This window comes from Bubalus kerabau, chromosome 2 (assembly GCF_029407905.1).
Source record: "Bubalus kerabau isolate K-KA32 ecotype Philippines breed swamp buffalo chromosome 2, PCC_UOA_SB_1v2, whole genome shotgun sequence".
Classification (NCBI taxonomy): domain Eukaryota; kingdom Metazoa; phylum Chordata; class Mammalia; order Artiodactyla; family Bovidae; genus Bubalus; species Bubalus kerabau.
In genome coordinates, this window is record NC_073625.1 from 19,263,709 (window position 1) to 19,321,689 (window position 57,981).

Genomic DNA, 57,981 nt, shown 5'->3' on the forward strand with positions numbered 1-57,981 from the left:
TACTAAACCTCTCTGCACCTCAATTTCCTCATCTGTAAAATAGTTGTAATAACATTACCTCCCTGATGATTAAGAATATTAAGTTAACGTCTAGTTAGTAAGTTATATGTAAACTGCTTTAAACAGTGCCTAACATGTAATAGGTTCTATACAAGTTTAACAAATTCAGGCAAATTTTTTAAATGTCAGTGAGTTTACTAAGTATATATTTTAGCATTATGAACAGTTTTCATATTATTTTCAACATTCAGCACCCTTATCCTTTAAGATTTTTTACTAATACTTCCTACTTAGCCTAGACAAGTTAGTATTAGTCGCTCAATCATGTCTGACTCTTTGTGACCCCGTGGGGTGTGCCTGCCAGGCCCCCCGTCCATGGAATTCTCCAGGCAAGAATACTGGAGTGGGTGGCCATGCCCTTCTCCAGGGGATGTTCCCCACCCAGGAATCAACTGGGTCTTCTGCATTACAGGCAGTTTCTTTACTGTCTGAGCCACCAGGGCAGCCCAGACAGGTTAAACAGAGGCTTAATGAAATGCATGCTCAACTTAGGACAAGTAACCTAAATGTCTAAGAGGACAAGGTTTATACAAGGTAAGGAGATGAAGATCTTAAACAGGGAATTTCCAGCTGGTCCAGTGGTGGGGACTCCATGCTTTCACTGCAGAGGGCCTGAGTTCAGTCCCTGGTTGGGAAACTGGGATCCCGCAGGACGTGTGGCCAAAACAGAAAAGAAACCTTGAATGATGTCATGTGTGTGCCCATCTTAGACAGCAGTCCTTCCTAAAGCTTCCCCACAGTGTGGGGGCCCCTAAGAGACGCTGACGGTGCACCAGGAGGAACCCAGGTGGAAATGACGTGTGTTTGTGGATGCCGGCAGTTTTAGAAGATGAATATCGACTCTTGGATGTTCCAAGAACATCAGTTCTTGGCTCCTTCAAAAGGTGGAGCCTAATGACCCCCTTGAGTGTGAGATGGACTTAGTGACCTGCTTCTAACAGATAAAATGAAGCGCAAGTGGTGGTGTGTAATGTTGGAGACTAGGTCTTTCCTTGCTTGCATCTGGAGGAAGCTGAAGGCAGCTGAGGGCAGAGAACACCTCTGGTCACTGAACAGCTCACATCTCTTGGATTCAGCGCCTCCCCTCCATGGGTTAACGCTGTGTTCACGCTGTCACATTTTCTTTCTCTGTATTCCTGGTAAACCACCATTTTCTGTTAACATTTTCTTTCCTCAAATGAGTTAATGGCAATTAAAAGCCATAGTGTACCTGATAAACGCTGAGGCTCTTCTCACATGATGAGTCAATAGTTTGACTCTCTGGGGATATCTTATTACCAAGTCCTCGGGAGGGATCCCGCGGCTGTCTTCACATACTACTTGCGTAGTTTGGAGCACAGGGCAGTTATGAGCACAACAGAGCTTATCCAGATATAATATTCAGAACTGGCACAGCATTTCAAGGGTAGTTTTGTAATTTCTGCTCTTTTATGTAGAAATTTTTGTGATCAACAACATTCTAAGGTGATTACCAGGGCTTGAAAAATGAATAGACAGAAGTTATCAAAAAACAGGACATTTATGTGATGTTCTTCTCTTCTCAAACCACTACGTGTAGCAGTATACTTTTCTAACTTGAGTCATGAATATTCTTATCAAAATAAAGTCATTCACATTTGGAACAAAGGCTAATTTGTACCAGTCAGTTTTGGAAATTCAGAAATAATTTTTTACTGTCCACAATTAAAAATTAATCTTGTGATAACTTATAATGGATAAAAATATTAAAAAGAATACACATACATGTATAACTGAATCATTCTGCTGTGCATGGGAAACTAACACAACAAACTCAACTGTATTTCAATTAAAAAAAATGTTTCAAGAGAAAATATTAAAAAAAAAGAAAAAAGAAAAAAAAAGAGAAAATATTTTAGCATTTAATGTCTTACTATTAATTAACATCTACTAATTCAAAAGTTACTATGTTCCATTAATGGATGCACTTGAATTATTAAAAAGAAACCTTGGAATTACAATAAAATTCTCAACATTTTGCCTACTATGTAATCAGGTAAACAGAATCATGCCCAAGGTTGATAATTATTGATTAGTAATATGCCAAAATAATTTCATATATTTATAAATATATCAAAATCTCTTCTAGTTTCATTGTCCTCAGAAACCTAAGAATATCACTCAATGGTCATTTACTTGTCATTTTCATTAGACCATTCTTTTTGACTTCATATTCTACTGAATACATCTTTCCCTGATTACTTTTGTTTTACTAAAAAGAAAAAAAAAATATTTTTCTTAGGAACATAATGAAATCTAAATTAATTCAATAGCTGCTGAAATTTCACCTGAAATTTTAGACAGACACAAATTCACAAAAGGAAAATGAAAACACATTAGCTTTAATATTTAACTAGTATACAATAAAAATTAAAAGAGCTATTTTGGGAAAGTTGATGCAAGTAGAAAAACTGATTAAAGTAAAAGTCCTGTCATCAACATTTTTATTTAGTTTAGTATTTGTTAGAATATAAATACATAACAATATGTTCTTTCTTATCATGGGTAGTCTTTTACATAACTAAAACTCATGGCCAACATTTTATATAACATAAAACATAGAACAAAAAAATCTGTAAATTATCAGAATGGGACAAGGACATCAGAAAATAATACATTTTATATAAATTATAGAGGACAGTTACAATGAAAATCCATTACTTTCTTCTCAAATTCAATTTTACAAGATAAAGTCAACAGGTGTTTCGTGGACTGTTATAAATGCACAAACGTGGCTCTTTCAAAAGACACCAGTCAAAAAAAAAAAAAGACATTAGTCAAACACAAATATTATCTTGATGTCATCTATTGTTTTTAGTTCTTAACTGGAGTTGAGCTTCCTTTCATGGTCTTCTTTAGGTGATGGTAGTTTGGCAAGATTTTCATCAGGAAATCCAGCTGTAGTGTCTGGGGCTAAAAAGATAAGAGAATTAAGAACTGGCCAGCAGAAAGCAAAGTTAAGAGCATCAGGTAGAAATGATTATCACTAAGTCATGGATTACAGGTGATTTTCACCGATCTCTTTTTTTTGGACTGAGGCATGCCGAATCTTAGTTCCCTGACCAGGGACTGAACCTGTGCCCCCTGCAGTGGATCCCGTTCACTGACTTAATTTTGCTTCCCTGCTTTTTCAATTTACAATGAACATACATTAAGTTTGGTAATAAGAAAAAGCCAAAACTTTTGCATGTAAAAATGTCTGTTTATCAGTTTTCAACCTTGCTTTTTGTAGATTTCATCTTAGCCTCTAAGAAGTGAAAGAGTTTCAATTATAGTAGACATCATGAGTACACTGCTTTCTATATGACAGAGCACACAGCTACGACACGCATCTGATCTTCACTCTTCATACATCAGCTTTGCTCTCACTTGGCCTTACTTTAAATTCACCTGGGGTACTTTTAGGCCCTTTACCCTAACCACTTTGGTTCAAAAAGTCTGGGGATCATTTGTAACAAGGACCTCTATGTGATCCTTATAATTGGTAAAACATGGAAAACAGTGTTGCATACATACCATTACGTATTAAACTTCAGATATTCTTGCTCACTTAGTTCTAATCTCCCTTAACCCAACTCCAGCTTCATCTCTCCCTCTTCAATCATTTTGCTGTTATGCAGAAAGATAGTGAAAAAATACTAGATTTGTTCTTATTTCTTTTTTGGTCCAAAGAATAGTAATACTTGCTTATAATAATAAAAGCCAAAGATTACAGAATTAGAATAACCCAGAAAGAACTGGCATTTTAATTTCTGATAAAATATGGCTAAGAATCAAAAGTGCTAAATATCTTGCAAACATTTTCTTTGGGGGAGGGGAAGGAGGCTGCATAACTAAGGAAATATACTGATTGTGCCAAGCAGTAAGGTTAAAACTTCAATCAGAATGCCTTCTGTCCAAAGGAAGCCCCAAATGCTCTATCAATACTTATCTCCTACTCTAACATGAAACTCCAAATGCATACTTGCCATTATTCTTGGTTATTCAGTTCAGTTCAGTTCAGTCGCTCAGTCCTGTCCAACTCTTTGCGACCCCATGAATCGCAGAATGCCAGGCCTCCCTGTCCATCACCAATTCCCGGAGTTCACTCAGACTCACGTCCATCCAGTAAGTGATGCCATCCAGCCATCTCATCCTCTGTCAGCCCCTTCTCCTCCCACCCCCAATCCCTCCCAGCATCAGAGTCTTTTCCAATGAGTCAACTCTTCGCATGAGGTGGCCAAAGTATTGGAGTTTCAGCTTTAGCATCATTCCTTCCAAAGAAATCCCAGAGCTGATCTCCTTCAGAATGGACTGGTTGGATCTCCTTGCAGTCCAAGGGACTCGAAAGAGTCTTCTCCAATACCACAGTTCAAAAGCATCAATTCTTCGGCGCTCAGCCTTCTTCACAGTCCAACTCTCACATCCTTACATGACCACAGGAAAAACCATAGCCTTGACTAGACAGACCTTTGTTGGCAAAGTAATGTCTCTGCTTTTGAATATGCTATCTAGGTTGGACGTAACTTTCCTTCCAAGGAGTAAGCGTCTTTTAATTTCATGGCTGCAATCACCATCTGCAGTGATTTTGGAGCCCAAAAAAATAAAGTCTGACACTGTTTCCACTGTTTCCCCATCTATTTCCCATGAAGTGATGGTTATTAGGAGGGGACAATTCCTCATAAGCCAGGAAAATATCTAAATATACTTGCATATTCACAAGCTGCATTTATTTTCAGGCCAACTATGTCAGCAAACTGATAGGTGGACCCAAGTTGGGTGTAAAGTAATTTGGTAGGTCCATTTCTTACCCTTGAAGGTTGGTACTTTAGGAGCAAATCAGTGTAGTTCGTAAGGCTTGGCGATGCACCTTCAGTGAAAATACATAAGACTAGGAGAAACATCCCTGGATGTTCTCTTCCCACAGTCAATGTGTCACTGTCATCTTTGGACGTATTTCTGATATTAACTTACTGCTGCTGCTAAGTTGCTTCAGTCATGCCCGACTCTGTGCGACCCCATAGACGGCAGCCCACCAAGCTCCGCCGTCCCTGGGATTCTCCAGGCAAGAACACTGGAGTGGGTTGCCATTTCCTTCTCCAATGCATGAAAGGGAAAAGTGAAAGTGAAGTCGCTCAGTCGTGTTGACCCTCAGCGACCCCATGGACTGCAGCCTACCAGGCTCCTCCGCCCATGGGATTTTCCAGGCAAGAGTACTGGAGTGGGGTTCCATTGCCTTCTCCGGATATTAACTTAAGGACTCAATAATTCTGTTGAGTCAACAAATAAATTGTAGTTTTAGGAATGTTCCTCTGATGCTTTATTTTAATCACTTGCTTTTAAAATAACAGACTCGCGGCCCCATTAAAACATTTATGTGGTATTTTGGGAAAATTAGCAGCCCTAGAAAGGACGCTACCGACTAAAGAGGTTCTAGTACCTGTGGCCGCTCAGTCTGCACCCGTCGCAGGCAGTCTCCGCCATAGATCACTGTGTTCTCAGGGATGACTTCAAACGTGTTCAGGTTGCAACAGGCCCCGATGATACAACCACTCGTCAGTATCACGTTTCTGCCCACATACGCTGCAGGAAAGACACACAGAGAGCGACTACAGAAGACAGTCAGAGACCAGAACACTGTTTTCCTCCTGAGATGATGCAAGCATAAAAATACAAACTGTCCTTAAGAAACATATTAAAAGAAGTACTTCAGTCCAGAGTTTGTACAGCAGAGAGGCACAAAACAGGCTAGTATTAAGTGGATTCAAAACAGAGCCCTGTTGTGATCTGCGTGACCTGTACACACTCTCAGCAAGTTTATCTCTAAAATGGAGCCCATCCTACTTCACAATGTGCTGTAAGGAATAAATGAGATAATAAATGTCAAGTGTCAAGCACAGGTCTGACACACGGTCAGTATACAATAAATAGAAAATGACAGTGATACTCATCATCATCATAACTGGCAATCCAAGTTAAATAAAAACCACTGTGTAGGTTAACAACAAGTCTTACTCTTTTAAAAAAGCTCTTCTTTCATGCCATCCAAGACTAAGAAAGGAAAGGCACTATTCTAAAGAGGTCTTGGCCAGTGCAGGTTCGTTGTATGAAGCAGGGCACTCAAAGCCGGTAGGGAGAGAGGTGGGTGGGGGCTTCAGAATGGGGGGACACATGTGCGCCCATGGCTGACTCATGGCAACGTATGGCAAAAACCACCACAATGTTGTAAAGTAATTATCCTCCAATTAAAATAAATTAATTAAAAAAAAAATAAAGAGGTCTTGGGCTTCCCTGGTGGCTCAGTGGTAAAGAATCCACCTGCCGATGTAGGAGACATGAGTTCCACTGCTGATCTGGGAATATCCCACGTGCTGCAGAACAGCTAAGCCCATGCTCCACAACTATCGAGCCTGAGCTCTAGAGCCCAGGAGCGGCACCTACTGAGCCACGCGCCCTAGAGCCTGTGCCCCAACAAGGGAAGTCACTGCAACGAGAAGCCCGAGTACCTCAACTCGAGAAAAGCCCTCAAAGCAACAAAGACCCAGCACAGCCAAAAATAAATAAAAATTTTAAAAATGAATAAAATGACTGTATTTGTCCTCTTAAATAGATAACATTATTTGGAAAAATAGACAAGTCTTATCATTCTGGTTCTTTCTGGACAAGCTCTTGGAGTCACTTCCTATCAGTGGTGGCAATTCAGGAGACCCCTTGCCTAGCCCCTCCTATGATAAGTAGCTTACATTTGTTTCTAGTGGGCTAGGGGAAAGCAGTACTGAAATTAAAGAAAGCAAACTAGTAGAGAAACTGGTTTTTTTCCTTTAATTTGACAACAACATGAATCAACTAAATTACCATCGACACTAGTTTTTAGAAGAAACCGTTTTCAAATCTTTCACCTGAAGGTTTAATTCAATCCCGATTTAAACGTACACAGCTAGAAATTTAATTTAGTGGATAAAAAACATGATTCGATGAGGTTCCTTAAAGGCAAAGAATTCATCTCACGGCTATGCTAGCCCGCTCCCAACCACGCCTGCCTTCCGTCTAAGCACGTGGCTTCGTCGTGGTTTGCACTTAGGCTGTTTTCCAGAACACCACCGAGAGAGAGGAGGTAATCACTTCTCACAATATAGTTCCAAATGTAGCTTACCTTTTGACTCGATAACATTATTATCTCCTATTTTCATGGCTTGGCAATCTGTAAGCCAGAGTTAAGCACACATTGTGAACATGTTCATCTTTTTCTTTCTGATTCACTCTCCTCGTCCTGCAGTGGGGTGGACCAAGGCCTGAGAGGGCCCCGCAGGCTGGGCTGGCCAGAACTCCCTGCCCAGGGCAGCAGGCAAGTAAAGTTTAATGCTTTAAACAGAAATATCTCGAAGTATAAATAAACTACTTCTATATTTTTAAAGAAATGAGTACCTTATACCCCAATTTTATGAGTATTTTCATAATTGTTTTAAGAAATATATTTTCATAATTGTTTTAAGAAAATTAAAACTGTCTAACACCCAATCACATAAGGGCAGCACTGTTAACAGCTTGACATATCTTTACATTGTAAAGATATATAATTCCCTTTATATAACTGGAAATCAAACTGTATAAAATAAAACTCTATAACCTTTTGTAGCTTACTTTATTCAGTTCACCTACCTTTGCAAGCCTTATTCCATACCATCAGAATATTTAAAAACATAATTTTATGCGACTCCTTAATGGTTCTAATGGTCTATCTTATAAATGAAGCTTAATTCATTTAAATATTTTGCTATTGTTAAACCTTTAGTTTTTTCCTTGAAGTATTAATAGTTTCTCTTATAAGATAATGTTTTGCTCACACTATGAAAAGGTTTTACTCACATTATGCAAAGATTTTACTCTTTTTAAGAGCATGAAATCAGCAAAGGCACTGGTAACACTCAGGAGAAAAACATCAAAGAATGAAATATTTCCAGCCCATCCACCATTTCCTTGTATCAGACAACACCACATTGTCAACCTTTAAAACTACACAGAAATCGCAAACGGGCAGAGCTGCAGCTCTTAAATCAGGACTGAAGCCAAGATCGCTCTGCTTCATGTCCACTGCCACTCAGTCACTACCCAACAACAAGACGCAGCAACACAAGCAAGACGGCTCCTAAAGGTGAGTGTGCGTGTGTGCACGCGTGCACACCTGAAAACAGCGTGCTTCCTTTACTCTCTGAAGTTACTCAATGAAGGAGAGGGAATAATTTTTTTTTATATATACTGTAAATAAGTCTTTTCAAGAGATGGATGGCCTAGTCCTAAAAATATAATTCATACATTTATCTATATATATACATAATATATGTCACATATATAATTAAATGATCTATTATATATAAAGTGTATGTGTGTGTGTGTGTATATACACACACACATATATATATAAAGTATTTGATAGATAAATTACAACAATTTCTACAGAGAAGATTGGGTACTGAAAAGACAGTTGCAAATGATTTCTCTTAAATTATTGCAAAGGATACAACAGCCAACTTCAAACACATTATTGGTGCCAATGATCATAGGTTTGGGTTCTGGATCTTCTGCATCAGGAGTGATATTATCAGGGTGACTATAAAAAGAAGAGAGAAATGATCAAAAAGTCAATAATGCAATAAGCAATTCTCCTGTTACAGAATTTGGGTTCATTCTCTCAATTGTACCTCTATTAAGCTTGATACATGTAATGATGTTAAGTAACTTCTTAATCCAAGTGAATTATTTATCCTCTATGCTGGAGAAGACTTGATTCTGAATTGAAAAAGAACTACTGCAATGTAAAGAAATCACAGGTGTGTATAGAAGGTCAGTCTTCCTTTGTTTATTTTTTAAACTCAAAGCCCAGGGGACCTTTCCCAGGACAAGGTAGAAAAGAGGCTGGCTGGGACTTTCAGCTTGTTAAATTGGAATCAAAATCATGCCTAACTTGAAAATTTTCCATTCCTAATAACCATTCAAGATTGTGAAATGTAAACAGATATTCATGTAAAATAATCATTTTATGCTGTTACGTGATTAGCTGAAACATTTGTAACAAAAAAATGTTTGCAGTCTAAGAGAAGGAAGCCATTTAAAAACGGTGCTTTATCTCTGACAGCTGAGTTACTGCAGAATATAGTTGTTGTTAATTGACTTACACTAAAGGTGCCAAAATATATTTTAAAAAGAAACTGCTTAATATAGTAAGAAACTCCCAAAGCCTAAGTAAGCATTAAGACAAATCAATCTCTTTATCACAGTTAAATATTTTCCCAAGGTCTTTACTACAAATTCCATACACTGTTGCTATAAATTAGGTATAAGCTTGAATTTCCTGCCAAAATTTTATCTAGCTTTACAGATGCTTGTAAAAATTTCATAGGTATTACAGTCTAGTTGACTAAGATCATACATGTTCTAATAGCTTATAATTTTTTTTAATCTTTAAAGTTGAAACATTGCCTCTAGGACCTCCAGTTTTTCAAATATAATTCTGAATGTTATCCCCACAAGGCACATGAAAATATACATCAGACTGAAGTTCACGCGTCCTGGTATGAGTAATAACATGGTAGTCAGGATCAAGCCATCCCATCAGAAGACAATTTGAGGCTGGGAGCACAGGACAGGGCCACTGGGGATGTCCTCAGGAGACGCCTCCTTAAGGGACACAAGAGGCTGGAACACGGAAGGGAAGAGGACCAGATCCAGACTCGGAGATTCTAGTTACCCACCTACAAGCTGCTTCTGTAGCGTCCTCACTAACTGCTTATGTTGAAAAAGATCCTTAGTGTCTTCCTGGTTCTCAGACAGTGGGCTTTCCAGATGTCAGCTGTAAAAGGTCCCTAGAGATGGCTGACATGAAAGGAGACTCTCTCTGCGGCAGCTCGTTCAGAGCATGTGTAAGGGTGCTACTCACGCATTTATGATAAGCGCCTGCTCCTCTATTAGGTTGCCTTCGCCGATCACTATTGGACCGGCTTCTGCGATGATTCGTGCTTTAGGGTGGATCACTGTCCTGGGTCCTGTTAAACGGATGGAAAAGAAATTACTTGTGGAGGCCGAGCTTCTAAGGAGGCTCTTGGGAGGAACGTTTCCTAAAGCAGGTACCAGGTATCCCAGAGGGCACGTTACAAAGGCTATCACTGTAGTTTGGGCCAAATCTCCAGCCCAGGAGAGAGGACACAGCACAGGGCTTTGGAGCCGGACAGTCCGGCTCACCTCTGTTGTGAAGTCTGTTATCTCAGTAGTGAAATGGGGGTGGTGATAATACCAGTCCTGCAGGGTTGTTGTAAGAATTAGATGAAACACTGTTTGTAGACAATGATATTTTGGCACAGAGTTGGCAATAAAAGTTAATTCCTTTCCTTCTCTTCCCTCCTAAAGGTAAGGCTCTCGTTGCTACAACACTGGTACTTGCTTATGCTGGTGAACCACATAACACTTTCTCATGCTGCTGTATTACAGGATTAGTCCTTTTATTAAGGGAATATGATGAAATACGGGTGGAATGGGAGTTAGAAAACATGGAGACTAACCTGACCTTTGTTACTCTGTCACCATCCTTATTATACGCCTACTCAGTGGAAGAAGGCAGAGCCCTTGACGTCTGGTCGAGGATATGATTTTAACCAGTTGAAAAGGATAAAGGGAGGCAGAGGAAGGAGCCAAGCGCGGTTACTGGACTCTGGCAGTGGGAGAGCTGAGCTGAGGCAGTGACTCCAGCCTCACGCTGCGGGGCAGGAAGGGCCCTCATCGCATCCCTTCACCACCGGGGTGGAGGAGGCCCTGCACGGCCTCAACAAGGCCGTCAGTTCCAGACTGTACCATTCCCTTCCTCCACTCGATTGACCCAAAGGCCTAGCATTTGGCTAATAGTGAAGCCACTGATGAGAAAGCATCACCTCACTGCAGGCACTCCCTCCCAACCTGCCCCACCAACCCAGATCAAGGCCGTTCTTATCTGTAAACAAGGGGACAGGAAGTTCTGCTCTGCACAGGATGCAGCGGACTCCAACAGCAGGACTGGGTGGGCAGAAGGTAGGGAGGGCGGCACGAGGTGGGGAGGGAGGCGGGAAGACGACGCTGCCCGTCAAGCTCAGCGCTCAACTGCTTCAGTCAACTGTACTAATCAACTGTTAATTTACCCAACAATCACTATCTGCTAATGGCAGGCAAGACGCAGGGCTGTATGTTACAGGGAAACAAAGAGGAATGGGTGCTATTTTTGCCCTCTGGAGCTTTGTTTGTCTTGAAAATCGGGAAGACTTAACACGCTCACTCAAAAATGTATTAAAATAAATAAGGAGGTGTTCCTGGTGCCCAGAGAATTGGAAAGAATCTCAGGACAGCTTATTTTTTTTCCCCAACAATGAAGAGCTGGGGACTGATAACAGAGGGTGGGGCCCAACATGGGGTGCGGGGTCAGGGGACACACAGAGGGTGGCTTTGTTATTTATGTCACCTCTGGCTCCCTAAGTCCTCAGTTGCTAAAGTAAAACTTTCCTGGCAAATGCTCCTGTTTAGGATCGGAGATTTCAGAATAGAAGATGGGGTCACTCAGATCCCTGGGAAACTTCTCACGGTGGCCATGACTGTGACCACGGGTGCCTTTTTCCTTTGGTTAAAAAATACACACACATACACATAATTATAAATACACACACACATACACATAATTATAAATATATACACACACATACATAAATATACATACATATAATCATCCATATAACACACATACACATATAAATACACACATACATACACATAATTTTAAATACACACACACATATATAATTATACATACATATAATCATAAATATAACACACATACACATAATTATAAATATACACACACACATACACATAATTATAAAAGGAATACCTGCTCACCCCAAAAAACTCAATCAAAGTCAAAAGTGAAAGATCCTCTCTCCTCCTGCTGATCTCATTCCCTGGAGGTAACTATTCTTAAAAGTTTGGAGTATTACTCCAGACTTGAGTACTAGTGTGTATTTAAAATCTGTAAATATGACTGTATATAAAATATATTTCCCTAGAAAGTTAGAAGATAAGTTCAACCTGAAGGAGAAAAAATATGAATTTTACATACTAAAATATGAATTTCAAAAACTAAGGAATGGTACTTATTCTGCAACTTGCTTTTTCACCTAAAAAGTTATCGTGATTTTTTTCCACATAAATTGTTGAATATTATTTCACATTATATTAATATACCATGATTTATTTAACCAACCCCTTAATATAAGGCATTTAGAAGAATTACCACTTCTGGAGAGAGGTGCTAAAACAATGCTGAAACAAACATTGGATTCCTTTGAAATGAGAAATTTCTTATAGGTCCTTCCAGCTGTGTGAAGCAATTTAAAGCTGTGGTTTGCACAATACCATATTTATATTTTATGTCAAGATATTCTATGATAAAGGGACACGATCTTTCTATTTTCGGTTCTTTATAATTAAAGCCCCAGCCAGCAACCACATCCCTTGTCTACAAAGTCCAGGCTCTGGCCTTTATCACTTAAAGGCTGTGTGCTTAGCTTCTCAAATGCTTCAGTTTTCTCATCTATAAAAAGATGAAGTCTATGATAGCCTATCTCACCAGGTTGAAGTGTGGATTATATTTGGAAAGAAGATCATGGGGTCTGGCCCATAGTTCTTCAAAATGGGAGGTTCATCACTATCTGACACTAAGAGCTAAGAACTTTATCACAGTAAATAAAACGACTCTTTCTGGTCTGAGAAACAGAAGAAAAGGGACTGCTTTATTCCCCTGATACTCCCGTAACAGGGTGAAACCTCCTTTTAAACAGGGAAGAAATTCTTCACCTTACTGTAAGACAGTGAAACAGATTAATAAAAAATTTCCATACTGGCATTAAAAATCTGACAGGAGGAAGAGGTCGTCCTGGCTGTGACAGAAAGCAGATCCTTTACCGCAGCTCGATTAGTACCCAGGGGCACAAGATATTCTGCTGGTCCTCAGGCTGCAGCTTTTGACAACAAGCAGTCTTGCAAAAAGCTACGTGAGAAAAGGCTGATAAGACAAAAGTTACACTGGGACCTATGTTTCTAAAAGTTCCTCTAAAGTACAGGTTTGAAAACAACTGATATTTTCATTTTTTCCCTTTTAAAAATAATGTTGGCGCTGTGTTAGCCAGGTATTTTATTATTATTATTTATTATCATTTTTAACAAGAGGGTTAGTAAATAACTGGAAAACTGGTTCTAAGTCTCAGGGCCTTCCCTGGGATAGAAAGCACACTACAGGAGACCAGTGAGCAGATTCCATGAGACCTGTTTAAGAAAACACCTCCACCTGGTGGTCACACTGCCAAACTACAAGTCCTGGAGTTCCTGAAGTGACTTGAAAGGTGAAACTGTTGCTCAGTCCCTAAGCCATGTCCAACTCTTAGCGACCCCATGCACTGCAGGATGCCACTCCTCTGTCCTTCTCTATCTTCTGGAGTTTGCTCAAACTCATATCCATTGAGTTAGTGATGCCATCTAACCATCTCATCCTCTGCCACTCCCTTATCCTTTTGCCTTCAATCTTTCCCAGCATCACCGTCTTTTTCAATGAGTCAGCTTTTCTCATCAGGTGGCCAAAGTATTAGAGCTTCAGCCTCAGCGTCAGTCCTCCAATGAATATTCAGGGTTGATTTCCTTTAGGATTGACAAGTTTGATCTCCTTGCTGTCCAAGGGACTCTCAAGAGTCTTCTCTAGCACCACAGTTCAAAAGCATCAAATCTCTAGCACTCAGCCTTATGGTCCAACTCACATCTGTATGCCTACTGGAAAAACCAGAGCTTTGACTATATGGACCTTTGTCAGCAAAGTGATGTCTCTGATTCTTAATACACTGTCTAGGTTTATCATAGCTTTTCTTCTAAGGAGCAAGCGCCTTTTAATTTCATGGCTGCAGTCACTGCCTGCACTGATTTTGGAGCCCAAAGAAATAAAATCTGTCACTGCTTCCACTTTCTCCCCTTCTATTTGCCATGAAGTGATGGTACCAGATGCCGTGATCTTAGTTTTTTTAATGTTAAATTTCAAGCCAGCTTTTTCACTCTCCTCTTCCACTCTCAACAACAGGCACTCTCCTCTTCACTTTCTGCCAATAGAGTGGTATCATCTACTACCTGAGGTTGCTGATATTTCTCCCAGCAAACCTGATTCCAGCTTGTGCTTCATCCAGCCTGGCATTTTGCATGATGTACTCTGCATAGAAGTTAAATAAGCAGGGTGACAATATACAGCCTTGAGATACTCCTTTTCCAATTTGGAACCAGTCCATTGTTCCATGTCAGGTTCTAACTATTGCTTCTTGACCCACATACAGGTTTCTCAGGAGACAGGTAAGGTGATTTGGTCTCTTGTCTCTTAAGAATTTTCCACAGTTTGTTGTGATCCACATGGTCAAAGGCTTTAGCATAGTCAATGAAGCAGAAGTAGATATTTTTCTGGAACTCCCTTGCTTTTTCCATGAGCCAGTGAATGTTGGCAATGCAATCTATTCTGAATTGTGAAGAAACAGCAAGGTCATGAGTGACAAACTAAATAGCTCCCCTTAACCTCTTGAAGAGCTTTTTTGGGGCAGAGACTAGAGAGGTTAGTTTTTAAACATGAATTGCAGTACACGTGACTGCTAAGACTTAAGTTTGGTGAACTTCTTGAAGGAAACGTCTGAGCAGGTGCTTTGTCTCTGCACAGCGCTGGAGGCTGGCCCCAGAAAGCCTGGCAGCCCAGCACTAGCGCAAGACGCGGGCAGCACCCTCACGCTGAAACGTGAGCGCCGTCTGCCCCACACTTTTCTGCATCCAAGTGGCACTTTCACCTAGTATGGGGCTGAATTCAAACCAAGTTGAAGGGTCTTGGGGTTAAAATGCTTTAAAAATAAAAATCTGTCACAATGGAAAGTTTTTGTTAAAAGGCTGTCGTGAACTTTCTGGAGCTCTTTCTGGCAGGGTAGTTTGTGTATTTTCTTACCAAATGTGCTGAAACCCTATTTGGCTTATCTCCTTGTTTGGATAAATGTGTCTAGAGTTGGAGCTGCCTTACTGGCTGATGAATTATTTTTCTAAATGGTTGGCTGGGCTTGACACAACCTAGCCAGAAAGACATTCCTTGCATCATATTTTCATTCCCTTCAGTTAGTAAAGGGTATTTTTCCTGTCTATCTTTGCCACAGAATGCAATCTTTGTGGACATATTCATATGTCAATAAACAGTTCCAAAAGCCACAAGGTCTCTTGAAAATGAAAACAATTCCTTTGACCTATAAGACGAAGTACTTTTAACAACTGTTTTATATTCGATGCATTCTCAAGTCAAAGCCACTGTTTTGCCTTATTGAAAAAGATTTCCATATAATGTCGTACATATGAAACTTACGTAATATTATAAACCAATGTGACCTCAATTTTAAAAAATTTCCACAATAAAAGGGAAGCTTTTGATCTGTATTAAAAACTCTAATGGAAAGAACAACAATGTGGGACAAAGTGCTTCCATCACAAAGCTGTGTCACTCTGTAGGCGTTCTGCCTTCACACCGGGAGTCCCCGGGTGTTGTCCTAAGCCCAGGACTCTGCCTCCAGGCTGCAACAGGACCGCAGGACTGTGCACAGACGGACCTTTCTAAGATGGGTTTCAGCTTTTAAAACCAAATTTTCAGAAAATAACGCAAAACCCCTGAATCAAGGCAGTCTAATTAAAAGCAGGCTTAAAAAAAAAAAGCAGGCTTGATAGTAAATAAGATGAAAGCTTATTTACCCAAATTATAATTAACGAGAGAACTGTTATTTTTCCTAAGCTCTGTTTCCTAACAGACTCTAATGAAAGGGGTCAGGTTCCGTCAGCGCCACAGACATAGGGTTTCTGGTTAAGGACTATACTTCAAAGCTTCAGACTAGTTTCTTTAATAAACCAAATACTTGATTTTCTAGGAAAACAGAAAACGTAATGTTCTACTAACTGAAACATAGCAAGGTAAAACTGACGAGGGGATGGAAAGTTATGTAAAACATCGTGAAATCTCCGTATCTATACTGTAACAGAAGACCTACATTAGTTATTCTAATGCTATGCTATGCTAAGTCACTTCAGTTGTGTCCGACTCTGTGTGACCCCACAGACGGCAGCCCACCAGGCTCCCCCGTCCCTGGGATTCTCCAGGCAAGAACACTGGAGTGGGTTGCCATTTCCTTCTCCAATGCATGAAAGTGAAAAGGGAAAGTGAAGTCGCTCAGTCATGTCCGACTCCTAGCAACCCCATGGACTGCAGCCTACCAGGCTCCTCCATCCATGGGATTTTCCAGGCAAGAGTACTGGAGTGGGGTGCCATTGCCTTCTCCGTTATTCTGATAAATTAAGCAAAAACAAAACAAGCCATAAGTTGAAAAACAATAGCCCATCGACAAAGGAATAGATAAAGAAGATGTGATACATATACATAATGGAATATTACTCAGCCATCATAAATAATGAAATAATGTCATTTGCAGCAACATGGATGGACCTACAGATTATCATATTATGCAAAGTAAGTCAGAGAAAGACAAATGTCATATAATACGATACGTGGAATCTAAAAAAATGAACTTATTTACAAAACAGAAATGGAGTCACAGATATAGAAAACATGGTCACCAGGGAGGAAGGGAGGGAGGGATAAATGGGGAGATTAGGATTGATATATACAGACAACTATACATAAAATAGATAACCAGTAAGGACCTCGGAGAAGGCAATGGCACCCCACTCCAGTACTCTTGCCTGGAAAATCCCACGGACAGAGGAGCCTGGTAGGCTGCAGTCCATGGGGTCGCTAAGAGTCGGACACGACTGAGCAACTTCCCTTTCACTTTTCACTTTTATGCATTGGAAAAGGAAATGGCAACCCACTCCAGTGTTCTTGCCTGGAGAATCCCAGGGATGGGGGAGCCTGGTGGGCTTCCGTCTATGGGGTCACACAGAGTCGGACACGACTGAAGCGACTTAGCAGCAGTAGCAGCAAGGACCTACTGTATACCACAGGAAACTCTACTCAATACTCTGTAATGACCTATATGGGAAAAGACTCTAAAAAACGGTGGGTATATGTACATGTGTAACTGATTCACTTTGCTGTACAGCAGAAACTAACAACACACATTGTAAATCAACTGTACATCAATGAAATTTTTTAATAAATAAAAAATAAAAGTTTCCCTAAGAAAATTCCACACCCCTCCCCCCAAAAAAAAGAAGGAAAAAGAAAACACGGTAGGGAGAGTGAGTTTTCATCAGGTAACTTATCTCTACTCTCTGCTTTGATTTAACTTTATATCTACCAAGAGCTTTTTTTAATTTGAGATATTACATCAGAAAAAGCAATTAACAGTACAAAAAGATTAGAGATTATTTTATACCAAATACAAAAGTGATAGAAATGACTAAGTATCAGTTTTGGAAAATTTCCATATTTATATATACAATTAAGAATCAGAAACAGGCACAATGAAAATGAGATAAGAAATATGGAACATGGAACACTGGGTAACTGGGTTATACCAGAGTGATACACTGGGTATCACTCTGAATCTTTTCCTTAGTTTTGAAAATTGAGGTGTTTCTGTAAAGTGAGAACATTTTCTGATTTTAAAAACCTGGGTCAAAAATAAACCCAACAAAATATTAACTTAGATCCATTCAATGATGAAATTAAAATCACTAGTTAAAAAAAAATATATTATCATTTCTTATGCTACAATCCATCACTGAAAATCTGTGTTGAACAATCATTTTATATTTTAACCACCAGAGCGGTACACGATCAGCCGGTGATCAGCTTACATGGAAAACAGATTTAAATACCACATTTCTTTACATAATTTCAACGTTCAAGGAAGGCAGGAGGATAAGAGGGATAAAGAAGAGGGAAGAGCACCAAGACATGAAAGACAGAGGGAGAACAGGAAAGTGAGTGCTGATTCCTGAAACCCCCAGGCCCCAGTCCTATGCAGCAGTCCAGCTCTCCTTTGCCCAGGATAAAGCCGTTACTGCTCTTCTAGGGAAGCTTCTGCAAGGACAGGACCTGTTATTTCAAATCTGAAACACACACACAAACATATATGTATACTTGTATGTATACTTATGCCTGTAGAGATATCCGTACCATCTATGTATCTACTACGCAGTAGATACTGAACACGTTGTTTAAAGTAGGGAAGAAGTAGAAACGAGAGGGAAATATCATTACTTTAGTCTTACTTTCCTTTTAATTACAGAATACCCTGCGAATTAATATTAGGTGTTCTCCCTCGAATCATGATGAAAACCATAAATATACTAGAATAAAAATGCAGAGGAAGAGAAACATGTGGCTAATTTCTCCTCATAAAAAGTTTGCAAGTGGTTTAAAAGTTAACAAAGTTAATACAGGACTGAAAAGAAACAGAGTCACCTTCTAAACTTTGAAATTCTGTCAATTTAAAATAATTAATTAGATCCAACCTGGGCAAAGCCCTAATTATGCTCCATAATACTGGCATAATCGTAACTAGTTTTATAAGACATGATCCTGAAGTGGCTGGAGGCTTAGACTTACTAAAATTACAGAATTTTTTTTTCTTTTGCAGTTACTGTTAGTGTAAGGGAACAAGGCACATTTTCTCTCTGAAAGTGCACTTAAGTTTCCTGAAAGGTCTACTCGGTTAATACCCAGTGGCTAGTAAACATGCATGCACGTTAATAAAGCTACCAGGGCACCATGTCCGGTGAAAATATATGGAAAAGATCTAGTGGCTAAAATGTGCATTTGGGGGAACTCAATCATGTTCATATAAGCAAGTTGCTGTTTAGTTGGTAAGTCGTGTCCAACTCTTTTGCGACCCTACAGACTGCAGCCCACCAGGCTCCTCTGTTCATGGATTTCCCAGGCAAGAATAAAAAAGGGTTGCCATTTCCTTCTCCAGGGGATCTTCCCCACCCAGAGGTTGAACCCACATCTCCTGCAATACAGGCAGATTCTTTACCACGGAGAGCCACCAGGGAAGTCCATGCTGCCACATTGTTAAATTTTTCATTTCATTTTAAACGCTGGACTTAACCTCTAGAGCAAGGCCATGCTGATTTTACAGTGCAGCCAGCCAACATTTATTGAGTGCTTACTACATGTCAGGTATTGGGCCATGACTTTCATAAATATTCTCTTGTTTAATCCTTCAAAAAGCTTGGAGGAAGGCACTCTTATTTTGCATGTGACAAAAGCTGCTGCCGCTGAATATCCATTCTTCCTTTTTTCTATGTAAGTGAATCCAATACAACAGGGCTGCAACGTGTCCGGTTCAGACTACATCTCCCAGCATTCTCTGTAGCTAGACGTGTCCTTGAGACCAGGCCCAAGGCAGAGTGTTGTGCAACCTTCAGGAAGACTACTTAAGGGGAGTGGACTCCACTGGGAGGTGCACCCTTTTGTCTCCACTCCTCTCCTTTCTCACCCAGGACACTCTTGGTGCTCCAGACATCACGTCCTGGCCTGTGATATGTGATATGCCTGAGGTAATCCAGCAGATAAAGAGCAAGGATGCTAACCCCAAGTCCGTCAGACTCTGTGGTTTACACTCTTAGAAGAATGTAAGTTCTGCTATATTCACTGCTGGGTCCAGAGTGCAAGCACAGGTGTGAGCATAGGGCCCGGCACATAGTAGGTACACAGATGTCTCTCGAATAAATTACTTTATTATACTGCCTTGTCAGTTTATCAGATGGGAGTTTAAACATAGACTCCATCACACTAAATTATTTGTGAAATATTAAACACTTAGAGAAATACATTGCTTTGTCAATAAAATTAAGGGCTCAGTCAAACATAGAAAATAATACCTAACGAAATGTAAAGCACTGAAATAAACTAAATAACACCAGTTCTTGAGAGACAACACTTATAGGCTATTCTCTTACCTATAGTGACATCACCTCTGATTTCGCTTTCTACACACACAACTGCTCCAGGTGCGATCTTCACGCTGCAGGAAGAAAAAAGGAACATGCATCATGGGTAAGGTTTAAAAATATTGTTATAGGAGCTATCCTGGCACTGCAGTGATAGAAAAGTTAAAACAAACTGATGGAAAAATGAAAAGTAAACTGTAAGATTTAATATATTATAAACTTCTCAGGTGATTCACCATCCATCAACCTAAAATCATTTATCATGTGTTCTTAAAATGCTTGAGAAGAAATGAGGCACTGGACTCTCTTAATACCAACATTGTTTTTAAATAGCAAAAAGCTCAAAACAACCTAGGTATTCATTAGCAGGGACCTGGTTAATACGTTATTATTAATATACAGCATAAAAAAGAAGGAACAATCCTGTGTGTAAAGAGTCGGGATGATCTCCAAGCTACATTGTTAAGTAAAAAAAATCGAAGCCAGGGATTAGAATCAGAGGCTCTAGCATACAAGGACAGAGGGGAACATTAGGGTAATTGCTGTGCATCGGTCTTAGAGAGCAAAGACAGAGGACTTCAAAGGGAAGATTTCTAGGAAAAAAGAAAAAAAACTGAAAGATTATGTGATGAGCACTTGGGGAAAAAGTTAGGAGGCATTTGACATTATCTGTTGGAAGATTTGAAAAACATCAGTACATACAAAAGAAAATGAAAAATGGAAGTTATTTGGTTAAATTTTAGATGAAGTCAGTTTGAGGTACCCATGGAGAAAGACCCAGTATATCTAGATCTGGGGCTATGAGAGAGCGCTAGACCAGAAATATAGCTGAGAGTCAGCAGAGTACAAACTCTTTAACATGTTTCTCCATCATTCTTATTCCAGAATCCACCCAAATATTCCCTAATATAAATGCAGAGTAACACCAAAAATAAATATTTTAAAAAATCACCACTTCCATACTGATGTGGAAAACTTAAAAAAGACATACGGATTTTTCTTCTATAAATTTAAGTGAACATATCTTCCTCTCACAAAGTATTTTTAAAGCTCTAAGTAAAAAGAATATCCATCAGCACTTCCCTGGTGGTCCAGTGGTTAAGAATCTGGCTGCCAATGCAGGGGACACGGGTTCGATTCCTAGTCCGGGAAGATTCCACATCGTTGTCGTTCAGTCATTAAGTTGTGTCTGATTCTTTGACCCCATGGACTGCAGCATGCTGGGCTTCCCTGTCCTTCACTATCTCCCATAGTTTGCTCAAACACATATCCACTGAGTCAGTGATGCTATCCAACCATCTCATCCTCTGCTGCCCCCTTCTCTTCTTGTCCTCAATCTTTCCCAGCACAGGCTCTTTGCCAATGAGTCGGTTCTTTGCCTCAGGTGGCCAAAGTACTGGAGCTTCAGCTTCAGCATCAGTCCTCCAATGAATATTCAGGGTTGATTTCCTTTAGGATTGACTGGTTTTTGATCTCCTTGGGGTCCAAGGGACTCTGAAGAGTCTTCTCCAGCAGCACAGTTTGAAAACATCAATTCTTTGGTGCTCAGCCTTCCTTATGGTCCAACTCGCACATCCATACATGAGTACTGGAAAAAACCATAGCCTTGGCTATACAGACCTTTGTTGACAAAGTGGTATCTCTGCTTTTGAATATGCTGTCTAGGTTTGTCATAGCTTTCCTCCCAAGGAGCAAGCATCTCTGAAATTAAAAGGTTCCACGTGCCATGGAGCAGTTAAGCCTGTGCACCACAACCATCCAGCCTAGAGTCAATGCCCTGCAACAAGAGCAGCCATGCAACGAGAAGCCCGCACCTCGCAAATGGAGAGCAGCCCCCCTTCACTGCAACCAGATAAAGTCCCCACACAGCAATGAAGACCCAGAATAGCCAAAAATAAGTAAGTTAAAAAAAAAAATACTTATAAAATAAAATACTTATAATCCTTAAGTCTATCTTTACGAAATGTCCAGAGGAGACACAGCTACATCTGTCTCCATCATTTTCACAGGCACTGACTCTCTACAAGGCACAAAATAATACAATTTAAAAATGATCCATCTGGGTTACTACATGTCACTTGTCTGCTGAAATCACAGAAAATATATAACCCTTCTATTGAATAGGAGAAGGAGAAACTTTAGCGACATGGACTAGAAAACAGAAAATGCTCCAAACCTCTCATTTTCTAGATGAGGAAATTGAAGCCCAGGGCCTTGAAATTTCTTGAAGCAAAGTTCATTCCCGGGACATTACTGTCCTAATATTATCGAAACACAAGTCCATGTAACTCACAGTGAGGGCAAACAATACTAAAACGTCAGTTTGGAGCAGAGAAAGGTTTACTGCAGAGCCAGGCAAAGAGATAGGTGGCTTATGCCTTAAAACCCCCAAACTCCCTGAAAGCCTTTAGCAAAGCCCTTTTCTAGGAATCAGGGTCGGGGCATGATTAGTTGTTGCAAACATCCTGGTGTCAGATCCTTTGTTCTTGAGGTTAGTTCATGCTCAGATAACGATGTTCCTGTAAATCTCTACCAAACAAGTGTTATTCTCTGTTCTGACAAGAAAGGCCCAGGTCCCAGGGCACAATTGTCACCCTCCAAAGTCCAGGTCCTGGCTAGGAAGAGGCAGATACCCATCAGATAACCATCCATCCCCAGCCCCTGCCTAGCCGTCATCGCTGAGGGAGACAGGCGCCCAGGACCCCAACGACTCTCAGGCTCCTCAAGCCACCCTTAGGGCAGGGGTTGGGTCCTGCAGACTGCATCCTATGCAGACGCCACTGCCATTACATTGCAGACACAGGGATGGGGGAGAGGTTCGCAGCCACTCAAGATCTGAGCCTGGCCAGGGCTCTGAAGCCCTGCAGGACACAGCCCCCAAATGTTCCCAGGATCTGCCTCTTACCAGACTCTCTGCCTGAGGCCTGAAGACCACTGCTCTGCTGACTGAGGGGACCACTATCTCTCACTGACAGCTGGTGGCTTGTGGAAGGGGCCCTTTGCAGCACCCATGGATGGCTGAGCAGGACCGCTAACGGTTGCTCACCAGCAGTTGATTGTTTATGGCAGGAGCCCAGTAACTGTTACCTGGCTTCCCAGGTGGTTTGCTGGTAAACAATCTGCCTGCCAACGCAGGAGATGCAAAAGAAGCAGGTTCAATCCCTGGGTTGGGAAGACCGCAACCCCCTCCAAAAAAATGGCATGGCAACCCACTCCAGTATTCTTGCCTGAAAATTTTCATAGATAGAGGAGCCTCGGGGGCTGCAGTCCATGGGGTCACCAAGAGTTGGGCAACTGTTACCTGTTAAAGGGGCGGGGCTTAAAGGTGTACAGCAACAGTCCATGCTAAGGTTTGTGCTCCGCCACACTCTAAAACACAAACATCAATCATCCCTTTTTTGTTAGCTGGAAGTTTCCTGGAAACAGCCTGTCACTTTGGACAGTTTTCCTGTGTCAGCTGAATGATTTTGCCCTTGAAAATGGTGATAAATGTATCACCATTTATAAACACTTTTTCTCTGATCCTTTTCCCTTCAGGTGGGTTTGTGTATGTAAAAAAAGCAATCTTATTAAGCTGTGGACAAATAAATTAACCTCTATAAAACAGCTCATTTTACACGATTTCCAATCCTAGTTTTCTATTCCCTCAGCCTCCCTCTTGCTATGATTTCTTTTTTTAATGAAAAAAGCATTATCTAATATTTAACTTATACTGGGCAAGTGAGAACGGAAGAGACTCAAAAGTGCCCTGTCTTCAGTTTTATGCCCAAGGAAGACGCCCCAGGTTGCGTGCGTCAGTCAGCATATTTCTTTGTGAGGCAGGAATAATAAAACTCAGGAGTGAAGGGGCGGAGCCGGGAGCAGACAGCCGAGGGAAGACTTAGCCGAAGTCCTAACTTATAAAATATCAACAGTATCCTCATCTCCACAGTACATTCCTATATACTGTGCATAATATTCCTAGCATATCTGTTCCTCTTTAGCTTTTGCAAAAGATTACAATTACCTGCCTAAATGGATGAAAAACCTAAATGTTAATTTACGGCCGCCCCCAAAACGAGGCTTGTCGGTGTTCATTTTCTAAAAGAGTCAGCAGAGGGTGCTCAACTTTGAGGCTTTGGGAAACGGTTTAACTGAAGCTTGTCTTGCATCCCAGCTGTCCCTTTCCACCGACAGCGCCCAGCAGCCCCGAGGCCCGTCCCCACGCGTTTACCAAGCAGCTAGCTTTGGCCCAGGGGCGGGCCCCGCTTTGAGTCCGTCTACACATACACGGAGCGCCCCCGACGGACAGGGAGGGTTTGGGGGACCGTGGGTGATGGGGACACAGGACAGCTACACGGGTTCGGAGCGCCACGGGAAAAGGGAGGGTCCCTCCGTGTCCCAGGCGACGGGGACGCCCTGCATCCCCAGCAGGCCCGCCCGAGACAGCGCGGGCGCGTGGCGGAGGGCCAGCGAGGCCACGGAGGGACCACGAACCAGGACCTTCCCCCACCCCGTTCCGCATCCTTTCCCGGCCCTACCCCCAGGGAACCCCCGTTCCGCTACCCCCAGCCCGTCGCCTCCTCCCTCCGGGAACGCCAGGTCTGGGCCTTAAGAACCATCTGGGCCGGGCGACTGGAATAAGACACCACCTAAGTCCCCACCACTGGCGACCAAGAGCAGATTCCATCCCTGAGGGGAGGAGAGGATAGGTTCTCAGACAGCGACCCACCTCTTTTGAGTCTTCTCCGCCATGGTTTCAGCTCCTGTCTCTAGCTGGATCGACACAACCGCCTGGCCACAGCGATGATCTCTGTAGGTGATTGTGGAGCCTGGCAGGACGGGGAAGGGGCGGAGCCTTGGCGCTGCTCGCGTGGGCGGGGGCGGGGCCGGCTCGCGTTGGAGGTTTCAGTTCTGCGTGAGCCGGCTCCAGCCAGGCGGCGGTGTTTGGCCGCGAACTGATCGTTAGTGCAGTAAAAGATCGGGGGACTCGGATTTAAAACGGCCGTTAAGTCAGATCCAACGCAAGTCATTGTGACCTCATTAAGCCCCACTGTTCATTCTCAGTTAAGTTCCTTAAGGATCCTCCTGCTAAATAAACCTGGGCCCTTTTCCCTTTCAATGTGAGCTGGTTCTCCTCCCCTCGCCCCCGTAAGTTAAGTGCCCTCTACCTGATATCTTTCTCAGGTTAATCTCTAATTCTGTCCTTCTTGCCAAGCTTCACACCAGCTTATTCGAATCTTGACCTGGATGCTGCGAGGTCTTATGAAACCTAAAATGTCCAGAACAGAGCTTTGGTGGCACAGTGGTAAAGAATCTGCCTGCCAATGCAGGAGTGGGTGAGTCAAAGTCGCTCAGTGCTGTCTGACTCTTTGTGACCCCATGGACTGTAGCCTGCCAGCCTCCTCTGTCCGTGGAATTCTCCAGGCCAGAATACTGGAGTGGGTAACCATTCCCTTTTTGCAGGAGGCTCCGGTTCAAACCCTGGGATGGAGAGATCCCCTGGAGAAGGAAATGGTAACTCACTCCAGGACTCTTGCCTGAAAAATTCAATGGACAGAGAAGCCCTCAATCTGCAGTCCGTGGGGTCCCAAAGAGTTGGACACGTCTGGAGCACCTGAGCTCGCAGGCACTTCTCTCTAAAGAATGTAAGTTGGTCCTCTGATCTCTGTCTCAATAAAGGAGTCCACCATTCACCCAGTTGCTCAAGACAGAAACTCAAGTCATCCTTGGTTGTCTTCACCTGTCCATATATAATTGGCCAACAACTTCTGCTGGTCCTGGACTTCCCTTGTGGCTCAGCTGGTAAAGAATCCACCTGCAATTCGAGAGACCTGGGTTCCATCCCTGGGTTGGGAAGATCCCCTAGAGAATGGAAATGCTAGCCACTCCAGTATTCTGGCCTGGAGAATTCCATGGACTGTATAGTCCATGGGGTCACAAACAGTTGGACACAACTGAGTGACTTTCACCTCTGCTGGTCCTACGCTTACAGTTTGCATCATTTACTATCTCTAAATCTCCCTCTGTAGTCTGCACCATCTACCCTTGACCTCTAAAATCACATTTCCATCCAAGCTATTCTTCTGTAGCTAAAATCATCCTTTTAAAAACCAAATTTAGGTTTTTTTTTTTTACTTCTTTTTCCTTTTAAAATTGCCATTACCTCTGGGCTTGATCCAACTCCTGCCCACTTCTCTCTTCTTTAATTTCATGTTCCTCTTCCTCTTCTTTGAAACGGAGCAGGACCCTATGATCCTTCCCCCAATGTCCTCTGCCTGCCTTTTGTCTGTTGAAATCTCAGTCAAAACTTATTAGTTTAATCAGAGAAATGAGAAAATGTGGAAACAAAGGGTAGCGGTCAAAGGAGACCAAATACTAATGATGTACTCATTAAGCATAGTCAGGGAACTTTAGTTCCTTCTCAAGGGGTATGGATAATATTCTGAGCCATATGCTGTGAGCTGTCTTATAGACACTGAAACCCCCACCAGGTGGAAGACGCTAACTACACGATGACCAGACTGTAGCCGTGACATAAGCTGCCACAGTTTCAAGAACTGGCCTCAAAGAAATGGAAACAACTGACCCTGGAACTGAAGATTAACTGTATTTAAAACAATCAAGATGAAGCTGGTCAGACCACCAGTGACCAACTTGAAGATGATCGTAAGAGTGGACTGTGCTGTTTCTGCATGTAGCCCCCTCCCTCAGTCTATAAAAGCTCTTGCCCCTCTGGTTGTCAGTGGAGGGGGAACCACCTTTGAACAGACATCTGTCCTCCCCTACCCCCATTGCCAGCATCCGAAATAAAGCAAACTTTCCTTTCCACTAGCCTGGCCTGTTTATTGGCTTTTGAGTGGCGAGGACCTGGACCCTAACTTTCGGTAACATAATCACACTTTAATTCTCCAAGAAGCCAGTTTGAATTCAAACCCAAACTGCTTCCACCCGCCCTCTACCCGCACCCCTCTTCTGACTGTTTAAGTCTCATGTTCAATGTATTAGTCAGGGTTCAGCCACAGAAACAAAAGCATTAGGAGATAATATAATAAGAGGCTTATTGCAGGGAATGGTTAACGTGATCGTGGGGGTTGTTGGCAGGTAAGAAATCTGCAGGGCGCATTGCAACACTCATACATGGAGCGCAGCCACTGTGTATACAGGTAGAATTTCTTCAGGGAAGCTCCAGCTCTGCCCCTAAGGCCTTTTAACTGATGCAGGATCTTAGTTCCCTGACCAGGGATCAAAGCCATGTCCCCTGCAGTTGAAGCACAGAATCCTAACCCTTGGACCATCAGGCAATTCCCACTTTGGCCCTACTCTTTACTCAACACTGGCCACAATACCTGACACATAGTTGATACTTAAAAAAAAAACACTTGAATAAATATATGGATGAATTTAGAACATCCTGTTGTCTCCAAGCAGGTAAACACCTATTCACTTTTAAGCAATGTCTAAATTAATTTAAAAGACTTCCATGGCATGAGTAACAGCCGGGGTTCTCCAGAGAAACAGAAGTGGTGGAAGATAATATATACACACACACATTTATTTTAAGGTATTGGCTTACTTGATCATGTAGAAGCAGCCCCCCAGGCTGGAAACTCAGGGAAAAGTTGATATTGCAATCTCATACCCAAAACCTAAATGTGGGAATTCAAGCAAGGTTTCTTTGAGGCAGGATTTCTTTCTGGGGGGAGAACCTCGGTCTTTGCTCTTCAGACCTTGAACTGATTGGATGAGGCCCGCCCACATTTTGGATGGTGATTTGTTTACTCAAAGTCTATTGATTTAAACATTAATATCACCTTAAAAATACCTCTGCTGCAATATTTAAACTGGTGTTTGACAAAGAGCTGGGCAGTGAAGCCTGGGTTGATGCAAAATTAATAGCAAGAGCATGCTTATAAGAAGGACAATTTTATCAATATTAGGTACAGTGTCTAGGACCTATAAGCTTTTGAGAACTCTATAAATTATTTGAGACCTGAAAGTAAAATGTGCTGATTCCAAAATTTAAGAAGAAAAGTACAAGTAGGTATTAATAAATATTTAATTCAATGACAAAAAGCATAACTTTTCCCTATTAAAATAAGTGCAGCTCAATTCTTCTGAACCTAGCAACTATATTCAATGGGGGTTGTGGTTGCATTTTAATGTGTTTAATATGATGTGAGTTTATTCATTGCTTAGGGAGCCCTTTTCTCCCATTAATTGCTCTACTGTTTGTCTAGGGTTTTGTGCCATCTGTGGCCTGGAAAAAACTATCCATCTGGGAACATCCTTCCAGAGCCAATTTGAGCATTCCCCCTTCTCTACTTCCCTTGCATTTGAAGAATTCCTCATCTCTGTAGATGCTTGCTTCTTTATTTATTCACTGCAGTATGCCAGTGATGTACTGCATCACTAGCTCCTTAATGAAAGTATTTGTTGCCTTTTCCTTCTTCCTAGTCAATTCAGAGCTACTGGAGGGCAGGAGCCATATCGTATTCATCATTCTATCCCAAGAGCTTAGCACAGGTCTCTCGTAAATTGGCAGCCCAATGGTGCTCATCATTTTTATTAATCAGTTGGTTTACCTTCAACTATATCTAACCAACCAGTTTATCCTCCATGCTTTTATATATGGTATCTAATCTTCATAACAATTCTCTTGAAGACAACAGAACAATTTTGCTGAATAACTGGCATTATTGTATCTACTTTTAAGATGAAGGCTTTCAGTCTCAGAGAGGTAAAGTGATTTGCTCAGGGTTCCCCAGCTAACAGGAGGCTTCCTTTCATGCTTTCTCTTCTGTGAAGAGCTGTATCTCACTAACAGGTGGTCCTTGCCTTTAAGATTTTTTTTTTCCTTAAGATGATATTATATCAGGCTATACTTTCCTGTCTCTTATTTAAGGCTGCTTGCTCTTGCATGTACCTTCGGAGATGAAAAATGGCTGGTCAGGGACAGCACGGTAATGCTCTGGGCTCAGTAGATGGACCTCAACTCGCATGAGGCTTCTTGTTCTTGTCTTACTTCTGGGCAGTGTCTCTTGGATTGCTTGTCCACACCCTAAAGAAAAGCTTCTCTTTAAATATTCCTCTCCACATGTTTTCTTCCTTAAAACCTTTTGAATTTTAACAAGCACTTACTGAGCACATCATACACACCCAGCACTGTTCTATGTGCAGGGAATACAGCAATAAAAACAAAGTTCCTCCCCTGTAGAGCTCACAGGGAGACAGGCAATAAACTAATCCAGAAATAGATATACAAGGGCTGGTGACCAGTACTATAAAAAAGAATAGAGCATAAGGAAATAGTATAAGGAGCACAGGGAGGAAATGGTTGGGAGAGTCTTCCTAGTCTTTGAGAACCTGCCTCCCTTTCTCACAGCTCACGTTCTTGCTCTCCCTTCCTAATCCAGTGAGTGAACTGTCCTCAATGGGAAAATGAGATTTTTCATTTACTTAGTGAAAAGAATATGACAGTCAGATGACTGGAAAGGCAAATACTGCAGTATATAAACAAAACCAGAACTTCTGAAAGCAGTGCTTTTGTACATGTCCTTGTTAAGTGATATAACACCAAATACGTTTTGGTTTCTATAGTGAGTTCCCTTTATCAGAAAGCCAACTTTTTATACTGCTTATCTCCAGTGCTTTTGTTTGCCTTTTGCTCACCCTTCCTAAACCATATAAAAAGATCAGAGAACCTGGTTGAGACTTCTCTTTCAGGAAAGCATCAGTTAAGGACTCTAGGAAGGACAGCGTCTTTTGTTCCAGTTCATGATGGATTGGCTCCAGCTGTTCTTCCTTGATCCTGTATCACTTTATCAAGGAGCTGCTTTTCCTTTTGCACTTCTGTTTAATCATCTCTGCATTATGGATTCATTTTCCACTCAGGCCAGGTAGGTTTGATGGCTAATTTTGCTCTTATGTTTAGGTTGGAGTGCACCTGTGAATATTAAATATTAATTACACTGGTCATTTTTAAGTTATCATCATATCATCACTGCCACTGATTATTGATTGCTTGATTATGCATATGTCTAATAGAGTGAATCAGAATTGGAAGTTGACATCATGTCTGCCCTGACTCAGCTAAGTTTGATAAGTTCACATTAAAAGGGAAAAGGGTGAAAATAAACCAGGGAGAGATGAATATTGGGGTGATATAGATTTCCCCCAATGGATGCATCTATAAATCAACCATGCACTCCAGATGTTCTTGAACAGTCTTAGTTTCACGGAATTCTATCATTTTCAATAAAATTAAATTTTCTTAAATATGATTTTTTTAAGTGCCTTTGTATGATTTCCCAGAGAAGTGAAATAAGTCAAAACCAATTTTCTTAGATTAGTTTTATCTCAACCTGGGATCTAGTGATTATTGTCACTAGAGATTTGATGGGCTTCTTTGATAGCTCAGTTGGTAAAGAATCTACTTGCAACGCAGGAGACCCTGGTTCGATTTGTGGGTCGGGAAGATCCACTGGAGAAGGGATAGGCTACCCATTCCACTGTCCTTCAGCTTCCCTCATGGTTCAGCTGGTAAAGAATCCAACTGCAATGAGGGAGACCTGGGTTTGATCCCTGGGTTGGGAAGCTCCCCTGGCAAAGGGACAGGCTACTGACTCCAGTATTCTGGCCTGGAGAATTCCATGGACTGTATAGTCCATGGGGTTGCAACTAGTCGGACATGACTGAGTCACTTTCACTTCACATCAGAGATCTGATAATGATTAAAATGATTTTTTATAGCCAGTCAACTCGATACATTAGAGACAGTCCCTATTTTGTAAAAAAGTTTAATGAAAAAAAAATTTTTATGGTATATCCTTTTGCAAAGTTAAAATCCATTGACAAAGTTCTACCTCCTAATAATTCACTTATTTCTGAAATTTGGATTTTTACATGTTGGGGGTTCTTATGTAAAATCTGGCTATATTTAACAATCAGGATGGCTGAGTTTGATTAAACTATGGTAGACTATTACATGTACACAGCTAGTTGGTGGCTCTTTAGCTTTGCTTCAGAGATGAAGGAAGCAGTTGTTAAAAAAAAAATAGTTTCCTATTGAGGAAGAATCACTAACAATAAAGCAAAATGAATGTAAGAATAAGGGTTAATTCCCACAGGTTAAGATTTCTGGCTTTGGAGTCAGCTTGATGAGTCCTGGGCCCTCTCTTCCTGAGTGTTCTTGTATATGTGAATAAACTTCGCCTTTATCTGTAAAATGGAAATAACAATAATAATAATATAATCCTCATGGGATTATTTTAAGGATTAAATAAAGAAATTTCTTATAAAGGGATTATTGGCCCAATGCCCAGAATAAAATAAGCACTAAAAAAAAATCATGCATCTTGCATTGTATACGTGTAGACAGTTTTTTTCTTTAATTGTTTTTTAATTGGAATGTAACTGCTTTACAGTGCTGTCTTTGTTTCTGCTGTACCACAGCATGAATCAACTCTAAGTATACATACATCCCCTCCCTTTCGGACCTCCCTCCCTCTCCCAAACCCCCACCGTTGCATCCCCTCTCGGTCGTCACAGAGCACTGAGCTGAGCACCCTGTGCTATTCAGCAGATTCCCACCAGCCTCCTGTTTTACACGTGGTGGTGTGAATAGGTCAGGGCTACCCTCTCAGTTCGTCCCACCCTCCCCACCCCGCTCTGTGTCTGCAAGTCCATTCTCTATGCCCGAGTCTCTATTCCTACCCTGCAAATGGGTTCATCAGTACCGTTTTTCTAGATTCCATGTGCATGTGTTAATAAACAATATCTGGTTTTCTTTTCCTAACTTAACAGTGCTAACAAATCCCCAGGGCAGTTGCTTCAGGTTTTGCTTGTGCTGTGTAAGGAATAAGTGTTTTCCCTTATTTTTGGATGGCAAGGGGGCGAAGGCTTAAACCACAGTGTTCAAAGCCCTACACATAGGCTCAACAAGCGGTTCAGGAAGGGCCAGGGCCTGTGGAATGGAGCCTCTCACACTGAGGAACCTACATCTCCCTCAAGAAAGGAAGACATCTTTGCAAAGGCGTGTCTGTCCCAAGCACAGGAGCCAAGGAGCCTCGATCCATACCCCGGGGCATATTCAGTCATTTTTCTTGCCCCTGACTCCTCAGTCCCTGTTTCAGGTGGTTTCTTCTGATCTTTTTGTTCAGATTTATTAAGTTGGCACCAATTAAAAGGAAAAACCAAACAAACCTCCATATACTGTGGAAAGAAGAGCTGAGTCTTCATTATGTGGAATCTCCAGGGCCTCTGCTGGTCCTCGAGTCATCCACTGGCTTCCGAGGGAGGCAAGCTCCCAAACCATCGATGTGGATGTGGGTATTTACAACATTATAAAAAGTGCTAAGTCATGAGGCCTTAAAGTGCAGCAGGGTGGATTAAGGGTAGACATAATGACAAAATCACATGATATCACTTACCCGTGGAATCTAAAAGAATGATACAAAGGAAGTTATTTACAAAACAGAAAAACTCACAGGCACAGAAAACAAACTTATGATTACCAAAGGGGATAGCTGGGGGTGGGGGAGGAAAGATAAATTAGAAGTTTGGAAGTGACATATACACACTACTATATATAAAATCGGACAAGGCAATGGCACCCCACTCCAGTACTCTTGCCTGGAAAATCCCATGGACAGAGGAGCCTGGTAGGCTGCAGCCCATGGGGTCGTGAAGAGTCGGACACGACTGAGCGACTTCACTTTCACTTTTCATTTTCATGCATTGGAGAAGGAAATGGCAACCCACTCCAGTGTTCTTGCCTGGAGAACCCCAGGGACAGGGGAGCCTGGTGCGCTTCCGTCTATGGGGTCACGCAGAATCGGACACGACTGAAGCGACTTAGCAGCAGCAGCATATATAAAATAGATACACAACAAGGACCTACTGTATAGCACAGGGAACTGTATTCAATATCTTGTAACAACCTATAATGGAAAAAATCTGAAAAAGGATATATGTGTGTGTTTAACTGAATCACTTTGCTGTACACCTGAAACATTGAAAGTCAACTATACTTCAATAAATTAAAAAACAAAACAAAATATTATACTGATGGTAGCAGCTTTACTCGAATAAGGATGTACTGTAAGATTTTATTCGTATGAATGTAGAGAGTAGGCTAAACTATGTATACAGATGACAAAAATTATTAAATGATACACAAAGACTTTGTCATTGAATTTTCAAACACTTATTACAGCGAGGCATTGGACTTCCCTGGCAGTCCAGTGGTTAATGCTCCCAATACAGGGTGCATGGGTTCAATCCCTGGTTGGGGAACTAAGATCTCACATGTCACATGGCAATAATAATAATAACAATAAATTTTAAAAGGGAGCCACTGAGCCTATCCCTCCCCTCAACCTTCCCTCTGAAGGCCAGGACAGTGTGAGTATGTCAAAGGGAAGACACCCATCTGGCTGAGATGACATCTGGAGCCCTCCTAGATCCTCAAGCCTAGATTCCCAGAGCTTTTAGGTCACGCAGCAGGCACAGGGCTGTGTGTGGCCCTACCGGGAAACATTACAGACCTGTCCCCACAGGACTGTTGGGGACAAGTGTTCTCACTGCTACAGTGGACATCAAAGAGGGGTGACCAGGCAGGAATCACGGTTTGCCTCCGGATGAAGTAGTTCACAAATCCACCCTGACCCTGCCTCCCGCATTGCTCTCACACGCCACTGTGACTTCTTTAGGGGTGAAGTGGGGTCCACCTCCATCGGGCTTCCCAGGTGGTTGCCACAGGGACTGACTGTGCAGTGCTTGAAGGCGGGCTCAAGGCCAGGCTGTCGTCTGTGTTCCAGGTACCTGTTCCTCCTGGCGGGAGGCGGTGCCCTGGCCGTGGCTGCTATGGGTGCCTTCGCTGTGCTGGTCTTCATCCCCGCCCTGTGCACGGTGGTCCTCATCCACTCGCTTGGCCCCCAGGATGTCCACAGGCCGACCTTCCTCTTTCAGATGACCTGGCAGACGCTGTGCCACCTGGGTCTGCACTATACGGAGTATTATCTGCAAGAAGCTCCTTCTACAAGGTAAAGCAGCCCATTCCTGCACTGGTACCGAGCCACCAGGGTTTGCTTCCACCCAGATGGTGGAGAGGACCTGGGCATTGAGTTTGAATCCGAATTCTTCCACATCTCAGCAGTGTGATCTGGAGTGAATCAGTCAACCTCTCTCAGCCTTCATGTCTTTTTCTGAAATAAAGGCTGTATATGTGTGTGTGTGTGTGTGTTGGGGGATAACAATGCCTATCTTGCAAGCTTCTTAGGTTAGAGGTAATGAATATACTGTAAGTCCGCTACCCATGAACGAATTCCACTCCAAGAACGTGTTCGTAAGTCCAATTTGTTCAAAAGTCCAAAAAAGTTAGACTAGGTACCCAACTAACACAATCAGCTATATATACTGAAATAGGTTTATAATACTTCTCACACAAACAATACATAAAAAACAAAAAAATAAAGAAAACATTTTTAATATTATGGTACAGTACCTTGGAAAGTACAGCCCCTGGCACACAGGGGCTGACACTGAGCAAACAGGCAAGCAGAGTTACTGCCAGGAGGAGGGAGAGGAGGTGGGAGATGGTAGAGCTGAAGGATCGTCAGCAATAGGAGACAGAGGGCGAGCTGCAGTTTCACTCCCACCTGATGTTAATGGAATGTGCGTCCATGTCTGAAAGTTCGCAACTTAAAGGTTCATATGTAGGGGAGTTACTGTATAAATCTATTCTAGTAAGGGGCTTCCCTCGTATCTCAAAGAACATGTCTGCAATGCAGGAGACCCGGGTTTGATTCCTAGGTCGGGAAGATCCCCTGGAGAAGGAAATGGCAACCCACTCCAGTATTCTTGCCTGGGAAATCCCAGGGACTGTAGCCTGGGGTCGAAAGAGTCGCACACAAATTAGCGACTAAACCACCACCATTCTAGCACAGTGCTGTGTAGCTGATTCTGTTAGTTGAGTACCTAGGCTAACTCTGTTGGACTTAACGAACAAATTGGACTCACAAATGCTCTCTCTGAACAGAACTTGTTTGTATGTAGAAGATTTACTGTAAGTGTAAATGTATGACTGATAGCCTAGTAACAACCATGAGCTTCCTACTAGCACGGTGCCTGGCACCAGCTGTAATTATCCTTGTGCCCGAGAAAGAGGGTGAACCAGGAGTCCCAGGCCCCCGCCTGCAGGTGACTAAGCAGAGGACACACACCTCAGTGCAGGTGGTTTAGACACCCAGCTGGCAGCCTCCTTGCTGTTTTCCGGTAAGACAAGAAAGGTCCAAACTGACTGTCAGCCTCTGCTGAATTTCCGCACACCTGCTCCGCAAGAGTTTTACTTTCACTGAGACACAACTCTTCCATCCCCTAGAAGAAGAGAAGTCACCCAATCCAGGAAAGAAAATCAGGTGCCAAGCAAAGTCTAGGGACGTGTTTTCCTGAACCAGTGAGATCAGCAGGATTAGAGGGAAGCAGGCACCTCTGCCATCCTGAGGGCTGTTGCTCCCGGCTCCACGGTCTCGTGGTGAACTGGAGTGGTGACCTATCGAGGGGAGGATCACCTCTCTGATTCTAGCTGCCGTTGGCTCCTGCACTTTGCCATCCCTCTGCACCCAGGATCCTTTTCTTTATTCTATTTTCACCAAAGGCTCCAGGGCTTGCTTCTCTTGAGGAGAAGGCACGATGGCGGGTGGGTAGGGAGTAGGGAGTCCCGACTGGGATGTGGTGACCTAGGGCTACCTGGGGGGCCTGGAGGAGCAAGTCGAAGAGGATCTGGCTGGACGGGAAGGAGGCTGAGCCAGAGCTGAAGTGGGAAGATGCATTTGTTTGCTCTGGCCCTCATACAGAGGGCTGCAGACAGGTGGCTTCAACAACAGACATTTTATTTCCTCTGGAGGCTGAAGCCCAAGGTCAAGGTGTTGGCAGGTTCGGCTTCTCCTGAGGCCTCTCTCCTTGGCTTGTAGATGCCTCTCCCTGTGCTTTCCCACGGTCTTCCCTCTCGGCGGGTCTGTGTCCTGATCTCTTCTAAGGAGACCAGTCACCTTGGACTAGGGCCCACCCTCACGACCTCATCTTACCTTAATTACCTCCTTGAAGGCCCTAGCTCCAAATACACACATCCTAGGACCTCCAGTGGTCCAGTGGTTAAGACTCCATGCTCGCAATGAAGGGGACGCGGGTTCCATCCCTGGTTGGGGAACTAAGATCCCACGTGCCACGCAGTGCAGCCAAAACCAAACCAAAACCAAAACGAATAAACAAATTGAAAAAAAAAAAAACACCCAACATTCTGAGGTGCTGGAGGTTAAGAGTCCAACATATGAATTGAGGGTGGGGTGGACACGTTCAGCCCTTGAACAGGGGTGAGTGGCCGGTTTGCTTACTGTTTGATAAGTCAAGTAAGGAGGTCAGTTGTCCTTTAGTTCTCAGACACAGAAACAGCATGGGTTGGGAAACAGAACCATTTTCTCCCCACAGGACAGCAATCCTGATTGTCAAGTGTGTCACTATAATTGTCATTAATTTTCTCCTTGACAGTCCTGCCAGCAGGATCTTCTCTACTGTGAGGGCGAAGCAGGAAGAGCTCAGGTGGCTGGTTAGGAACACGCCTCGAATTGCTAATGACTCAGCGAACACCCTGAACCTCTAGCATGACTCACTGTTCCTCAGCTCAGATCCCAAAGCCTGCAGAATCTTTCATTTAAAAAATTTTTTTAATTGGAGGATAATTGCTTTACAATGTTGTGTTGGTTTCTGCTGTACAACAACTCAAACCAGTCAAAACTATATATATGAAAAGTGAAAAGTATTAGTTGTTCAGCCATGTCTGACTCATTGCAACCTCATGGAGTATAGTCCACTGGGCTCCTCTGTCCATGGGATTCTCCACATACATCCTACCTCTTGAGACTCCTTCCCACCCACACCGCCCTAACCTACTCCTCTAGGTCGTCACAGAGCACCAGGCTGAGCTCCCTGTGTTACACAGAGCTTCCCACTAGCTATTCGTTTCACACGTGGTAGTGTATATAAGTCAATGCTATTCTCTCAATTGATCCCACCCTCTCCTCTCCACACTGGGTCTACAAGACCATCCTTTATGTCTATGTCTCTATTCCTGCCCTGCAAATAGGTTCATCAATACCATTTTTCTATATTCCATATACAAAATATACAGTATTTATTTTTCTCTTTCGGACTCACTTCACTCTGTATAACAAAGCCTGCAGAATCTTACAGTCCAGATCTTCAGCTTCCTAGACTCTCTTCATTCCTAAGGTTCTGTTTCTTCTGTGGCAAATTTCTCCCAGGTCCCTGATCCTAATCTTAATAAGCCACTCTCAGAGATAATATATTCAGTGTTTCCCCCATAATATTCCTTGTTTTTCTTTTATTTGCCTTTCTGACTAAGGATTCATCTCTTCATTTATCCTTCTATCCTGCTCAGAGGATCCTGTGGCTCTGAATTAAGCCAAGAGTCTTTGGGGCAGCACTGCGGGGTATTAGATTGGTCTTACATGCTTTTTAAAAAATTTTAAAAAAAATGTTTGGTCACCCCTCCCCCCATGGCATGTGGGATCTTAGCTTCCTGAAGAGGGATTGAACCCATGACCCCTGCATTGGAAAGTGGAGTCTTAACCTCTGGATCTCCAGGAGAGTCTCAGATTGATCTCAATTGTCTAGAGCCACCCATTTCCCCAGGGATCTTGTTTGAGCAATTGGATGGGGCTAAAATAAACTATGGAATGTTTTACTTAGAAAAAAAATTATCTCTTTCAGGTTCTGCATCACTCTCTCTTCGCTCATGCTCTTGACCCAGAAGGTCACATCCCTGTCTCTGGATATTCGTGAGGGGAAGGTGGTAGCACCATCAGGACGCATCCCTAACAAGAACTCTTTGTCTGAGCATCTGCGTGCGGCTCTTCCCTATCTCAGCTACTTGCTCTCCTTCCCTGCCCTCCTAGGAGGTCCGCTGTGCTCCTTCCAGAGGTTTCAGGCTCGAGTTGAAGGGCCCAGCAGTTTGTGGTCCAGGCACTCTTTCTGGGCTCTGACCTGGAGGGTGCTGCAGATCCTGGGACTGGAGAGTCTGAAGGTGATCGTCAGCGGGGTGGTGGGCGTGGGGGCAGGACTCGGAGGCTGCCGGCAGCTGCAGTGCGTCTTCATCCTGTGGTCCACGGCCGGGCTCTTCAAACTCACTTACTACTCCCACTGGCTCCTGGATGACTGCCTCCTCCGTGCGGCCGGCTTTGGATCTGAGTTAGGTCGCAGCCCGGGTGAGGAGGGACTCCTCCCCGATGCGGACATTTGGACACTGGAAACGACCCACAGGATAGCCCTGTTCACCAGGAAGTGGAACCAGAGCACGGCTCGGTGGCTCCGACGCCTGGTTTTCCAGCAGCGCAGGACCTGGCCCTTGTTGCAGACGTTCCTTTTCTCGGCCTGGTGGCACGGTCTCCACCCGGGACAGGTGTTCGGTTTCCTCTGCTGGGCTGTCATGGTGGAAGCCGACTACCTGATTCACGCCTTCGCCAGCGTGTTCATCAGCTCCTGGCCCACGCGGCTGCTCTACAGAGCCCTGGCCTGGGCCCACACCCAGCTCATCATCGCCTACATAATGCTGGCCGTGGAAGCCAGGAGCCTCTCGTCTCTCTGGCTGCTGTGGAATTCTTACAGCAGTGTTTTTCCCACGGTGTACTGTATTTTGCTTCTCCTGTTAGCTAAGAGAAAGCATAAATGTAACTGACATCTTTCCCATCCCTCCTCTCATATGCCCCATGAAACAGATGATAGAAAGTACTAGATGGCACCTGTGTGCATGTATTTGCACTTTTCCATGATAAAAGTTGTGTGTTTGTTTTTTTTTTTAAGTAATGGATGTATATATCTGATGTCTTGACATGGAAATCTGTGTATCTACTTTAATGATATATTATTGATGCTGATACTGAGGATCCAGAAAGGAAAAAGACAGGATTTCTTCCCTTAGGGGTTACAGTTTATGTGCAGAAGCAAAGTTTAGGTTTAATATGATACATAAAAATACAAGGTACTTTAATGTTTATACATGGAATCTAGAAAAATGGTACTGATGAACCTATTGCAGGGCAAGAATAGAGACGCAGACATAGAGAATGGACTTCTGGGCACAGAGAAGGAAGGAATGGGTGGGATGGATTGAGAGAGTAGCATTGAAACATATACATTACCATATGTAAACTAGATAGTGTGAGAAATTGCTGGATAACACAGGGAGCTCAATCCAGTGTTCCGTAACAACCTAGAGGGGTTGGGGGGGCCAGTGGGAGGGAGGTTCAAGAGGAAGCAGTTCAGTTCAGTTCAGTCACTCAGTCGTGTCTAACTTTGCCACTGCATGGGCCACAGCACACCAGGCTTCCCTGTCCATCACAAACTCCCGGACCTTGCTCAAACTCATGTCCATTGAGTCAGTGATGCCATCCAACCATCTCATCCTCTGTTGTCACCTTCTCCTCCTGCATTCTATCTTCCCCAGCATTGGGTCTTTTCCAGTGAGTCAATTCTTTGCATCAGGTGACCGAAGTATTGGAGTTTCAGCTTCAGCATCAGTCCTTCCAATGAATATACCCGATTGATTTCCTTTAGGATGGTCTGGTTTGATCTCCTTGCTATCCAAAGGACTCTCAAGATTCTTCTCTAGCAACACAAGTTAGAAGGCATCAATTCTTTGGCACTCAGCCTATTTTATTATCCAGCTATCACATCCATACATGACTACTGGAAAAACCATAGTTTGACTAGACAGACCTTTGTCGGCAAAGTAATGTCTCTGCTTTAAATATGCTGTCTAGGTTGGTTATAGCTTTTAACAAGTGTCTTTTAATTTCATGGCTGCAGTCACCATCTGCAGTGATTTTGGAGCTCAAGAAAATAAAGTCTCTCACTGTTTCCATTGATTCCCTGTCTTTTTGCCATGAAGTGATGGGACCGGATGCCTGATCTTCGTTTTTTGAATGTTGAGTTTTAAGCCAGCTTTTTCACTCTCCTCTTTCACTTTCATCAAGAGGCTCTTTAGTTCCTTTACGCTTTCTGCCATAAGGGTGGTGTCATCTGCATATCTGAGGTTATTTATATTTCTCCCTGCAGTCTTGATTTCAGCTTGTGCTTTATCAAGTCCAGCATTTTGCATGATGTACTCTGCATATAAGTTAAGGTGACAACATACAGCCTTCACATACTCCTTTCTCAATTTGGAACCAGTCTATTGTTCCATGTCTTACTTTCATCAGGAGGCTCTTTAGTTCTTCTTCACTTTCTGCCATAAGGGTGGAGTCATCCGCATAGCTGAGGTTATACAGCTATATGTATACATAAGCTGCTGCTGCTGCTAAGTTGCTTCAGTCGTGTCCGACTCTGTGCGACCCCGTAGATGGCAGCCCACCAGGCTCCCTGGTCCCTGGGATTCTCCAGGCAAGAATACTGAAGTGATAGCTGATTCAATTTGTTGTACAGCAGAAACTAACACAACATAGTAATTATCTTCCAATTAAACCTAAGTTTTAAAAAATATAAGGTGCTGTGAACAAAGTGGAAAATGGCATCTACAGATGGTCTCCAACTTACAATGGTTCAGCTTATGACTTTTCAACTTAACAATAGTGCAAAAGCAATACATATTCAGTGGAAATCATGCTTGGAATTTTTATCTATTCCTGGCTAGTGATTTATGATATAAGGCTCTCCTGGGGTGCTGGGCAGGGCAGCCACAGCTCCCAGTCAGTCACAGGATCATAAGTAACTTGAATCTTCCCTGGTGGTCCAGTGGTTAAGACTTTGATTTCTAAAGCAGGCGCATGGATCTGATCCTTGATCAGGGAACTAAGATCCCACGTGCCGTGCGGCACAGCCAAAAAAAAAAAAAAAAACCACCAAGAATTTGAAAAATTTGGTCTAAAAATGGCAAGGCTGATATTATCTCAGAGAGATATGTTAATAAACTGAGAATCCAGCAGACTAGATAATCACTTACATAATTAAATACTTAAAATTATTTAAATTACTTAAGTACAAAACTGATTCACGAAATATATCCCATGAAGAGACTGATAATAAGAAGTAAACACTGTTTTAGTACAACTTTGAGGGTCTGGTCCTTTTTCTTGGCATATAACTTCCTCTGTTTCTTCTTCTGTTAGGATTTAAAATATACTGAGAGAAAGAAGTCAGGACCTCCAAGTTCCAGTGAAGCAATGTCATTTTAACTAGCATTTTCCTAGCACTACCACATCTGTGGGCCACCTGGATTATTATCTAATTAATTTTTTTTCTTCAAATCAACTTTAACTTATCTTATTTTTAAAAACTTTGTTCCGAGTAGTAGCATTGGCAAAAATTGGCTTTGGTGTACTAATTTTATTCTCCTCTGGAGCTCACTTAAAAGAAACACATCCTTGCTTGAGTGAGAAATGTTTGTGTACTGTTTAAAATCATCTGCTTATCCCAGGATTACGTTTGTCCCACCAAAGAAAGAATTATACAGGTATCTAAGCTTCTAATACAGAACATTTTCATCCTCAAAACATAAAATTGCAAAAAGCTTTTAATGTCTAAAATTTAACAAAGGTAATACTAAGAAGTTATAATATATATACACGCATGCTGCTGCTGCTGCTGCTGCTAAGTTGCTTCAGTCGTGTCCGACTCTGTGCGACCCCATTGATGGCAGCCCACCAGGCTCCGCCGTCCCTGGGATTCTCCAGGCAAGAACACTGGAGTGGGTTGCCATTTCCTTTTCCAATGCATGGAAGTGAAAAGTGAAAGTGAAGTCGCTTGTCGTGTCTGACTCTTAGTGACTCCATGGACTGCAGCCTACCAGGCTCCTCCATCCATGGGATTTTTCAGGCAAGAGTACTGGAGTGGGTTGCCATTGCCTTCTCCATATACACGCATAGATCACTTAGAAAGTTATGTCAATATCACTTGCCATCATTAAGGCAAACAAACAGCCCCTGATCTCAGCACACAGGACTTAGTGCAACAAGCGTTAAGTGCCTTAAACAGATGGGATGAATGTGTTGTGGCCTTTCTCTCACTACACTCAACATCCCAGAGGAGACAACGTGGACAAATGGGGTTTCCAGCATGGGGTACAGTCAAGGAGGATACAGTAGATAGCCTAGGGGGTGTTATTAAGAAGGAAAATAGGGCTTTTTTATACCCCAGTGGCTTAGCAGTAAAGAATCCACTGGCCAATCCAAGAGACACAGATTTGATCCCTGATGTGGGAAGATCCCACATGCTGTGGAACAACTAAGCCTGGGAGCTGCAACTAGGGAGCCCACGGGCTGCAGCTATGGAAGCCCGAGAGGCCTAGAGCCTGTGCTCCGCAACAAGAGAAGCCACCGCAACGAGAAGCCTGGGCACCAAACACAACTAGAGAATAGCCCCCGCTCATGGCAAAAGGCCATGCAGCAATGAACACTTAGCACAGCCAAAAATAAATACATAAAACGATTTTGAAAAGGAAAATAAATATAGTATTGCTGTATAAATTTGATAGCCTATTACAACTTTTTAACTTCATTTAAATTTTTGAATCATCTACATGTTGCATTTATCAAACCATACAGTAATAATATACAGAAATGCCACTGATAACACACAATAAAAATTATTCGAAGTGGTGCAACAAATCTAAGACCATCACAAGCACTGAAATGGCAATCTTAAGGATTAATCCAGAGAAACAAGTGGGATGGTGGTGCTGGTGGTCTCATAAACTCGGAGAAACATTAATCATTGCAGCATTATTTATTATAGAGAAAAATATTTCGCATGAGGAAAATGGTTAAGCAAATTATGATGGCCTCTTTCAGAGATATTAAAAATAAATGCTTTTTCTAGAGGTACCTCTGGGGAGCTAGCTACATGGATGTATGTGTTCTCCAGGTTATGAAAACCCTTCAAGCTATACACTTAATATCCATGCAACACACATACATACACATACCCCCCTCCAAAGATACACACCAAAAAAAGATCCATGCAAGTTTCTGTATATATGCTACACTTTAACAATTTTAAGTGAGTGCTCTTAATAATTAGGGAAATGTATATGAGACAATGTTCAGCTTTAAAATTAGTTGGTTAATGAAGTATTTTAAAGTGCAACTGGTCTCCCCAAATCTCTCTCTCCCTTTCTCCTAGGGATCATTTCTGCTCCTCTGATTGGTTACAACCAGAATATTTGCTTCCTTCTTTTTCTATTTCCATTTCTGCTCCTCTGATTGGTTACAACCAGGACATTTGCTTCCTTCTTTTTCTGTTTGCATCTACCAGGAAGGGTTTCATTTAGCTGGAGAGTATAAAGAAAAAAGAAAAAAAAAAAGACATTTAAAAAAGAACAATGCAATTTGAGAGAATTACTCTAAGGAGACATAGACCCTGGAACTGTCTGTCTGCAGGGGAGATCCTTGGGATCCCCAGAAGGGCAGAGAAAAGAGACTGTGTCTTCTCTCCCTTCCTCGTTCCCTTCGTTAGGACTCAGCTCTTTCAGTACAGGATCCTTGGCAACTTTAGTTTCTCTTTCCTTGAGTTGCTAATTATCACTCCCAAGACCCTGCTCACGGACTCCCAAATGCCCTTGACTGATAGCACCTGCTCATTCTTCTTGTTATTGACCTCATGGCTCTGACGTTGCTGCCAGAACTGGATGTTTTTTTTCCCTCTTGCTTGCTCTAGAAGTGGTCCCCAGGCTACCCCTACTTTCTATCTCTTTCTGGCTTGTACGTTGACCAATCATGCTTATCCTCTACAAATGCAAGGAAGTGGCCAGTAGCCTCTGCCCTGTGGGCAGCAGCCCTGGTCAAATGAATTAGATTCTGTGGGACAAATACTAGAGTCAGCCCCTAGAGGACATACACTTCCTGACCGCTGGTCTCCCACCTTTTGTGTGTGTGTTAGTCATTCAGTCATGTTCGACACTTCGCGACCCCATGGACTGTAGCCGGATAGGTTCCTATGTCCGTGGGATTCTCCAGGCAAGAATACTGGAGTGGGTTGCCATTCCCTTCTCCAGGGGATGTTCTTGACCCAGGGATCAAACCCAGGTCTCTGCACTGGCAGGTGGATTCTTTACCGTCTGAGCTTTACCAGGGAAGCTTTGGCCTCCTACCTTGGTATCCACCAAATTACTCTAAAGGGTCTGGGAGGAGCCCTGACAGATCCTTCCCACAGCCCTCCACAGGGGACCTCATCTTGTTGTTTGAAAGCATCATCTTGTGAGATTCTGGTGAAAGGGGATAAGCCTTAACTGAAAAGCTCAGAATTCTCGTGTTGACAGAATCAATAAACAATCTGTAACAATGAGTAGGAGAGGGTTTTATTTGAACCAGGCTGAGGACTAGCTCAGGAGAGCAGTCTCCAGTAAGGAAGAAAGTGGTCTGGAGAAGCATGGTTTTCACTATAGTTTTATATTGTGTCAAAACGTAGAGCCTACGGCAAACATGACCTTTCTTCAAGGTTTCAACAGATGGTTACAGATTAACACGCACACAGTGAGTCAGCAGGGCCCTGGCTCTGGGAAGGCAAGCTTATCTTCAAAGGAGTGGAACGCTGGCATCACAGGAAGGGGAGTTTATAAGGGCAAAACCCACAAGGTTACAGTTAGATGAACTTTTTATTAAGAATTACCATTGGAACTGGCAAAAATTAAGGATACTTGTTGAGTAAGAACTGATTGGGGCCCTAAATGGTTGCATAGTTACAAGGGGGAGGACTCGAGACCACAAGGTTGCAGCTGGCAGGTGTTGTTCTGAAGACAGCTCATGGTGTCCTTGGGTTGGAAGGGTTTAAAGAAAGTTCATGTTCTCAGAGAGGCAGAGAGGCATCTGAAATCAGATTCCCCGTGGCCACCATTTTTATACACCCAAAGTGTGATTACTCAATTACAATTTCAATTTGTCATCCCAAATTGAAATCTTAAGAAAATATTTAACAAAAATAAACTACAAACTTTGCTTTCCTAAGAGGACCAAGGAACTATAGATGCTATTATTTGTCTAATTAAATAACACTGCCTTAGTAAATATTCCATGAAAACTTGAGGCCACCTCTCGCCCTATTGTTTTGGATCCGCTGGGTTCACAGGGCAGTCCCATCCCCCTGATGCATGTGCAGCCATGCACTCGCGCTGGCATTCTTTTAATCTGTTGGCAGATGCCATGACCAAAAGGCAGCCAGTGGCTCTAAATGGGCAACCAGGTTTAGTGATCCACCTCAACTGTTCAATGTCTCCAAAGGTGATGATCTGATCTTGCTTTTTGCTACTCATGTAGTTTTATAAAGCAAACTGTAGGATTCACACATACACGTCCAGTCTGTTGATCCATCAATCTTTGACTCATCAGTTCCGTGAGAATTATGGAAAAGGAGGCCCAGATGGAAAGTGTTGAGTATGATTCCTGGCAAGAATTTGGAGATCTTGAAAGTCAAGTTCTACCTCTGCCCAAAGGATGCAACTCAGCCCATGTGACCAACACCTTGCAGGCAATGAGCTCTTTTCCTGGTTACCTGAGAGACCCTGGCAGCCAACCTGCCAACCCTGGGTGAAGGGGAGTGGATCAAACAGTGAGGAACAGGTTGATGGTAAAGCAGGTTCAATGGCTGTGAAAGAACAGATTTGACAATCGTATTCATGGGAGCACGGTAGAGACCAACAGATTATGGGCATGGGCATTGCAATGACCCATTGCTAGAAAAGAATAAATGGCAATCGTGAGTAATTATCCTGAATAAAATGTCAACTATTAGACTAACAGATTCAAGTCACTTCCAACAGATTCTTCATGTTTTTTATAAATTATCAGATGGTACAGAAAACTTGGTTTCCTCTAATCTCTGGGTTCAGCACTGATAGGTGAAGGGGCAATGATTATTTTTGATATGAACTTTCTCAACTGTCCCTATTTCCCAAACAATAAAACTATGCAAAAAAATTGAACACAGGCTTCACCGAAGAACAGACACTTCATTTTTGGCTATTAGGTATCATGCTGTTATTCATAATAACACCAGATTCAGAGTACTTAAATAAAAAAAGAAATTAAAGTACAGGATAAGAGGGTTAGGGACAGAAGAGAAATAAGGGAAGAGTGGTCAAAAGAATGGTGCTGGTCTGTGTTTCTGAATTTTACTTCCCTACTTGCCGGGAGCCGGCATATTGCATATTGAGTGCATATTGCATATCGAGTGCAGCACTTTCCACAGCATCATCTTTCAGGATCTGGAATAGCTCAACTAGAATTCTATCACTGCTGGGAGCCAGCATGAGGCATTCCGCCTGTGGCAAAGGTCATGAGGAAGGAGGCTCGGCATACACAAAGGCGGGATCGAGCCTCAGGAGTCCCCCTGGAAATTCTCGAGCATCTACCCCCAAAACCAGAGTCTGCCTACTTTCTGCTTTGTGCTCTCACCTACACCTCTGACTTTACGGGGGCTGTCCCCCACTACCTCTCTCTGAAAAAGGAGTTAGCTTACAGCTCCAGTTAATAATTCCTGGGTGTGACAGTGTTTCAACCTACAAACTCCTTTGGAAATCCTCTAGCCTGCCTGAATAGGTTTTTCCGACCACATGTGATTGTTCAGAGCCTCCCAACTGTGAGAGGCAGGAGATGTTCTAAACTGTTTAAACACAGATTCTTTTGAGTAGTTAAAAGATTGATTAGAAATTGTATTGGTGAAGGGTTTTTCACTTATTGGGCCAACGTTTGCTGCTAAGTCTCCATACTCCTTACCTACTGTGTCCTTGGCAGTGTATTGATTGATATAATGGGTGTATAGAAATGTAAGTAGTAGCCTCAATGTTTGTAACCTTGGACCCTTGAGTTAATTCTTTTCTTGATTGAGCCCACCTCACCTTTGCCTTATAGGAATGCAGCTTTGTCCAATGCTTTTTTGGAGGCTGGTGCCTGACTTTGGAATAATCACCTTTAGAGAAAAATACGTTTCTTAAAATGTTAACAGGCCTCCTGGCCAGAAGATGATGTCAATCACCTGAACTTTTGCATATGATAAGTTTGAAAGCCTGGCTTCGATTAGAACCAGGAACTGCTGTCCTTGCATGACTCCACCCCTTCTCCCATTATCCTCTATGCATAACTTAAGGTATAAAAACTACTTTGGAAAATAAAGTGCGGGCCTTGTTCACTGAAACTTGGTCTCCCCATGTCACTCACTCTCTCAAGTTCTGGCTGAGTCTCCATCTGGAGAGCGGAACCCGCCATGCTTGCTAATTATGCCTGGGCTTCTAAGATCCGACCAGGGAGGCCTCAGTGTCTCCTCTCCTTCAGGACAACGGAAGGATGCCTGCGGCCTACATAAGTGGTGCAAGCTTCTTGTCTTGAAGTTTTATTGGTCTCCCGCGTAAACCAAGCTACTCAGCCTCTTTTCTCCACTGAATTTTCCTACTGAGCTATCCTCATTCTATTACTCTTTATATCTTTGATAAATATTTATAAATTAATAGGTCGCCTATGCTGTCTCTCCTTCGAATACCCTGGATCAGCCGGGGCTGGTCCCTGGCACCTACTCTGGAGATTGGGCTTCCCTGGCAGCTCAGACAGTAAAGAATCCACCTGCAATGTGGGAGACCAGGGTTCGATGCCTGGGTTGGGAAGATCCCCTGGAGAAGGGAATGGCTATCCACTCCATTCTGGTCTGGAGAATTCCATGGACAGAGAAGCCCAGCAGGCTACAGTCCATAGGGTCACACAGAGTCAGACACGACTGAGAGAATTTCACCTGCACCCTTGAGATTAGGCTTGGCCACCCACTCCAGGCCCTGGTCAGTGGGTGGGTGGAGCATGTGTGCCCCCAGGAAGAAGTTCTAAGAACCCCCATGTGGGTCTCCATGTTTGGTCTCTTCTGCCAAGAGCTGTCAGCTCAGGCTCCCAAGAGAAGATGCCAGAGGAGAGCCAGCTGTGATGTACATGTGTGTGTGAAAGTAAGTCAGTCAGTTATATCCAATTCTTTGCAACCTCATGGACTGTAACCCGCCAGGCTCCTCTGTCCATGGATTTCTCCGGGCAAGAATACTGGAGTAGGTAGCCATTCCCTTCTCCAGGGGATCTTCCCAACCCAGGGATCAAACCTGGGTCTCTTGAATTGCAGGCAGACTCTTTACCATCTGAGCCACCAGGGAAGCCTGAGGATACTGGAGTGGGTAGCTTATCCCTTCTCCAGGGGATCTTTCTGACCCAGGAATCAAAATGGGGTCTTCATGCATTGCAGGTGGATTCTTTACCAGCTGAGCTACCAGAGAAGCCTGTTACGGACACATAGTGAGTAAGAAATAAACCTTTGTTGTGTTTCACCCTGAGATTTGAGCAGTTGTTTCTTCTTGCAGCAAGTTGAACCTACCCTGACTGGTACAGGAGGATTTCCCAACACCTCTGGCCCCAGTTCAAAGATCAACTATTAGTTTCCCTAGTGGCTCAGATGGTAAAGAATCTGCCTGCAATACATGAGACCTGGGTTCAATCTCTGGGTTGGGAAGATTCCCTGGAGAAAGGAATGGCAACCCACTCCAGTATTTTTGCCTGGAGAATTCCATGGACAGAGGAGCCTGGTGGGCTACAGTCCATGGGGTCACAGAGTCGGAAATGACTGAGCAACTAACAATGTGACTGCATAACATTAATGAATATGCCAATAGGCAAATCAAGGTTTTTCTGATGCAGAATGCATGATGTTCTGATGATACCAAATCCTGACATTTTAGTATCTTCATGGATAGAAGTAGGGGAAACTGGTGTTTGACATTATCAATAAATTTTTAATTCATTTTAACAGAGCTTGTTCAGGGTGATGGAAGAAGCAACATTTTGATGAGCTTCTTGGCCACATGAAACAAAATCTTCCTTCTTGGATTAAAAGGGTTGAAAGGATCATGTGGTTAATTATGAGTAACTCTATCTTCTCTAGGGGCCAAGTTGCATTTGCGCTGATTATTGTGTTTTGGAGGTGGGGTCTGGACTCAGGCAAGGGGACCTTGTCCAAGAATCCCTCCCATCTAGGGGAGGTAAGATGGTGCTGGCAACTTGGGACAGGTCAGCGCCAGGGAGGCAGGACTTGGGGCAGCCTCCAAACAAGCCCATGGCCAATAGACTCTAGAAGCCAGAGTCCAATGCCCAGTTTGTATGGTTGGTTTCTTTTTGTGGGGGGTAGGGGTGGGGGAAGGGAGGGTATATAGTAATCCTCTCTTCCTCAGGCCTTCCGTTAAAAATTATGTAAAGTTATAGCCAGGCTTTTGATGTGCTTTGCAGGATCCTATCCCTGGTTGTAAAAGTGAAAGTGAAACTCACCCAGTCGTGTCCAACTCTTTCCAGCTCCATGGACTACACAGTCCATGGAACTCTCCAGGCCAGAATACTGGAGTGGGCAGCCGTTCTCTTCTCCAGGGGATCTTCCCAACCCAGGGATAGAACCCAGGTCTCCTGCATTGCAGGCAGATTCTTCATCAGCTGAGCCACAAGAGAAGGGGACAAAAATCCACGATTGGGGTGCAGGATTTCGGGAGAAATTTGCAGCTTGTAAAGCAATTAGAAGATGGTAAAAGGTGGCTGCAGAGAAGTGGAAGCCAGCCCAGGGCTAGAGATTGGCTGAGGTATGAGTGACAACCAAGACTAGTTTATGCAACATAGAAGAATTCCTAGAATTTCCAGGAATACTTTGGAAGAGGAAAAACATAAAAGTAAGAATGTTAACTGTCACATAGGCTGGAGGCTTGAATGGTTACTTATGAGCTTGTTTAGGATTCTCTAGCCTGGAAAATTCCATGGACCGAGGAGCCTGGTAGGCTGCAGTCCATGAGGTTGCTAAGAGTCGGACACGACTGAGCGACTTCACTTTCACTTTTCACTTCCGTGCATTGGAAAAGGAAATGGCAACCCACTCCAGTGTTCTTGCCTGGAGAATCCCAGGGACGGAGGGGCCTTGTGGGCTGCCGTCTATGGGGTCGCACAGAGTCGGACACGACTGAAGCGACTTAGCAGCAGCAGCCCCTCAGTTTCTGCCTCCTTCCTCTATAATCACAGTCACTGTATAGATACAATGTAGTAGAGAACTTCAAGATACTTTCTTCTGTTTGTTGTCTTCACCTTCCTTTTTTAAGGGAGGATATGTTTTTTAGGGCTTCCCTGGTTGCTCAGTGGTAAAGAACTCACCTGCCAATGCAGGAGACATGCATTCAATCCCTGGGTCAGGAAGATCCACTGGAGAAAGAAATGGCAACCCACTCCAGTATTCTTGCCTGGGAAATCCCATGCACAGAGGAGCCTGGTAGGCTCCAGTCCATGGGGTTGCAAAAGAGTGATTAACAATTTCTAACATTTTTAAAAATTGATGTATGGTTGATTTATGGTGTTATATATTAATTAGTTTCAGGTGTACTGCTATATATATATACTTTTTCAGATTCTTTTCCCATATAGGTTATTAAAAAATACTGAATACTGAATATTGTTCCCTGTGCTATACGGTAGGATCATGTTGTTTATTTTACATATAGTACCATGTATATGTTACTTCCAGTTTCCTATTCACCTTCCTTTTCATTTACTTTGTGGTTTTGATGTCTGGTTCCAAACATCTATGGAATGAGTAAGTGCTGATGGTGGCCACGTATTGTTCCAGGTGGGAATCTAAGCATCTCATGAGATGGGGTATGCTTCTCCCCTCCTTTCCATCCATGCAGACAGCAGGTTCTAGGTTCAGTCTCAGGACAGGATGCCACAGGGAGAGAACATATTGCAGAAAAAGGTTTATCAATAATAAGTTTACTGTATTCACCGTATCTTTGAGTCAAATCTATTGTTATAGTTAGAAGAGCCTTGAGGAAAAAATAGTTCTTCAGGGTTCAGTCCTGGGGAATCCTAATTGGATTTGGGTGCGAGAAATGTAAAATGTTCTGTGACTTGACTTCATCAACCTGATTTTGTACGACGCTTGGCAAGCCCTTCTGGGCCAATGGATGGCTCCAGTACTTGGAACTGTAAGCATGGAGGTCTTTTTGTCAACTGTTCCCCTGAAGGTAAATTCTGTGAATCTGTCTTCTTCCATTGGGCTCTCCTCAACTGCTTGGTTATCCCTGCCTGGGCGCTCCCCTTTGAGACCCCTGGGTGGAGCGTCTGCCGCTCTGGAGAGAGCATTCTGCCTAAGGGTAGGTGCAGTGTGTTCACTGCCAAAAAAGATGTGCTGCCAAGCAGGGTCTCTTAGTGGCTGGCCTCCTGGACTTGGATGTTCCCGTTCTCCCTATTGCAGGATATGGCTTCTTCCCACCCTGGAGGGTGTGAGACAGGGATGGGTGTGTGTCTGGTGTAGGTGGACCTGCTGGCCTGGCTGCTTCTACTGCAGCACCCCATGTAATCCTCTTGTGCCTTTCCTGTCTGTACGTTGCCCAAGCCTGTCCTGGCCCCGGGTTCCACCACTTGCAGTGGTACTGGGCCTCCCCAGCAGGCCTGCCACCTATTAGGGTAGTGTTCACCCACACACCTGCCACCCGTGTTTCAGGCGGCAGCTTCTCTCTTCAACTCAATCCCCGATGCTTCATTTTCTCAGGGGTTTCTTAGCTTCACATCCACCATGACTTCCCCTTCTTGCTTTAAAAATGTTTGGCAATGTATTTCTCTATTCTTTTTTTAAAAAATGTGTACCACATCTCAGTTCCCAGATAGGAGTGGAGGGGGCGGTAGGATCACATGTCCTTATCCACCGGAAGCACGTGTAACAGCAGCTGGCAGGGTCTGTTAGAGTCAACAGATCTCATTTCCCCAAAGTACTGCGGCACTGACAGGGAACAAGGAGGTTAACGGTATTTCCAAGAGGCACTATGAGGCTGACAGTGATGTGTCTGAAAATGGATTATCTAAAGAGACTGGATTTTCAGTTTGTCTCCTGTGTGAGAAGAAGGAACTGCTTATCAGTACAGAGAACTGCTCTGAGAAACAGTAAAATGGCTAACTTTGAACAAGCACAGCTGCTGTGAGCCCTCTGCATGTCATCCTTGAACCCCACAAGCACCCTATGAAGTAACTACTATGATCACCCTCCTTTTACGGATGTGGATATGAGACCCAGAAAGGAGAAAAACCACACTTGTGTGACATATCTAGTGTAAGAGCTTGGGGCCAGGCAGTCTGACTCCAGAGCCCAGTGTAACCTCGAGGACAAGACATATGCTACCATGTCACCCCTCAAGGAACTGACAAAGCAGTTACAAGGTCAAAAGGTCAAGAGTACTGTCTTGTCTGGTAACGGTTTTAAACAAGGCAGATGATGATATCCCTAGGTTACCCATTGATGTAATGAACCAGTGGTTGGGACACAGTGTCCACCTCTGCCGTTTACTTTTCACACCCTCCCTCATTACATCTCCTTCACCCCAAGCCCATCATGACATGCACAACTGACAATCTGGTAGTCACCCTTGACTCTTCATTCCCCCGCACAAATTCATCAGCGGATCTGCTTGATCATTTAAAATATACCCTAAGTCTCACTACCTCTCACATCGCCATTGTATGTGGGACCCAGAGATCAGGGTCAGAATCAAGAAGTCCTGCGATCATTGCTGCTGCTGTGCCTGCTGCCTTCTGCACCCCAGAGCGCTGAGGAACCACGGCCAGGATGCTGCCCTGGAGACCCGCTCCACGACCCTGCCTGCAGCAGCAGACTGGCCAGAGCAGGACAGGAAACTCCCTCCACCTCAGCTTTGCTTCCCTAACCGTTTCTTCTGGTGAACCCACACACTTCTCCTTTGGCGTGCATAGGATCAGCTTCCTGTGGTCCATTTTTGCGTCTTAGCTCAGTAGACTTCTAGCTCCAAGAGGGACCCCGTGCCCTCATCTTTTTATGTTCCCCAAGAGTATCTAGAATGCAGTCCTTTAGTTCATAGGTTTCACTGGGAACAAAGAACTTTTCCAGGATTGAGCTTTTTTTGGGGGGGCCATAAATTGTCTTGTGGGATCTTAGTTCCCTGACCAGGGACTGAACTTGAACCCAGGCCCTGCAGTGAAAGTGCAGAGTCCTCACCGCTGGACTGCCAGGGAATTCTCAAACCAAGCTTTTCTTAATCATTAGGAGACTAACATCCTTCTTCATTGCCATACTCATAATTTGGTTTTAGAGCTGATTCTTACCTATGTTTTGGAGCATGATGAAAATAAGGAAAAATCTATCCAACTTAGTTTAATTCCAAGAAATTGTTCAGCTGTGAACAGTTTTAGAAACAATCTTCAAATGTTCAATGTAAGTATACCTAGCTTTCAGGAAAACATCTGCCCATTTTGGAGGTTCACAAGTCTACACAAGTTCATTAACACTTATTCCACACTACAGTTACATAATATTAAACACTAAATTGATTTGACAAGAGAAAAAGACATTTCTGATATTAAATGCCAAACCATAAATCTAAATTATAAAGTACTGTTGTTTAGTCGCTAAGTAGTGTACGACTCTTTGTGACCCCATGGACTATAGCCCATCACACTCCTCTGTCCATGGGATTTCCAAGGCAAGAATACTGGAGTGGGGTGCCATTTCCTATTCCAGGGGATCTTCCTGACCAAGGCTTCGAACCCTGCCTTGCAGGTGGATTCTTTACTGATGAGCCACTGGGGAAGCACTATAAAGTACTGCGTTGGCCCAAAAGTTCATTCATTTTTTTGGTAACATCTTATGGAAAATCCAAAATGAAACTTTTTGGCCAACCTAATATTAATGCTCTTACAAATACATATGCGAATACTTGTTTGTTCTATAAAATTTTATTCTATTTGATGGTTCCTATGGCTATAAACTGTGACAGTTTTTTTTACAGTATTAGCCATTCTACTGAAATTAAAAATTCATGAGTTCTCCTTTTAGTACTGCCTCTAAATACACAAAAGAAAACAGAACTATAATTGAAAGAGGAATGTTTTATGGTCTTCATTATTTGATTTCCCCAAAATCATATTAAAGCAGACTCTAAGACCCTATAATTTGAATTTTTTAAAACATATAATGAGATTGTAAGTTGGACAATCGGGGCAAGATTCTTTTTAAGATTCATTTTTGATAAAAGAGAACACTACTTTTCTCTGTTCACATTGTACCACACAGATCAATTTTTTTTTTTAACATTTACCTGTTTGAAATGTGTGCAAAAAGCAAAATGCTCTAACAATAAAAAATTATAATAAAATGTGAAGTCATAAAAGAGTTCTGAAAATTAAGAACAAGTACAACTTTGACATTAGATGGTCAGTAGCCTTGTTATGTCAACAAAACCTTCTACAGCGTTTTTTTAAAAGGTTAGGTCAAAGTTCTACTCCTCCAAATTACCAGTCCTCTGACTACAGCTCAATATCATATGGCTTCACTGTAGTATTTATTACTACAGTTTCACTTTTATTTTGGAAGTGAAACTTCTGCAAGATTAACAACTAATGTCCTCCCTGTTTTATAGCACATTCTTAAAATGGATAATGCACTTCAGCAACTGAAGTGTGTTGTACGTTTTCATTTCAAGAACACCCACAAACTAAAGCGGATATTTAAAATCTTTATTGTTTCATCATCTAAAGTTCTCTTTCCATAGAAGAATGGCAATGCAGGGTCAGTGCATATTCTATGGAAAATTCAGCCCTCAAGTAATTTTAGCCTAGAAATCAGAGACAGCACTATGTCAAGCTAGTGTGCAAGGTCAAAGACACAATGCTGCCAGGGCGATTATTATACAGAAGACATCCGCAGCTGCTAGAAAAAGAGTCTACGGCCAGGTAAACACGACAGTAGCAGTGCACCGCACCGACATTCTAACAGAAAGCAGGGAAGGGCCAGAGACTGCACTTTTGGCAAAAAGAACAACTCGAGTGGATCCCAGGCACTGAGTTCCCAACTCTACCTCCAGCTGCCTGCTCCGCGAGCAGCTGTCCCTTCGTCTTTAGGCCTACCTCGTGACACCGCAAGCCGCCTTCAGCTTGCGTGCAGATGCGACAGCCACACGCGGGCATTTCATCCTGCTGCCCATCTCACGGCTCAAAGTAAAAACTTGGGTTGGGCAAAGAAGCCTTGAGGCATCTCTAATAGAAAGTTGAATAAACCCACAATCCGTTCCCATTTTTTTTGAGAAATCAACTTTATAGAACGAGATAGTTGTCGTGATTACTGTTTCATCTGAAGCCAAAACAGATTTTTAAGGAAGTATACTGAATAAACATACAAACAAATGTCCTTAACAAAATACTGTCAGACCTGGACTATTTTCAAAACTCCTGAAACAAACACTGATCATTGCGGGAGAGGTGAGTGACCACGACAACTTGATCATGCCTGGTTACTGGGAATCTGGGGGTCAGGTTTGCATCTGAAGCTGCCACACAGCTGGATTTGGCTGCTTTGCATGAATTCACACAATCAAGGCCATTTATAAAAGGAAACAGTGTATCTCTGAGGGTGAAAGAAAAAAAATGTTGAAAGTACACAGGAAACTCGTCTTAAATATTGTAAAAACACGTATGATACAACCTTAGGGAGTAAGTACTACCATTCCCATGTTCTAGATCTTAAGTTGTTAATATATGACTGGCAAGACTAAGAAGTCACTTGTTAATCACCTCAAGGCCTTCTGTGTGGGGCAGGGACACTCTGAATGTATGGTAGAGCACTCACCTCTAATTTAAGGTGTTACTTAACTGAATGGGAAAATATACTTTACTGAATATATACAATGTATAAAGTCAGTCACAAGGAGGAAGCAGGAGGAGGTATTTTAGAATGTAGGGTGCAAACATACTTTCCAGTGTCAGTACAGTTCCACGTGCGTCCCTTTACCCAGGTAAAACATGAAAGCCTGAAAGATCAAAAATTTCACTTATAAATAGAAACAGGATTTTTAAAAAATGGAATTTCAACCTCGTTTCTTCCTGCCATGCAACTCACTCTAACTATAATAAACATAAATAAAAACCATGTCTCAAAAATCTGTTTTTACACCCTTACCTTTAACCCTAAGTTCTTCTAGCAACTGAGAATAAAAGCACTCCTTTGCAACAATTCCATAAAATAATTTTCAATTCACAAAACACCTGCTTTCTGGCAAAACCAGCAACTATTATGGAGGGCACGGCATTAACACTTGGCCCCTCTGAGGTATAAATGCAGCTAGATTTGCATTGAGTATATAATCTATAAGGTATGCTAATGGTCTGCATGTTTACATAAAATTGGGAGTGATGTCATCCTGACTGAATGAAAAATTTATTTTTATAACTATGTGTAGTAATGGAGGTTAAACAATTTTAAGGGAAAAAAAATGTATTTAGCCCAGTAATAGCCAGCAGAACTCTAATGCCTAACCAATGCAAATGGTTATTACATTTAAAAAATGTTTAACATTGCATATTGATTAAAAAAAAAAACTGAACAGGAAAAACACATAAATATTTTAAAATCAGCAGGACACCACAAAAAGCATACTAGAGATAAGTGTGAAATCAGTCAAGCTCCTCCAAAAGAGAAAATCCTTTTAATCCTTCAGCAAGTCTCTGTGAAAATAGTATGCTTACAATACAAGTGAGAAGGGAGCACCTGGAACACCCCCGAGAGGCCTGCTCCACTGCTCAGCATCACTGCCCTGTCTCCTGTGTGCGCGGACGGCCGAGAAATGACAAGAAGTCCATGTGACAAGAGTTCAGTGATTCCTTTCACCACTGCTGCCAGCTGAAGTCATCATTGCTTCCAAAGACCAAGAAAAAGCCCAGGATAGTTGCAAAGATGACAGTGTTTCCTGTGAGGACGAGTGCACAAGCTCCCCACTCGATCTACGGATGTAAGATAGAAATGTTCAGTTAACAGACGTGAAAAACAACAAGGAAACGAAAAGCGCTCAAGGCTCCAGTTGTACGCCAACCACGATCCAAAACAAAGACGACTTGTAATAATGACTCTGACACTGCTGAACTCGTAATGGCTGCTCCTGTAGACCTGTGATTCCTTTAAAGTGACAGAAAGGCATGGAAGATAATCATTTTTGAAAAGCAAGCTTGACTTCTGGGTTATGAAGAGGCAGCACAGAATTCTACGATTTTCTGTTTTCAGAGAAGTTTGCTTCAAATCTTCCTTAGTGAATCTAAAAATTTCACCTAGAGAGCAGACTATAAGCATCAGAGATGCACATGTGCTCGTGTATGGTCTATTAGAGAGGCAGGGGGAGTCAATGCCCTGTGTGTGTGGAAGGGTGGCCAGCCTGTCTTCTTTGCTGTCTCCATCTTCCCAGACTCGGAGAAGCGAATCTGACTGGTGAGTCAGGGAGGTCTCTTCTATTCTTTGGTACCTTCCCACCTGCAGAGATTTCCTCGGGTCTTCAATGTTGTAAGCTGTACAGGGTAGGCCTGGGGTTGTGCAGCACTGGGCGAGTCCATGCCTCCAACTGTTAGCTATCTATTTAAATTCTTGGCTGCACCACGTGGCATGTGGGATCCTAGTTCCCTGACCAGGCACTGAACCTGGGCCTCTGTATTGGGAGCATGGAGCCTTAACCACTGGACCACCAGGGAAGTCCCCATGTGCCCAATTCTGAGAGTGAAGTACTGGCATGCCAACCGCTGCTGCCAATGCATTCCAGTATTTTTACCAATTAACAACAACAAAACTAAGATTTTTCTCTCTCATCTTCTAGGTTCCTATGTCTCTCATCTCTTTTTCATGTTATTTAACAGACTTTTTTCCCTGAGAAAAACTGAACCTAGTCTACTGCAAAATCGTAAGTAGAAGAATGCTGTCACTTACCAAATTTGCTCTGGCAAATACGATAGGGAGGCCAAAAGCTGAGACCACAATGCCTGTTGTAAGAAATATGGCGAGTTCCTTACAGGCGTTACTCATAGCATCCGTATCGTCTACTAGTCTTCTCGCTATGCAGTATGGAATAGGCGAAAGGAC

General features: G+C 42.8%; 3 protein-coding genes and 1 long non-coding RNA gene across 5 annotated transcripts in view; 2 read left to right on the plus strand and 2 right to left on the minus strand.

Annotated features, from left to right (window-relative positions):
• Positions 1–2,401: 2,401 nt before the first annotated feature.
• Positions 2,402–24,894, minus strand: DCTN6 (dynactin subunit 6). Of its 2 annotated transcripts, XR_008710058.1 has the most exons (8): positions 24,743–24,894; positions 20,041–20,105; positions 9,992–10,097; positions 8,577–8,665; positions 7,211–7,258; positions 5,498–5,640; positions 3,595–3,687; positions 2,402–2,991 (listed from the first exon to the last, which is right to left on the minus strand). XR_008710058.1 is itself a non-coding variant. In XM_055567189.1 (7 exons), exons 1-7 carry the CDS (start codon positions 24,763–24,765, stop codon positions 2,893–2,895), a joined length of 573 nt encoding a protein of 190 aa, XP_055423164.1. In that variant the 5' UTR covers positions 24,766–24,892; the 3' UTR covers positions 2,402–2,892. The 2 variants fall into 2 exon arrangements, 1 of the variants encoding a protein (XP_055423164.1); XM_055567189.1 differs by lacking the exon at positions 3,595–3,687 and having other exon boundaries at positions 24,743–24,892.
• Positions 24,895–24,972: 78 nt separating this feature from the next.
• LOC129643082 (uncharacterized) lies at positions 24,973–26,795 on the plus strand. The gene is made up of 3 exons (XR_008710059.1): positions 24,973–25,349; positions 25,477–25,658; positions 26,505–26,795. It is a non-coding gene; the product is annotated as an uncharacterized LOC129643082 (long non-coding RNA).
• Positions 26,796–29,736: 2,941 nt separating this feature from the next.
• On the plus strand, positions 29,737–38,764 carry MBOAT4 (membrane bound O-acyltransferase domain containing 4). The gene is made up of 3 exons (XM_055570156.1): positions 29,737–29,909; positions 33,831–34,055; positions 37,801–38,764. The coding sequence occupies exons 1-3, from the start codon at positions 29,788–29,790 to the stop codon at positions 38,762–38,764; spliced, it is 1,311 nt and encodes a 436-aa protein (XP_055426131.1). The 5' UTR covers positions 29,737–29,787.
• A 17,783-nt stretch (positions 38,765–56,547) lies between these two features.
• LEPROTL1 (leptin receptor overlapping transcript like 1) overlaps positions 56,548–57,981 on the minus strand; it is a 9,907-nt gene continuing 8,473 nt past the window's right edge. Inside the window, exons 3-4 of the mRNA XM_055567190.1 lie at positions 57,829–57,981; positions 56,548–56,861 (exon numbers count right to left, since the gene is read on the minus strand). The exon at positions 57,829–57,981 is cut by the window's right edge and continues 34 nt beyond it. Of these exons, the coding sequence (XP_055423165.1) occupies positions 56,745–56,861; positions 57,829–57,981 (270 nt within the window). The 3' untranslated portion in view covers positions 56,548–56,744. The remainder of the gene's footprint in view (positions 56,862–57,828) is intronic.

Excerpts from the sequence above, each read along its gene's own strand:
- DCTN6 (XM_055567189.1), bottom strand. The coding sequence starts at position 24,765 with ATGGCGGAGAAGACTCAAAAGAG. Across the intron at positions 20,106-24,742 it reads GCGGAGAAGACTCAAAAGAG|CGTGAAGATCGCACCTGGAG; the intron begins GTGGGTCGCTGT and ends TTCTTCCTGCAG. Across the intron at positions 2,992-5,497 it reads TGCAGACTGAGCGGCCACAG|CCCCAGACACTACAGCTGGA; the intron begins GTACTAGAACCT and ends TTATCTTTTTAG.
- MBOAT4 (XM_055570156.1), top strand. The coding sequence starts at position 29,788 with ATGATGGATTGGCTCCAGCTGTTCTTCCTTGATCCTGTATCACTTTAT. Across the intron at positions 29,910-33,830 it reads TCATTTTCCACTCAGGCCAG|GTACCTGTTCCTCCTGGCGG; the intron begins GTAGGTTTGATG and ends TCTGTGTTCCAG. Across the intron at positions 34,056-37,800 it reads CAAGAAGCTCCTTCTACAAG|GTTCTGCATCACTCTCTCTT; the intron begins GTAAAGCAGCCC and ends TATCTCTTTCAG.